This window comes from Malus domestica, chromosome 11, assembly GCF_042453785.1.
Source record: "Malus domestica chromosome 11, GDT2T_hap1".
Lineage (NCBI taxonomy): Eukaryota > Viridiplantae > Streptophyta > Magnoliopsida > Rosales > Rosaceae > Malus > Malus domestica.
Window position 1 is genome coordinate 28,732,548 of NC_091671.1, and position 59,829 is coordinate 28,792,376.

The 59,829-nt window shown below is 39.4% G+C and overlaps 2 protein-coding genes across 4 annotated transcripts; both read left to right on the forward strand.

Moving 5' to 3' along the window:
- Window positions 1-743: 743 nt before the first annotated feature.
- LOC103448348 (protein ENHANCED DOWNY MILDEW 2) lies at window positions 744-15,041 on the forward strand. 3 transcript variants are annotated; one of them, XM_029088870.2, is made up of 20 exons: window positions 744-1,886; window positions 2,105-2,532; window positions 2,614-2,710; window positions 3,594-3,647; window positions 3,769-3,911; window positions 4,020-4,116; window positions 4,227-4,325; window positions 6,021-6,268; window positions 6,385-6,516; window positions 6,606-7,145; window positions 7,665-7,812; window positions 7,920-8,021; window positions 9,105-9,197; window positions 9,843-9,884; window positions 11,385-11,495; window positions 12,638-12,709; window positions 12,808-12,926; window positions 13,049-13,112; window positions 13,198-14,204; window positions 14,567-15,041. In XM_029088870.2, the coding sequence occupies exons 2-19, from the start codon at window positions 2,123-2,125 to the stop codon at window positions 14,197-14,199; spliced, it is 3,573 nt and encodes a 1,190-aa protein (XP_028944703.1). In that variant the 5' UTR covers window positions 744-1,886; window positions 2,105-2,122; the 3' UTR covers window positions 14,200-14,204; window positions 14,567-15,041. The 3 variants fall into 3 exon arrangements, with proteins under 3 accessions (XP_028944703.1, XP_028944704.1, XP_070663844.1); XM_029088871.2 differs by having other exon boundaries at window positions 14,628-15,041; XM_070807743.1 differs by having other exon boundaries at window positions 2,120-2,532.
- Window positions 15,042-15,090: 49 nt separating this feature from the next.
- On the forward strand, window positions 15,091-16,893 carry LOC103430078 (long-chain-alcohol O-fatty-acyltransferase-like). Its single transcript, XM_008368208.4, has one exon. The coding sequence runs from the start codon at window positions 15,641-15,643 to the stop codon at window positions 16,742-16,744; it is 1,104 nt and encodes a 367-aa protein (XP_008366430.2). The 5' UTR covers window positions 15,091-15,640; the 3' UTR covers window positions 16,745-16,893.
- The last annotated feature ends 42,936 nt before the right edge of the window (window positions 16,894-59,829 follow it).

Sequence of the window (59,829 nt, forward strand, 5' to 3'; positions counted from 1 at the left end):
TGTAATATTTTTGAGTGCCTTTGATACCCTTAAGTTAGTTTAGGCGTCCAATCTATCTATTAACGAGATTAATCTTAACCTATTTTAGTTAAATGCCAGAAATTTTGTTACTTGTATATCAGTTACGTGTTATACAATTTGACTTTCAAAGTTTGCAGCAAAATTTCTTTTTCTTTTTATTAGGTCGTTGAGTTGGTATTTGTACTGTATTTACCGGATTCAGCCGCAAAACTCGATTGTACTTCAGATTGTTGTCCATGTGAGCTTGGTTTTCATCTCGGTCTTCAAAATTGTTAAATATTAATTTATTAAAGTTTCTGTTTTTTGGAAACTAAATGGTTCTGTATCAAATTAATTAAAGAAGATCAATAAACAAAAGTTAACACAGGTCTGTTAATAACACTACCCTTTTATGTTGGGGTGCATTTTTGCCCACCACTCTCAAGTAGTGCTACACACACATAAATTTATAATGCACACATCCTTGTCTGCATTTATTTGAGGATGGAAGTACATGTGTGTTGATGTTTAAACCTCTTTGTAGATCAATTTTTTGAGTACATTGATATTTTTACACTAAGGAGAGAGGGAGTTCAGCTAAGCCATGAAATAAGCAGCCTAATTTGGTATTGAATTCGCCATCCACGAGATTCTAATCTAAGACCTCTCAATTCCTAGTGAAGGGAAATACCACCAGACCGTGGTATTGACTATTGAGGGGCTCCTCTTTGCAGATCAATTAGAATTGAACAAGTTTGTTTTTGTTTAGTTAAGTGTAATTGCTGGTCTAATGTGAACCATTGGATCATAATCTATGTGCATCACTTAGATTTAGCTGTAGTGAGTCATAACTCATGACCATTGTAAGCATCTTATATGGTGTTTTATTTGAATGGCTAGATTGATTATGACGTAAGAGAGAGAAGGCTCCCCTCCTTGCAAGGGCAATATTTTGCTCATGCAGTGTGTGAGATATCACTGAATCACCGTCTTCTTCCTTCCTAGAAAATCCAAAGTGAAAATCATTCCATTTTTTCTTCAAGCTCTTAACTAAATGAAATACAAAATCGCATACAAACATTACTAACAATGTGTGGGAGAGAAACTAGCCAGTGCTGGTTACAACCGATAATAGAGTAATGAGTTTTTCCTCATTTTCTTTTTATACAATCAACATTGTACACTAAATTGATATAAAGTGCGGGGAAGAGGATTCAAATTTGAGTGAAATGGGGAGTATAACTACATGTTAATTTTGATTTGTTACTGTACATGATCATCTCAAGTTCAACATTGATCGACACTGGACATGAGCCAATGTTGTTGTATCATGTACGAAGAAGCAATTGTAGGTGCCAAAAACTTCGTATATAACTTGCATTTGCTAGCCCTTTGTTACTGTTTGTTTTTCTTCTAACTTTTGCTACCCGTAAAAAAGAGGGTGCTAACTGTCATGTAAAACTTGTTTAGGGGATTTTGAATATGAATTTTTTGGTTCTAACCTTCATTTTGGGAAGACTTGCATGAAATCGGTTGTGAGCTAAGTGTTGTTCCCGTCCAATTGTTGTATCAAAATTGGTTGTGAGCCAAAATGTACTGAGCCGTGTTCACGACACTGAAAAATCTCTACTAAATTAAAGGGGAAATGCAGGATCTTTCGACTACGTGTCATAATCGGGCGCGAAAAAAAAACACTACGTGCGTTCAGACCCTCACGGTCTCAAACCATTATTTACAATAAACGACACGGCGATGCGCCTGGCCAGTACGGAGTAATTTTCCCTACCGCCACATATACAAGGGGAAATTCAAATTTCGTAGCAAAGTGGAGAAAGTGATTGAGAGCGTTTGAGGACGAAGCTAGGTTTTTTCTTCAATCCAATCAGGTACACAATTGTTCAATTCCCAATTTATTTTTTTAATTTTCCTTTTAGGGTTCAAATTAAAAGCAAAAATTATCAATTTCGTTAGTCCAATTTCGACTTTGGTTCCAAGAATTCCCGATAATTCTATTAACCCTGCCTAGAACCCATTTCTCAATTCGATTCCGTAGCTTTTATCTCCCTCTATTTTCTGTTGTTTTTTGCACTGTGTGAATTTATAGTGAGAGTTGAATAAGGGCATGGAATCGTCGGATGATGAGGCGGAGGCGGTGCTGCAATCCGTTTCAAATTACCATTTTGTAGATGACAAGGATGAACCCATCTCATTTCACGTTCTGCCAATTCAGTGGAGTGAGGGTGAGAGGCAAGACGGCAAGAAAATGCAGATATTTGTGCGTGGCACTGCCGATAATGGGCTTCAGAAACTGTATAAGCATGTTATCGCATGGCGGTTTGATCTTTCCAATGTCGATCCTGAGATATCGTTGCTCTCTAAGGAAAATAACTGGCTCAACCTTCAGAAGCCGAGGAAGAGCTTCGAGGAAGTAATAAGGTCAATCTTGATAACAGTGCAGTTCCTTCACTATGTGAGGAGAAATCCTGAGACATCCGGCAAATCTTTGTGGGATCACTTATCTAAAGTTTTCAGGTATCTTTGGATCTTTTAAACACCTCTTCACTTTCAATCGTTTTCCTACACCCAAGTTTGACGGTTTTTCTCATTTTGCAGCTTGTACGAGGTCAAGCCTTCTGAGAATGACCTGGTGAATCACATTCCTCTAATTAGTGAAGCTCTTAAACGGGATGATGCGTTAGCAAAGTGCAAGGTTTTGTCTATCTTCTTTTCTTATCATTGTAACTGTACCATGTAATTAGTCATTTTCTAACAATTCATATCAGTATATAGTTTCCAGATATTTCAGAGTACTATTTTCTACTATTTTTCCTTCTGTGTAGTGCAAATGAACGTTTAGTCAAATTCCTAATGTTGGAAGCATGTCTGGGAAAATTCAACATACGTAGGTTAAGTAGACACCATCTGTTAGATGCATAGTATGCTGGTCATGCTCTTCAAAGTTCTTGGAGCCATCTTGAGAAAATTCACCAAAATCGTCCTTTACCTGATTTTTGTACTTTAAATGCTCTGCGACAAGTTTTTCAGTTCTGAATGAACGAACAAGGATTTTTGCCTGAGATAATCTGTGAGATACTTCTCATCAATGTCAAATCACATCAAGTTGTTTGAACATATAAATTGTATTACAGTAATAGGTAGAAGTGGCACACTGCATAATCATTTATTGAGTTGGGGTATTTTGGTGGTTATGGTTGGTATTCTTCAATATAGGTTTTCAATCTTGATTTTGGAGCAGGCAAATCAGTACTGTTTCATCCTTCCCCTTTCTTGTTTTAAATGTAAAATTAAAACTTATAGATTTGGGAACCTTTATGTGAACATGTTGATCTCTAAGTACTACCTGCTTATTCATTAATTGACAATATGAACCTTAGATGGTGAATCAAACTTTCTGTTGTGTGAATTATATTATGATTCAACCTTTCTCTTTGCTTGCTCTTCTTTCACTTGATTTTAGCTTCATTTTGTTTTCAATCCGTATTATTTTCTGTTCTTATCGTTCTGCACGAACTACAAACTGTCCTTATGTTTATGCATGGTTGAATAAAATTGCAAACTGTGTTTTGAAACAGTTTTTAGTCAATTTACTTGAAGAGAAGACCAACAAGAGGAAACTGTATGATCAGGTCATCTTCTACTGCTTACTTGTTTTCACTTTCATTAGCACAATTTTATCCTTTAGTTCTTTAATTTTTCTTTTAGTTTCATGTTATTGTGTTTGAGCCAGTGAACTCATTGGATTTTCAGGACATTCAAGCTACAACAAAACCTGGATTTATAGTTGATGATACGGAAGAAGATATGATTGACGCTGAAGACGAGTCCAACGACGATGATAACCTGTTTGATTCTGTTTGTGCTTTATGTGATGATGGTGGCGATCTTTTGCGGTATGCTCTGTTGCTAATACTTATTACAGATTCATGATATCAACATTTTTTAAATAACTTGATTTCCTAGAAGTTACTGCATCCACATATATATTTTTCGCTCTGCAGTTGTGAAGGGAGATGCCTAAGGTCATTTCACGCAACTGTCAAGGATGGTGAGCATTCTATGTGTGAGACCCTTGGCTTTACCCAGGATGAAGTAGAAGTATGCTCTTCTTATTTACTTTTGATGTGAATCTTTTTCTCTTTCCGTTTGGTGGTTTCTTTTTGTTATTGATATTATGATTATTGTATTTTATTCTCTGAACTTGGCAGGCAATTCAAAACTTCTTCTGCAAGAACTGTCAACATAAACAACATCAATGCTATGCTTGTGGGAAGTTAGGCTCCTCTGATAAATCTTCAGGGGCTGAGGTATGAATTATTTTCTACATAGCTGGTGTTTACATGCTAGCTTGATTAGTTTAAGGATGTAATTTCAGAACCATGAATTTTTTAGTTTTTCTACATTGTTCGTAATGAAGCAATACTGACGTAGTGTTCTAATTTTGTTTGTGTGGCAACATGATGTATTGTTCTGAATTTAGCTTCTTGGGATCAGTTTATAGTGTTAGGTATACTCGCTCAAATTCTTCTGCTACGCTCTGTTGATCTCTTTCTTTGACTATACTTCTTTTCGTCTCCTTTGTTGTGCTTTTTATGATGCTATCTTAGGTTACTACCTACATCTTTTCTTCAGTGTGTTTTTAGTTCTTCATCTTTTGAGCGTCATTTCTTGTTGGAATTCCTTTTTTGTTTTTATTTTTTATTTTTATAATATGCTTTCTTCCTTCTTGATTTTCATTCTACTCAATATTTTCCATCTGGCCCATCGTTAATTAATGGAATATCCCTGGTGCTGGTACGAATTTGAGCATGGTCATTTTAGTCTGAATTCTTTACCCATTTATTTTCCTGGTTAATTTTTTTGTTCTTTCAATGAGAAATGTATTTTGGTAATAGGAAAGGTGTAACACATAGAATGATAATTATCCTTAAATCATCTGGAAGAATAAAAATATGAATAACCTTCGGCAATGCAGGATAATAATGTAAGACTAGCCTTTTGTGAACATGTAGAGACTATTATCATAAACAGAGTGGTACCCCTTAAAACTCTTTGAAGTGGAAACCTAAAGAGAAGATAAAACATGTAGTTTTATCCCAAATACAGTTTCTTGGAAAAACTTGGCATTTCTCTGCATCCATGGTACCCTAAGAATGGTCATCACTCATCACAGATTCACAACGCACCTTTTTATTATTTGAGCTCTATTACTTTGACCAAACCCAGTGAGTCAATTTCCAACAATGCAAAGGCAACCGGGTGCAAAACCAACACAAACCAATCATTTCAAATACCACCTGCGCATCCAAGAAGCAACTGGTTAAACTGGGGTTTGTAAAGCAGTTTAATTTCTTTAGTAAAGGGTCTGGAATTTTTAACGTTTCGTTGTTAATTTTACTGGGAGGATTAGTCATATGTTAGATAAGCTTAATTGAGGGATCTCTTAAATAAGCTTAATTGAGGGACACAAGATAGTGCCCACTCCACATTATATTTCAATGATCCGAACGGTCTAACTTTTAGGTCCTTCCCTCAAAGAACATCGTTGCAATGAAACACCCAAATTGGAAATAGTTTAACCATTCAATTAAATGTTGTCATTTTAGTGTTTTCTTGGAACGGTGACCATCTTTTTTTTTTTTTTTTCAAGTATGATCTATGAATGAAAATAGACTATTCAAATCATTATACTATAATCCAGAGCAGACTATACAAGGTGTCCCTCTGATAAAATTATTCTAGTGATCCCTCAATAGAAGGGACTCATATACATACATACATATACATATACATATACATATACATATACATATACATATACATATACATACATACATATATATATATATATATATCATAATCAAAGTATTATACTGCCTTTTCTACCTTTTCCTATTGTTTTCATCAGTCTTATGCTGTTTTCTGCCTTTTTGTATTGCCGTCATCAAAGTATTATTCTTATGTTTGGTTTACACTTCAAACATTTTTATCAATTCTGTTAGGTCTTCCCCTGTGTTTCTGCAACCTGTGGTCAATTTTACCATCCACATTGCATTGCAAAACTCATTTATAAAGACAATGGAGTCTCTGCTGAAGAACTTGAGAAAAAAATTGCTCTGGGGGAATCTTTTACGTGTCCGATTCATAAATGCTGCATTTGTGAACAAGGAGAGAACAAGAAGGATCCTCAGTTGCAGTTTGCTGTGTGTCGGCGTTGTCCTAAATCCTACCACAGGAAATGCTTGCCAGAGTAATCTTCTTAATTGTTCTTTTTTGTTTTTATTTTTATATGCTCTTAGGAGACCATGCTTTGGTCTTATTTCTTTTCCGTGTAAAGATGGCTTATGCTTAAATTGCTTGTATCAGGGAGATTGTATTTGAAAAAACAAAGGAAGATGAAGAGGATGAAGACGAAGAGGAGGAAGACACAGAGGATGAAGGTACAACAACAAGAGCTTGGGAACATCTATTACCTAACCGTGTACTAATATATTGCACGTAAGTATTATTTTTGTGAGCTGATTTTGTTCATTATTTTGTTTGATTTAATTTTTCTGAATGCTTTTTTTTCTTTTTCTTTGGATTAGAAAACATGAGATGATTAAAGACATTGAAACGCCAATAAGGGACCACATAAAATTCCCTAGAGTTAAAGAAAAGAGGACTACCTTTATTCGAAAGAAGACCGATTTTGTAGAGAAAAAGAAAAAAGGGACATCAGAATCCCTTCAAGATAGAGAGATATCTGTGGCGAATAAGAGAAAGCTTTCCACCAAAGAATTCTCTAGGGGTCAAACTGCTCCTATGATATCTAAAGAGAAGCTGAAGTCATCTTCTACCGCAAAAGTGGGTGGTAGCAGAATTAGTAAAAAACTACCTGCTGGGTTAGATACATCAAGAAAGCTGAAAGTGAATTGTGCTTTGAAAAAGAAAGCTAAGATTTCTGTGGCTGGGGAACAAAATACCTCATTGGGTGATCAGCTATATGCCTATAGGAAGGAGTCTTTGCAAATGAAGTCGGGGAAGCAGGGCAAACCTGATGGGGAGCGTGATTTGGCAATATTTAATCCTGCCTCAAAAAAGTTGACCAGCGCACCACCATCTTTAGATGCAGCTACAGAGAGGAGGTAACTTAAGTTGAAATTATTTACCAATTCTGTTCTGTTTTTGCTTTATAACTCGTTAAAGCATTTGTTAATAGCATTACCTCTTTCATTTAATATATAAGGGAGAATGCCTTGAAGGTGAAAATTCAAAATACTAAAACTACACCATTTAACTTAATATACTGGGGTAAAGTGTAAATAACTAACAAGAATTTGAAAACTCAAAGTAAATTAAAATACTATGATCAAACCCCAGGTAGGTTGGGCTAGTGGTTACCCCCCAACCCACGTACCCATCATCTCCTTTTCATTAGTTTTGCGTCGAGTTTTTAAAAAATAAGAAAAAACTAAAATTGGACTAGGGACTAGTATATTCGAGAGTGTGTGTGTGTGTATTACTCTCTCTCTCTCTCTCTCTCAACACATGTGTGTGCACACACACGTATATGATTGGATACTTTACAAGGACTTACCACGGTTGCAGACAAGACAATTGATTTAAGGTTTGAGTAGTTCTTTGATTTGTTTCTTGCAATTCAGGCTATTGTCTTTAATGAAAGATGCTGCGTCTTCAATAACTCTGGAAGATGTTATAAGAAAGCACACAGTTCCATCGACTCATCAATCCTCATCCAAAAATGCTGTGGAAAGGAGCATTACAATGGGAAAGGTAGAAGGCTCAATTGAGGTACATCACTGGGAAATTTCAACTGCTATTTTGCACGGCAAAAAAGTGTGGACTTTTGATGATTTCTCTTATCATGTGTTTGATAATGATATCCACGTGTATTATAGGCTGTTCGAACGGCGTTACGGAAACTAGAGGAAGGATGCAGTGCTGAAGATTCAGAGGCTGTTTGTGCTCCTGAGGTTGTTCACCAGATTTACAAGTGGAAGGTGGTTTTCTAATCCAGTCTCGCTATCCTACAACTTATGATTAAGCTAAGATTATTCATCTTGATATTGTTTTAAGCTTTAGGTTTCCAGCATTGATGTTTGCTGTCTGTGTGCCATGTGTACTAGACTTACACATCTCAGCTAATTGTCTATTCTTTTAGTTCAGGTTATGCTTGGTTTGTGGTTCGGGTGTGGGGCCAAGTTAAACTTAGTATCATAGTGCTAAAACTTAATTTGCTGAGTTTTAGCATGCTTGACTAACTAGGCTCTAAGTTGGGCTTTGAATGTTGGTTTCAGGCATGAGGTTGGCTTGCATTAGTTTAAGCTGAATTTAGAGCAAAATGAGCTTAAAGCGTGACTTGACATAATGACTTTAGGAAAATATTGATACATAAGTGAATAAAGAAATAAATAATCATGTAACAAATATAAATTTAAATAGAAGAGCGAAGGATATGGACCTCACACCTGAAGCACAAATAAATGAGGCAACCTCAATTCAAAGAGAGGTGTCTTGTGATGAAATCCGAGTTAGATACTATCTTGACTAGTTTGACTTGTATTTTTAATTTCATATCACGCTGTAGTAATTTTTTTGAGTGGCTTGTTTCTTTACAAGCCAAGCTCAAATGAGCCAATAACATTTAAAAACATGACCTGTATTAAGCTGACTGACAACCTTACTAGGTTGGCATATGCTGTTATTCTTCATCCACATTGTTCTAGGGTAGGCAAAGTTAGTCCACACTTTGATAAGGAAGTCATTTGGTACATGCTTAGAGGTTCATTCACATATGAATTCTATACATTATTGTAGCTAAGTTTGTGACATGTTACATTTTCAAATGTGTAATGGCGAGCGTTTTGTGCATCCCTGTGCCTGAACTCTATATTAAGAGCTATATTTGTAGCATCTCTCTCTCTCTCTGATCTTAATTTTTCTTTGTTTCCTGTTTTCTCTTTCTTTTTGTGGTTGAGTTTGTTATGGGATTTTATTTGTACGTAATATGTGTATTAAAGGTTCATCAGATAACTGTTGTGTTTTCTAGTTTCCCATTAATTTATTGATTCATTTTCATGCAGAACAAGCTGAGAGTATATCTTGCACCTTTCATGCATGGAATGCGCTACACGTCCTTTGGTCGTCATTTTACAAAGGTGGACAAATTAAAAGAGGTAATTTGGTTGTGTTCAAGGTTTTTATATTTCAAAGTTATGATGCACTCTTTTGCTAACTTATTACTGCTTATACTTTTTTCTCAGCTTGGGCTTTAATGAATTATTTATTTAGAGGAAACTTGCCTTTATGAAGTTGTCCAACCCACGCATGTTTGGTGTGGTTGCTTATGCTTAAGCTCATCTTGACATTGAAAAATTCATGGTTGTGTTATGCTTCCTCCAGTTTTAAAGATAATGAGATCCAACATGACTTTTGGATTTCTTTAATTTGTTTTCTGTTGAGAAGGAAAACTTTGTCAGTAGACAAGGTCAAGAAGTTGCAAGATAATCTCCAGTATCGGACAATAGGTTCACCAGTTAGACAAAAGAGCAAAAATATCTAATCTTCGAAATTCTAGTGTGACTTGCCACCAAATCACCCAAAAATTCACACAGTGCTGCGGACTTTTGGTTTACTCGTGCTTTCACATATCGTTTTGTGAATTAAACTCTGTTGGTATATACTATATGGTTATTCAATTTTGATTTACTCTCACATAGTTTTACCTCTTATTTATCTGGTCTGCAACTTTAGCCGTTGAGCATGTATTATGAACTTAATGAAACCTTGAAGAATTTTAAAAGCTTGAGTTTAATATGCAGATTGCTGATAGGCTCCATTGGTATGCAAAAGATGGAGATACGGTATGGATCTATATGCTTTTATCTGTGAGATAATTTTAGTACATAGGTGTATGTCTTTTGGATGTTTCTTTTAGTTATGCAATTGATGACTCTTGTTTGTCTTACCATATGCGTAATTTTTTGTTTGCACAATTGGACTTTTTCCTGGGTGAGGCATTCCTTTTCTTAGAAGCTTCAACCTGAACGCTTTATTTGTTCACCTAAAGGCCAACTGAAGTATAAATCTTATACTATGTTCGGCATCTGAGTTTGTGACAACATGGATTATGACAATGGCACAAACTGTGGCAAGCTTGCAGCATTATTCGTATCAACATAGAGTTCTTTCAGAGACTACTTCTAGGACCTGACATCTTTACAATAGCAGAAGCATCAAAATTTATTGTCAAAGGAGAAAAACTTCAGCAGATGAATGGTTTACCTGATGACAAACCCTAAAGGTCAATTAGAGTACAGCTGTAATGTCAATAAGGAACTGTATAACAATGAAACTAAAGAACAGTGCTGCACTTATTAGAGAAAAGTTTTTCGAAATGGGATGATCTAGTGTACTTCTGAGGACTATTCCTTGGCTGTGCTCGGAAATGTTTCTGTTCAGCTTTTTTGCGTTTCTGTTAGTTAAAAGTTTCTAGTTAGGCTGCTTTTAGATGCATTTTATTTAGTGGACTACCCGGTCTAAAGTATTTGTATGGGATCAATAAAATTGTTTTCTCATAAAAAAATGTTGAATCATAGTTGTTCTTTTTCTGCAAAACTGCAACAGAAGCATCTAGTACCCAAAAAGTTATTACTTTTGTTTGACTTTACACAATTGAACTTGCAATAAGTATATTCACCGCAGAAGTCATAAGCCAGTTTATTGTTGGATGGCTGTCTTCTTGTTCTCAAAGTGCATATTATATGATAAGAAAGAGAACTGTTGTGGTTGTGATTCCTTATTGAACGTGAAATTAATGTTGGATCATGAGCTTAGGTTGTTATGTAGGATGGGCCTGGGTTTCTTTATTATTACGTAGGCTTTTTTGCTAAAATGGTCCCTGAGATTGGCATAACTCCTCACTTTAGTCCCCGACAATGAAAATCGATAAAAGTGGTCCTTGAGTTTGTCCACTGTGAATCATTTTGGTCATTCCATGAAAAATTTGTCCATGTCCTTGTTAAGGCGTTGGTTTGACAAAAATACCCTTAAAAAGGTGGTCATGTGGTCTTTCACGTGACAATTTAACAAGGATATTGACGGATTTTTCACGGAATGACCAAAATGATTTATGGTGGACAAACCAAGGACCACTTCTATCGATTTTCATTGTCAGGGACCAAAGTGAGGAGTTATGTATGCCAATCTCATCCTTTTGGCTAAAAGGACTTATTACATATATATATATATATATTTTTTTTTTTTTTTTTTTTTTTTCTTTCTTTTTTTTCAATGTCGATTACCTCGACATCAAAATAATGTTGATTGGGTAGTACCTGATTACTTTTTATTCCAATGTACAGATAGTGGACTTCTGTTGTGGTGCCAATGATTTCAGCATTGTAATGAAGAAGAAACTTGAAGAGACGGGGAAGAATTGCTTTTATAAAAACTATGACTGTATTCAACCGAAGGTAATAGTCATTCATGTACGTCTTTAATGTTGGTCAATCCGCATCATTCATATTACCTATGACATATGCAAACATGGTTGCATTGTTCACCACTGATGAATGTGGGATATGATGTAAGGTAGAAACTAGAACTGTTTCTGCAGCATTAGAAGTTATTCACTAACTGTTTATGATGGGTCTGAACCACTTAGTAGAAATATACACACCCGATGTAGCTTTATAGTCTATCCCTGAAATTTCAGTTGATGGGATTTCAGAGTAAGTGAGATTATGAGACACGCTCCATATAATGAACAACAAACAAATGTACCCGGAAAAAGAATGATGGATGAACTACTTTTTCTTTATCAGATGCATTTTCAGCCATTACTTGATAAAGGTTGAAAAGTTTGGAGTAGCTATTCATTATATTTTTGCACTTCACTTCTGATGGAAAACGTAATAAGGGATGAGGATGTGGTCAAACATGTAGTTGGATGATAATAGCCTATAGGATATATACGTTGGGGTTCCACCATAATACCATTTGGCAATATGGGGAGTTGCCTAATTAGTTATAAGCACATGTAAGGTCCCTTCTTTCCACGACATGGGATTAATATTCTCAACACGCCCCTCACGTTTGGCGAATTTTCAAGCCTAACATGTGGACAACACAAATCGGTGATGTGGAGCACGTGTGGCCGTTGGGCTTCATACATGGGACAATCGGCTCTGATACCATGAAGAAAGTTGTGGTTCCACCATAAAACCAATTGGCAATGTGGAGAGTAATTACTTATAAGCGCATGCAATGTCCCTTCTTTCCCCAACATGGGATTAATACTCTCAACGGTATGCAAGTAACATTGTGCTTCCACTGTGAAGACCTATTGTATTTCAGATTTGGCTTTTATGAGGTTTATACTTACAATGGAATGCAATTTCGACAACCAGCACTGGGAGTTATATTGCTCGCTCTTGATTCTTTTCATCCTCATTTTTAAGTAAAAAACGTATTGCGACCAATTTTATCTCTTAAGATTGTTTTCATTTCTTTCTCGTTCCCTATGTTGGGTATAAGGCTGTTAAGTGTGCATTTTACTGGCTTAAAACATCAAAACTGGGAAACTGATTTTTTTGTGTGTATTTTCATTTGGCAGAATGATTTCTGTTTTGAGAAGAGAGATTGGATGAAAGTAAAACCAAAGGAGTTACCGAAAGGGTCACAATTGGTAGGAAACTGGTGGTTGTTTTTATTTCATCAAGACATTTGAATTTTAGAACCTTTGTGTTAATTGTTTCAGTCTCCACAACTTTTCTACTTGAGCAGATCATGGGGTTAAACCCTCCTTTCGGAGTTAAAGCAGCTTTGGCAAACAAGTTCATTGACAAGGCTCTTGAGTTCAATCCAAAGCTCCTTATTCTTATTGTTCCACCAGAAACTCAAGGGTAGCTGCTTGCCGTTGTTCATCTCTCTCTTTTTTAAACACAAAGGCATACATAAATGTGGCCATGCCTTTGAGTTGGACTTCAGTTTGCATATAGTTTCTTACATTTGTGTCTTTCATCAGGTTAAATGAAAAGAAATCGCCTTATGATTTGATCTGGGAGGATACCCAGTTTCTGTCAGGAAAGGTATGTGTTTACCCAACTGGCTGAATCTTAATATCTGTTTTGAAATTTTAGAATGTGAATTTACTGGTGACTAGTCTCCATTCAGTCTTTTTATCTCCCCGGATCTGTTGATGCGAATGACAAACAATTGGATCAATGGAATGTAACGCCGCCACCACTTTATCTCTGGAGTCGTCCTGATTGGTCCGCTGACATCAAGGCTATAGCCCAAGAGCATGGTCACATCACTGCATCAGGGTATACGAAAGATCATTCTGACTCTTTAAATAACAGTCGGTCAATAGGTAATAATGATCAATATGGTGAAGCGCCTATGCTGATTGATGATGGCATAAAACCCGAGAGTCCTGGGGATGGGAACAACATTGATGAGATATGCAAGGAAATTCTGCCACGCATTCAGCCTGCTGAAAAAGGAGATCAGCATTCTGAGCCTGGCAACTCTGGTTCAAGCATGCAGTTCGGAACTACTTATGGTGGGACAAAGTTCAACATTGCTGATGACACAGGTAGAAGGAGCTTCTCCATGAGCAATGATGAGCCTTACTCGAGTCTGACTCATAGATGGTCTACCGGTCCCAATTCTGGTTATAGGGCTACAAACTTGGAGGAATTGTTTGTGGGGCACACGAGAGAGAGATTGGATTGCCTTGGTTGTACACAGGCAGAAGATGCATTTAGGAGGGAGTCTGACGTATGCTCTCAGATTCGCCTTTATGGTCAGCAAGATTTTGATTCTTCAAGAAGTAATTATTTGGTGGGTCAGGATTCTGTGAGTGGACAGATTGGATCGTATTCATCTACTGACAGCCATAGTCATCCTGGTCCTGCAGCTGAGTTATCGTACAGAATGAACACATCAGTCACGCAGCGGTATGCACCTCGGTTGGATGAATTGAACCACACGAGGATGGGCCGCTTAGGATCTGAACCTGCTATAGGATATCAACCGCACATGTCCAGTAGCAACGGCACTTATGATCCCAGGGCACCCCGGCCCGGTCAACATGGTGGCTCCATGGGTTTTGCTCCCGGTCCTCACCAAAGCTATTCGAACCAAAATTCAGCAGGTTGGCTGAATGAGTAAAACAGGTACAATGTGATAAGTAGGTTCTCCTTTTTTGTACATAAGAGTAGTAAATGCTGGTGTATTAAATACAAGTGTTTTGGCAACATTGTACTTCATGCCACTTTATTATTTTAGTTGCATCTTGAACGGAAACTTATGATATTTTACTAGTTTGTTCTTCCATCCTTTTTTCTTCTTACTTTGGCTAAATGAGTGAGTTTGCCTTGTTCCCGAAGATTTATTCCCATGAGATAGCCACGTAGGCAGAAGAGTTTGTAACCAGTTATCGTCTTGTTGCCCAGATCAAGATGCATGATTTTTTTTATCTTCCCAAATTACTTAAATCCTTTTGTTCGGATCTTAACAAGTTGCATTTGTCACCCAGGAAGGATCAATCTGAATCAAAATTTAGACTTCAAATTTAACGGTTTACCGTCTCCTTTTAGTTCTCCCATCTCTCTGGATCTGCTGATGCGAATGGGAAACAAATGGATGAATGGATGAGGCTACCTCCACTCTATCTATGGAGCCATCCTTCCTGATTGGTCTGCCGAGCACAGGGCAGTAGCTCAAGAGAATGGTCACATCTCTGCGTCACAAGCGACTATGAATGAAGCAAGCACATCGTTCTGACTCTCAAATTCACGATCATTGCCATGACGCCCAAATGCTGATGGATGATGATTGGCAGATTGTACCGGTGTTATCTCAACCAGTGCCGACTCTGTTTTCTCAACTAGTAGCGGTTCGGTTATCATATCCCTATAAATTGTGTCTGAACTATATGCTCCACTCCAGGATGGTTAAATAAGTTAAAACTTTGTGCCGCGAGCTTCATGGATTTGAGTCCTTTCGGTGTCTTTTCTGCGTTCCCCTGATCTTTTCTTCATGCCGCCATGTTGTGTTCATGTTTTTGGTAAGTGAGGAACTTCAACTTCCTTCCTAAGCATCTATAAAACACCAATTGAATGAGTGAAAATCTAGTTCTTGATCTAATACCATTTTAGAAATTAAAATTTGCGGACTTGTGAATTGGGGATTCTGCCTTTTTTTCGTAGATATATTCTCGGTTAGAACTACGATTTTTATAGGTTTTTATTCAGTTTTCGTTTTCTTTTTGGTTACATAGTCCATACAGATGAATTTGAATTTGGGTCCTCGAGTGCTAGGAAGAAGAGTACTCTCTTAACCAACTTATAGACATGAACTCACGAAACACATACAGTTCAGATCCAACAACCAACAGACTGCAAGGGCAGTAAATACAAGCAAAGGGCCAATGTGTAGTGCAATTAAGGCCCAACTAACAAGGTTTAACAGAAGTTTTAACTTCCACCCAACCTATTCATTTACCATAATCCCCAAACTCAAACACAACTTGAATACTCCTCCCTTCCCTATATCTTTGTAGAGAGAGGATACAAATCTAGAGAGAGAAAGAGACCAGACCAAACCAGAAATGGAGGGTGAAATCTACAACTTCATCAAGGTATGTTTCCTAGCCAACATATCTCTGTGTTATTGTTTCTACATATCATCCAGAATCCCAAAGGGCATCCTCAGGCTCCTCTCTCTCCTCCCCATCCTCTACCTCTTCATCCTCCTCCCCTTAAACCTCCATTCCTTCCACCTTGGTGGGCCCACCACCTTCTTGCTCGTCTGGCTTGCCACCTTTAAGCTCCTCCTCTTCTCCTTTGATCATGGCCCTCTATCTTCTCCACCCCCACTACCCCTCTTCCAATTCATCTCCCTAGCTATCCTCCCAATCAAAATCAAGCAAAACCCACCTCAAAAATCACCCTCAAATCAGAACCCAGATCACAAAATCCCCCCAAACGCCACAAAATCAGACAACACAAGTTACCCAATTGGTAAAAAGTCAATTCTGTTTGCTGTAAAAGCCTTGCTTTTGGCTTTGGTCGTCGGATCATATGACTATAGGCAACATTTACACCCGTATGTTATATTGGCTTTGTACTGCTGCCACCTGTACCTGGGGCTAGAAATTTTGCTACCCCTGTTTGCGACCCCGGCTCGAGCCGTTTTTGGATTTGAGCTCGAGCCGCATTCCAACGAGCCTTACCTTTCCACTTCGCTTCAAGACTTTTGGGGCCGTAGATGGAACCTCATGGTCACAAAGATTTTACGACCCACTACGTACTACCCCGTACGCAATGTTTTCACGCGTGTAGTCGGGCCTCGATTGGCCCGATTTCTCGCTATGATGTCCACTTTTGTGGTCTCAGGTCTAATGCACGAGGTGATTTATTACTATCTGGCACGTGTGCCTCCGACGTGGGAAGTGACATGGTTCTTTGTGCTGCATGGGGTGTGTGTGGCAATCGAGGTGGAGGTCAAGAAGGCAGTGGCCAACAGGTGGCGGTTAAAACCGGTTGTTTCGTGGCCGTTGACGTTGTTGTTCTTGGCTGTGACGGCCAATTGGCTGTTCTTCCCTCAGCTGCTTAGAAATGGCGTGGATGTGAAGGCTATAAATGAGTATCCAGTTATGGTGGATTTTGTCAAGTCCCACCTGCCCTTAAACTTTAATTGGTGGAAAAGTTAGTTGATACACGAATAATTTGTAGGTTACTTTGATGAAAAGACCTATTGGTTCAACTTATTTGTTTTTTTAATGAAAGTACTATCATAAATCTTCTCTCTTTTAATTTGTCGTATGAGATATGAATTCAGAAGTTTCCTTTGAGAAAGCAAGTTCAAGTGTACGAAATGACACTATAAATCTATTACTGTATACAACAATCGCTTCATAGTTCCTAGCCAAGCTCGTATTGGCGGACAAGTTTGTTGTTTTATTTATATTCCGTTGTGAACCTTGGGATTAATTATGATTAAATGAATATGGTGTTTGAATTAATGACCGTTTGAAAGTATAACCACCCGATTCACCCAAATGCATACACGTTGCACATTGCAACATAAACTCTTCGAATGGAGGCCCATAAAAGGAGCACAAGGGCCAAGGCCCATAAAAAGAGCACAAGGGCCAAGGGAATGAAGACAGAAATCATATGAGAAGAGCCAAATAAAAGTTAGAGAGAGAGAGAGAGAACGCTGATGAAAAATAAGAATGGAAGTCTTTTTTGAGAGAGAATGGAAGTCTTTTTTGAGAGAGAGAGAGAGAGAGAGTTGAATCGTTGATGAAAAATAAGAATGGAAGTCTTCTTCCAAGTCAAAGGATGATATTTCATTAATCAAAATACAAACAAGTATAGCGGTGTCAATTGAGTATGTAGATGCACAAAATCAATGAGGACTTTGGTACAACAGAAAGTGTCAAGTTTGTGACCTTCGCTAGATTGCTCCGGTCACTAGCGTGGATAAGTATGTAAATGGATAGAGACAGGGAAGCAAACACAAGATGTACGTGGTTCACCCAGATTGGCTACATCCACGAAGTAGAGGAGTTCTCATTAATTGTGAAGGGTTTACACAAGTATATATGTTCAAGCTCTCATTTAGTAAGTACCAGTGAATGATTTAGTACAAATGACATTAGGAAATATTGTGGGAGAATGATCTCCTTTTATAGAAGAGAATTTCTAGCTTTGTTTTGACATTGACACGTGTCGTGTTGTGATTGGCTTTTGATATTGACACGTGTCGCGCTATGATTGGCTTCTAATGTCATTAGCCTCCTGGTTGGAGCGAAATTCTTCTGGACCCTTGATGGTATAACGTTGACCGATACTCAGTAGTTTTAGGATTGGTCAAGTATGGTACAAATAGTGCTCCCCTAAGTTCCCGAGTGAGGGAAGCTCCTCGGTTGGGGACTTACAAGATCCAAGCCGCTGAGTAATCACGAAACTTCTAAGTACCGAAGTGTGGTATTGTCTTCACTTGCCTTATCTGTCTCATAGGTAGATGTGGCATCTTCTCTGGAAGTACTTTTCCTCCATCCAGGGGTGATATCTTTAACCGGTGGAGATGCACAAAGTAATGTATCAATTTGACTTGAAGCTTACTTGTAGTTTCAGGCTTGGTCAAGCGCGATATAAACCATTTAGTAGGAGTTCCCCAAGTGGCCGAGCTAGGAGATTTGCTGAAAAAGATAACAGACAAGGTAAGCAATCAGAGTTCCAAGCAATCAGTCGTAGATTAGAAGTTTGATTTCGAGTTCCGGCTGATTGTTCTCATTCTCCCTATCTTGCAAGCAGCAAGAAGGATAAAGAGAAGAAAAAGGAGAAGAGATGATATGAGATACTTTTGCTTTTGAAGAAGTCACTTTCCACAGACTTATTCTTGAATTGGGATGGAGGGTTTTCTGGTTTCCTCCAAAGTATAAGGCCGACTCAAGAATTTGAGGGTCAAAACAAGTCCATCAAATCTAGAGTACGTTCGACCCTGATGATATGGGATACTTCTGCTGTTGATAAAGTAGTTGACGTATCGACACGTGTTCTGTTACGCTTGTCTCCACATGCTTCCTTGTATCCTTCTCACTTGCTCTATCTGTTCCTCAGGCAGATGCGGTATCTTTTCTGGAAGCATAAGATGTTAAAGATGAGTACTCGAGAGCAATGCCAAGTAAGTAATCAGGCAAGCGGTTCCAGGCAGTCAGTTCCTGACTGGAAGCTTGATTCCAAGTGCTGACTGATTGCTCTCTTTCTCCTTGTCTTGCAGGTAAGAACAAGGGCAAAGGAAAAGATAGGGAGAAAGTATGATATGGGATACTCTTGCTTTTAACCCTAATGATATGAGATACTCTTGCTTTGGTGTGGCTTGTTTGCAGAGGTATTATAGGGGGAAAAGAAGCTGAGTATTTCGAGAGACTCTGCTGAGAGTGCCCTCTCGGATGTGAAGAAAAGTTGAGCATTTTTTTTATTTGCAGGTCTGCCTGGCTGTGGAGGATGAAGGTCGACATATATAGGAATTGTCCCAACATCGAGTGGTAACACTGTTCCTTTACCCTTCTCGGTCATAGCAATGTAGTGGGAGCTGCAAGATTCACGTGTTTTAACTTTGTCAGAGCACTTTGAAAAAGTGGTCTGTGGTATCTGGAAAGCTGATGTTGCGTGTGAAGATTGCAGACAAGCTTTATCCAAGGAAATCTGGCTCTCGAAGTTCGGATAGTGGTGCCTCTTCAGTTTTCGAACAAGCAATACTGTTGGGGATCTGGTTCTCGAGATTCGTAGAGCGTTGCTTTTTCGATTTTTGAACAAGCAATCATATTGGGGATCTGGCTCTCGAGGTTTAGAGAGCGGTGCCTCTTTGATTTTTGAGAAAGCGATCCTGGTAAGAGTCTGGCTCTCGAGATTCGGATAACGGTGCCTCTTCGATTTTTAAGAAAGTAATCCTGGTGAGAGCCTGCTCTCGAGATTCGAGGAGTGGTGCTTCTTCGATTTTTGAGAAAGTAATCCTATTGGGAGTGTTTTCTCGATGTGAGTAAAGGTTGGGCATTTTTACCAGTCTGCTTTGCCACGGAGCACGGAGGTTGACACACATATGGACTTTCCAGTTATCAAGCAGTGGTGCTGTTCCTTTACCCTTGTGGGTAATGGTAGGGTAGCTGGACCTTCAAAATTTATGTGTCTAAACTTTGTCAGAGATCTTTGACAAAGTTATCTGTGGTACCCGAAGAACTGATGTTTCGTGTGGGGATTGTCGACATATTTTACTCAGGAAAATCTGCTTCTCGAAATCCGGAGAGTGGTGCCTCTTCGATTTTTGAACAAACAGCCATGCTGCCCTTTCTTTTATAGGGGCACCAATTGTGTGCAAAAAGTACGTTCAGAAAGTTATTGCTTATAGAAATTTTCTCCTTATTTTCGTAATTCAGAGATTTATTGGACCTCATTTCTCCTTCATCATTTCTGAAAATGTCTGGCCTATCCGACCATCGTTTTGACTTGAACTTTGGTGAAGAGGCAGACATGCCTCCTCAAGACAACATATGGCGCCCATCCTTTTTATCCCTTACTGGTCATCTTACCGTTGGGGACTTTGTGATGAAGAATGATATGACCGCTGCGGTGGTGGCTAGGAACCTTTTCACTCCCAAAGATAATAGACTACTTTCCAAACGGTCTGATGAGTTAGCTGTTAAGGATTCTCTGGCTCTCAGTGTTTAGTGTGTAGGTTCTGTGTCTAATATGGCCCAACGCCTATTTGCTCGAACCCGCCAAGTTGAATCATTGGCAGCTGAAGTGATAAGTCTCAAACAGGAGATTAGAGGGCTTAAGCATGAGAATAAACAGTTGCACAGGTTCACACATGACTATGCTACAAACATGAAGAGGAAACTTGACCAGATCCAGGAATCTGATGGTCAGATTTTACTTAATCATCAGAGGTTTGTGGGTTTGTTCCAAAGGCATTTATTGCCTTTGTCGTCTTGGGCTGTACCGCGTAATGAAGCTCCAAATGATCAACCTCCAGTGCCTCCTCCTTCTGGGGTTTTGCCTAGTACTGAGGCTCCGAATGATCACCTCTGGTGCCTACTCTTTCTGGGGCTCTACCGACTGGTGAGACTTCTCCTGAGCAACCTTTGTGAAGGCTCCCTCTTGTTTATTTATTTTGATTCATGTATATGTACATATTTGTAACTTATTGGAGATATCAATAAATAAGCTTTACTTCATTTCAACGTATTGTGTTAAATACACCAAAGCCTTCTTCACTAAGTTCTTTGAATTTTTTTTCTTTTATTAAAGCTTGTATGTTGAAGCTTTGTGAGTGAAGCATGTATGTTTAGGTAGTGCTCCCTTAATTTCCCGAGTGAGGAAAACTTCTCGGTTGGAGACTTGAAAAATCCAAGTTACTAAGTGGTCGTGAGACTTCTGAGTATCAAGGTGCAGTAGCATATGGTAAGAGTCTCCCAAGTCTCCAGTCGAGAGTTGACGAATGAGGCATTTCCTTTCTAAGTGGTAGCCCAAAACTGCTCGTTCATATATATTTGTTATGAAAGTTGTTAGGCCCAAAGAAGAGGAGGCCTAGGCAATTTTTTTTTTCCAATTTTCGAATTTCCAAAAAAAAAAAAAATATATATATATATTTTAAGCTTTGTAGGTGAAGCTTTGGTGTTGAAGCTTTGTTGGGTACCATGAATTGATTTTACTTTACACTATCTTGATCAAGAGTGTGTGAAGCTTTTGTAGGTGAAGCTTTTGTGTTGAAGTTTTGTGGGTGAAGCTTTTGTGCGTGAAGCTTTTGTGGGTGAATCTTTTGTAGGTGAAGCTTTTGTGGGTGAATCTTTTGTAGGTGAAGCTTTTGTAGGTGAAGCTTTTATGTTGAAGCCTTGTGTTGAAGCTTTGTAGGTGAAGCTTTGGAGTTAAAACTTTTGTAGGTGAAGCTTTGGTGTTGAAGCTTTTGGGTGAAGCTTTGGAGTTGAAGCTTTTGGGTGAAGCTTTGGAGTTGAAGCTTTGTAGGTGAAGCTTTGGTGTTGAAGCTTTTGTAGGTGAAGCTTTGGAGTTGAAGCTTTGTAGGTAAAGCTTTGGAGCTTTGCTTCATTTCAACGTATTGTGTTAAATACACCAAAGTCTTCTTCACTAAGTTCTTTGAATTTTTTTCATTTATTGAAGCTTGTATGTTGAAGCTTTGTGAGTGAAGCATGTATGTTGAGGTAGTGCTCCCTTAATTTCCCGAGTGAGGAAAACTTCTCGGTTGGAGACTTGAAAAATCAAAGTCACTGAGTGGTCGTGAAACTTTTGAGTATCAAGGTGCAGTAGCATATGATAAGAGTCCCCCAAGTCTTCGGTCGAGGGAGTTGACGAATGAGGCATTTCCTTTCTAAGTGGTAGCCCAAAACTCCTCCTTAATATATATTTATTATGAAAGTTGTTAGGCCCAAAGAAGAGGAGGCCTAGGCAATTTTTTTTTTCGAATTTTCGAATATATATATATATATATTAAGCTTTGTAGGTGAAGCTTTGGTGTTGAAGCTTTGTAGGTGAAGCTTTGTTGGGTACCATGAATTGATTTTACTTTACACTATCTTGATCAAGCGTGTGTGAAGCTTTTGTGTTGAAGCTTTGTAGGTGAAGCTTTTATGGGTAAAGCTTTTGTGGTGGGTGAAGCTCTTGTGGGTGAATCTTCTGTAGGTGAAGCTTTTGTGTTGAAGCTTTGTGTTGAAGCTTTGTAGGTGAAGCTTTGGAGTTAAAGCTTTTGTAGGTGAAGTTTTGGTGTTGAAACTTTTGGGTGAAGCTTTGGAGTTGAAGCTTTGGAGTTGAAGCTTTGTAGGTGAAGCTTTGGTGTTGAAGTTTTTGTAGGTGAAGCTTTGGAGTTGAAGCTTTGTAGGTGAAGCTTTGGTGTTGAAGTTTGGAGTTGAAGCTTTGTAGGTGAAGCTTTGGTGTTGAAGTTTTTGTAGGTGAAGCTATGGAGTTGAAGCTTTGTAGGTGAAGTTTTGGAGCTTTGCTTCATTTCAACGTATTGTGTTAAATACACCAAAGCCTTCTTCACTAAGTTCTTTGAATTTTTTTCTTTTATTGAAGCTTGTATGTTGAAGCTTTGTGAGTGAAGCATGTATGTTGAGGTAGTGCTCCCTTAATTTCCCGAGTGAGGAAAACTTCTCGGTTTGAGACTTGAAAAATCCAAGTTACTGAGTGGTCATGAGACTTCTGAGTATCAAGGTGCAGTAGCATATGGTAAGAGTCCCCCAAGTCTTCGGTCGAGGGAGTTGACGAATGAGGCATTTCCTTTCTAAGTGGTAGCCCAAAACTCCTCCTTCATATATATTTGTTATGAAAGTTGTTATTTGTTATGAAAGTTGTTAGGCCCAAAGAAAAGGAGGACTAGGCAATTTTTTTTTTTTGATTTTTTTTTTCAAATTTCTGAATATATATATTTAAGCTTTGGTGTTGAAGCTTTGTAGGTGAAGCTTTGTTGGGTACCATGAATTGATTTTGCTTCACACTATCTTAATCAAGAGTGTGTGAAGCTTTTGTGGGTGAAGCTTTTGTGGTGGGTAAAGCTTTTGTGGGTGAATCTTTTGTAGGTGAAGCTTTTGTAGGTGAAGCTTTTGTGTTGAAGCTTTGTGTTGAAGCTTTGTAGGTGATGCTTTGGAGTTAAAGCTTTTGTAGGTGAAGCTTTGGTGTTGAAGCTTTTGGGTGAAGCTTTGGAGTTGAAGCTTTTGGGTGAAGCTTTGGAGTTGAAGCTTTGTAGGTGAAGCTTTTGTAGGTGAAGCTTTGGAGTTGAAGCTTTATAGGTGAAGCTTTGGAGTTGAAGCTTTTGGTGGGTACCATGAATTGATTTTGCTTCACACTATCTTGATCAAGATAGTGTGAAGTTTTTTAGAATTTGTAGTTGTCCTCCATTGATGAAGCTTTGTTGAATTTCTCAATTTTTTTTTTTTGGGAAAACTAGAAATTTGTTAAATTTCCCAATTTCCTTTTTTTTTTTGTTGGGAAAATTAGAAATTTGAAAATGTGGAAGAGACAACATATACAAATTTTGCTTCCACACTGTTGAGCAAGAGATTGTGATGCAAGCCACACCTTGTAGTAGTCGAAGGTTTGGATGAACCATATAAATTGAATTTGCTTTTAACAGTCTTGATCAAGAGTGTGTGAAGCTTTCTACGAGTTGTAGTTGCCCTTCATTGATAAAGCTTTTGTTGGCACCATAAATTGGTTTTGCTTCACACTGTCTTGATCAAGAGTGTGAAGCTTTTGAGAATTATGGTTGAACTCCTTTGATGAGACTTTTGTTGGCACCATAAATTGGTTTTGCTTCACACTGTCTTGATCAGGAGTGTGTGAAACTTTTGAGAATTGTGGTTGCCCTCCATTAATGAAGCTCTTGTTGGCACCAGAAATTGGTTTTGTTTCACACTGTCTTGATCAAGAGTGTGTGAAGCTTTTGAGAATTATGGTTGCCCTTCATTGATGAAGCTCTTGTTGGCACCATAAATTGGTTTTGTTTCACACTGTCTTGATCAAGAGTGTGTGAAGTTTTTGAGAATTATGGTTGCCCTTCATTGATGAAGCTTTTGTTGGCACCATAAATTGGTTTTGCTTCACACTGTCTTGATCAAGAGTGTGTGAAGCTTTTGAGAATTGTGGTTGCCCTCCATTGATGAAGCTCTTGTTGGCACCATAAATTGGTTTTGTTTCACACTGTCTTGATCAAGAGCGTGTGAAGCTTTTGAGAATTGTGGTTGCCCTCCATTGATGAAGCTCTTGTTGGCATCATAAATTAGTTTTGCTTCACACTATCTTGATCAAGAGTGTGTAAAGCTTTTGAGAATTGTGGTTGCCCTTCAATGATGAAGCTCTTGTTGGCACCATAAATTGGTTTTGTTTCACACTGTCTTGATCAAGAGTGTGTGAAGCTTTCTACAAGTTGTAGTGTTTGCATTGTTACAGAGGAGAAATGTTTGAAGCAGATGCAAGAGAGCTGAATAGCTTAATCTTCGTATGCCATGCACTGAAGTTGTTGTTGGCTTGCAATAAGACTTTGTTGGTGACTATAACTCTTGTTGGGTATAAGTGCTCTCCTAGTTGAGTTGTCAAGCTTAAGGGTTTTTTTATTATTTGTGAATTCTAAGAGTTCACATGTACAAGTTGTACCACTCGTCTTCTGGTAAGGGGAATGAATGGTGAGTTGCTTTCATCACTTGGTTGGTGGTACGAAGGTGAGTTCCTTCATCACCTTTCATCACATTTCATCACTTGGTTGATGGCACGAAGATGAGTTCCTTCTTCACCTGGTTGGTGGCATGAATGGTAAGTTGCCAAATGATATTAGAGTACGGGTTGTATATTTCATCACCTCGTTGGTGGCATGAAAGAGAGTATGAGTTGTACATTTCATCACCTGGTTGGTGGCATGAAAATGAGTTCATTCTTCACCTGGTTGGTGGCATGAGTGGCAAGTTGCCAAATGATATTAGAGTACGGGTTGTACATTTCATCACCTTGTTGGTGGCATGAAAGAGAGTACGGGTTGTACATTTCATCACCTGCTTGGTGGCATGAAGAAGAGTATGGGTTGTACATTTCATCACCTGGTTGGTGGCATGAAGATGAGTTACTTCTTCACATTTCATCACCTGGTTGGTGAGAATAAGGGCAAGGTGTCGAGGCACATTGTAGCAAGTGTCGAATGACACAAAGTATGTTGAACTCTTTCGATGCACAATTGGCTTATGTATGAATGTGTTGGAATGTATGATTGAACGAATATACTGTCAAGCTGTTTGTTTATTTGTATAGTCTTGTTGACATATACTTAGACTTTGTTTCATGTTGGGAGCATTCATGTTGAAGCTTTGAACCCGAGTGTTTCATTACTAGGAATGTAAGAGGATTAGGACCGAGTTGTCTAAATCGCCTCTTTATTGAATTCATGCCAAATAGTCTTCGTTACATAGGATGCCGAACAGCTGAAGCTTAACACTTGTACATTGCGAGTTTACTTCTAATAGTACTTCAAGTGATCAGCGTTCCATGGATGGCCATTGGTCTTGCCATCAGAGCTTCTAAGCTTGTAGGAGCCAGGGCGACTGATGCCAACAACTTTAAATGGTCTATCCTAGTTTGGACTTAGTGTTCCTTCACTCAGGACTCTGTCGCAGAGTAATCTTTTCTTCAATACCCAATCCCCCACTTTGAAAGAACGAGGTTTAACCCTTGAGTCATAGTAGTTGGAGATGCGCGGCTTGTAAGCGAAATTCCTCAAGTGAGCCTGGTTTCTGTGTTCCTCGACTAGATCTAAGTTGAGGGTAAGTTGTTTGTCATTTTCACTTTGCATGTAGTTCTGGACTCGAAACGTTGCTTGCTCAAGCTTAACTGGGACAACTACCTCTATACCAAAGGCAAGTGAGAATGGGGTTTCTCTTGTTGATGTCCGATATGAAGTGCGGTATAACCAAAGAACTTGGGGTATAAATTTTGGACCAACAACCTTTAGCCTTGTCCAAGCTGGTTTTCAAAGTTCGCTTGATTATTTTGTTGCTGGCTTCGACTTGTTCATTAGACTGGGGATGAGCTGGGAAGGCAAAACATAAGTTGATGTTGAACTTAGAGTAGAACATCCTGAACTTATTGTTGTCGAACTGTTGCCCGTTGTCAGTGACTATCGCATTGGGAATGCTGAATCTGCAAAGGATGTTCTTCCATACAAAATCTTCTATTTTTTCCTCAGTAATAGTTGCCAAGGGTTCTACTTCAGCCCACTTTGTGAAATAGTTAACTGCAACGATTGCATAACGGGCCTTGCCCTTCCCTGCTGGCATTGGGCCGATCAAATCAAGTCCCCATTGGGCAAAGGGCAAAGGGCTGATCATAGAAGTGAGCGGCTTGGGAGGGGAGTGAGGAATAGTTGCGTAGCGTTGGCACTTATCACATGAACGAGATATTCTGATGGCATCTTGGTGGAGTGTTGGCCAGTAATATCCTTGGCGAAAAGCCTTGTGTGCTAGGGATCGAGATTCATCATGATCTCCGTAGACTCCTTCATGTATTTCCCGAAGGACAATTTCCGCCTCTGCGGGCATAAGGCATCTTAGGCATGGTAGGTTAAAACCCTGTTTGTAGAGTTGGTCATTAATGATCAAGTAACGGGTAGCCTTGTATAGAATCTGCTTAGCTTGGACTTTATCTTTTGGGAGGGTACCATGCGTAAGGAATTTATAAATCGAGGTAATCTAACTATCCCCCTATTGTAAGTTACACACTTCTATGGCCATGATGCTTGGTGCTGCCAACAATTCGACCTGAATTTTTCTCACAATTTTGTCTTCCATTGCTGAGGCGAGGCGAGCCAAAGCATCTGCATGACTGTTTGCCGCTCGAGGAATTTGGGTGATCTGGTAGTGGAAGTGCTTGAGCAACAATTGTGTTTATGCCAAATATGTTGCCATGGAGCTATCCTTAGCGTCAAAGTTGTTGGTGACCTGGTTAACCACCAATTGGGAGTCACTGAAGATATCAATTCGTTTAACCTCAAGGTGTTTGGCCAAACATAAGCCTGCTAGAAGGGCTTCATATTCGGCCTCGTTATTCGATGCCTTGAATTTGAAACGAAGAGCATACTCCATTGCCACTTTGTCAGGGGTCATAAGGACTAGTCCTGCTCCACAACCCTGTTGGTTGGACGAGCCATCAACATATAGACTCCATGCTGGAGCTGTTGGTTATATTTTCTCAGTTTCTGAGGGTAATGAAACCACTTCTTTAGGCGTAGAAACAATGTCAACAGGATATGTGAAGTCGGCGATGAAGTCTACCACTGCTTGGCCCTTCTCAGTTGGTTTTGGTTGGGAGGAGATGTCAAACTCACCAATGCTATCTCCCATTTGATCATTCGGCCCGAAGTGTCAGGACTTTAGAGTATCTGTCGAAGAGGATGATTGGTAAGCACGATGATGGAGTGTGCTTGGAAGTAAGGGCGAAGTTTTCGAGCAGACAGGCCGTTCGACATTACCATCATTTCGAATGAGAACGAAACTTACTGCTGAAGCCGATACCGATAGATAGATAATAAGAATGTCACCAACCTCAGGTTTGAAGAGCAGAGGGGCTTTACTCATGTAGTCATTGAGGTTCTTGAATGCCTCGGCACATTCATCAGTCCATGTAATGTACTTCTTACTTCCCTTAAGTGCTTTGAAGAAAAGAGCACATATGTCTGTGGCCTTAGTGATGAACCTAGTTAAGGCTGCCACCTTGCCAGTAAGGCTTTGGATGTCTTTTAAAGTTACCGGTTCCTTCATCTCGAGGATTGCTTTGATTTTCTCGGGATTAGCCTCAATGCCTCGTTGGCTTATCGTGAAGCCTAAGAATTTGCCAGAGCTTACGTCGAAGGCACATTTGTTGGGGTTCAACCTCATTCAATACCTTTTCAGAATGGTGAAAGTTTCAGATAGGTTAGTGATGTGTTGGTCAGCATGTTTGCTTTTGACTAGCATATCATCAACGTAAACTTCCATGCTCTTCCCAATCTGTTCGGCGAACATTAAATTGACTAGTCTCTGATAAGTCGCTCATGCATTCTTTAGGCCGAATGGCATGACTTTATAGCAATATAGTCCCCTGTCAGTAGTGAAGGCTGTATGTTCTTGGTCCGAATGGTTCATGAGGATTTGGTTGTATCCTGAGTAAGCATACATCAAGCTCAGGAATTCACACCCTGCCGTAGAGTCTATAAGTCTGTCTATGAGAGAAAAAGGAAAGCTATCATTCAAGCATCATTTGTTTAGGTCGGTGTAATCGGTACACATTCTCCACAAGACCTTTTGGAGCAAGAGACTTTCCTTGGTCAGATTTTTCTTAACAAGGACAACATTTGCTACCCATGTTGGATAATTGACTTCGCGGACGAAGCCTATGCCTTTGAGTTTTTCAACTTCTGCCTTCATTGCCTCGTACCGTTCAACGTCATAAGATCTTCGCTTCTGTCTCATTAGCTTGGTCTTGGGGTCAATACTTAAGCGATGACAAATGATATCGGGAGAGATGCCTGGCATGTCCTCATATAACTAGGCGAATACCTCAATGTTCTCTTGCAAAAAAGAGATCAATGTCAACCAAATGAGTGGTGACAAGGTGGTGCCAATCTTCACCATGCGATCTGGATAATCTTTTGAGATAGAGACCTTCTCCAACTCTTCAGCGGGTTGTGCTTACTGGGTGAAAGAGTCATCTCGAGGATCGTCGGGTTGATTGTTGCCACCATGAATATCCAAGTTGCCTTCATCTGGGCTGGTCTTTATGACTTGGTCATGTATAGAAAGGGTTTCCTTGGGCACATGCAGGTGATGTTGCTTGACCGAAGTGTTGTAACATGAGTGTGCACTAAGTTGATCTCCTCTGATGTAACCATTGCCATAGGGGGTTGGAAATTTCATCAACAACATATGTTTGGATATCATGGCCTTAAGATGATTGATGCTTGTGCGTCCGAAGATGACATTGTATGTCATTGGGCAATCAACCACCAGGAAGTTAGTGATAATGGTAGCTGTGTAAGGGCCTGTACCAATGGTGAAAGGTAAGTGTATGCTCCCCAAAGGTTGCACGATATCACTGGAGAAGTTTATCAGAGGAGAAATCGAGCGATCAAGCAAGTGTTCAACTACATTAAGTGCCCTGAAAGCTTCAGCAAACATGATATTGACCGAAGCCCCCGTGTCTACCAGGATTCGTCGTACTTCAAAGTTAGCTATTTGAGCTTCCACGATCAGTGGGTCGTTGTGAGGGTAGATGATACCTCTTTCTTCCTCAGGGTAGAAACATATTGGATCCCAATTAGGCTTTGATACTTGCCTCGCCTGATGTCTTCCACGTGAAACACTTGGTGGCCAGGCCTTAAAGCTCTTTCGCTATTTTTCATAGCCCTATTGGAAGATTTAGATATGGATGTGCCACCATTTATAGAATATATCACAATCACCTGGCGTTGGTTACGGTTACCTATTGGAGGGTGAATGAGAAATTGATCAATTTTTCCTTCATGTGCCACAACTTCAATATGATCACGAACGGTGATACATTTCTCATTGTCATGGTCGTTATGCTCATGGTAGCAGTAAAACGTGCTCGTGTTCTTCGTGGGTTTGTAATCCGGGTGCCTCGGCTTTGGCTTCGGTATCAGGTGCGTTATGCTGGGGTAAATGGCCACGCATATGATGTTCAAAGGTGTGTATGCCTCATACCTCGGGGTAGGGCCTGTCCTGACACGTGCTTGACCCACTGTGTTGACTGCCGGTGGTCGGGGATTATCATGGCGAAACCCTTGGTTATCGCGGTAGTGTCCCTTACTCCTTTTACTAAAATGAGACTGGTGACAATGGAAATCTTTCCTTTTACCCTGAGATTGATATGTTTTTTGACTTGGCAAAGTATTAAGTAAGGCAGGGGGAGGCATCGCTGCCGTTTGAAGGGTTGAGGTCTTCTCATTTAGGTGGGTCTGGCTTCCACTTCCCACTTGCTGATAGGGGATGGTTGTTGGGGGTTTCTCTTGGTATGTCATTGCCTCGGCGGAGGCATGGTTATAAGTATGCGCCATCACCTAAGAGTAAGTCTTCCAAGTGTTGGCATTGTTCATGTACTTAAAGAAACAGTCACATAAGCCTGTCGTGAAGGCTTTGAAGGCAGTTTTGTCGTCTGCCTCAGCACAACGGGAATACTCATGGCTGAAGCGGCCAGCATACAGACTTAATGACTCGTCGGGCTTCTAGCGAATAGTGTACAAGTCATCTGCAGAGTGCAAGCAATCGGTCTGGAAAATGTGTTGAGAAACAAATAGTTTCCTCAATTCCTCAAATGAGTCTACTGTCTCAAGTGGAAGACGGTAATACCAGTTTAGAGCTCCGCCAGATAGGGTGAAGGGGAAGAGAAGACATCGCTTTTCGTAGGTGTGCATCCGATATGCCATGGTGAACTCAAAGAGGTTAAGGTGTTCAATCGGGTCTTCCTTTCCAGTATAGAGTTGCAAGCCAAGCTTCTGCTTTATCTTTGCTTTGAGGGGGGTGTCGAGGATCCTCCTTGTAAGAGGGCCAGGCCTAGGTTGGTTCCAATCGGGTATCTCAGCTTGTCGTTCGACCTTCAACTTGTTTACTTCCTTAAGAAGCTATAGAACAAGAGGGTCCTGAGTGGAGTCATGTACCACTGGAGCTTTCTTTCATAAATCTGCATCTCCTATTGGAAGTAGGAAGGTTTGATCAAGAGCATGTGATTTTTCCCTGGACTCGCCATACTGAATTCCAAGGTATGTTTGTCGGAACATCTCTAAGTCCCTTATACCTTCGTGTTTCTTTAGGACTTGTTACCCCTTCCCCAAATTGGTAGCCAGCCTGGGACATGGGAGGGGACTGAGTCTTTTAGAGACCATTAGGTCATTGATCTTCAAGCTTACAAGGATGGGATTGTCTCGACGTTGCTTTAGGAAGTCTCGACAGTCACGAAAGACGGCTTTCGATCCTTCCACTCCTTCTGTAAGGAGGTGCCTTCCTCCACTCCTCCTGCTTCAGGTCGAAGCAGCTGGGTTGAGAGAAGTCTCATGTTGGTCGCCATTTTGATGAGTAGCTCGCTCCTTAACAGGAATACCCATGTCGAGGGCAAATGACCCTCCGTGTTGGGGGGCACCCAGTTGATGGTTGACTTCCACAGGGGTGATGAGCTTGTGTGTTTTAGTATATCTAGCCTCGTGGAGCATCTCGAAGACCTTCTTATACTATTCTTGGATGATCTCATTCTTCATCGCTATCTTGTTGTTCTGAGCCTTCAGCTCATCGACTTTAGCCTGAAGAGCAAACTTCTTTTGTTCCTTCTTTCGTTGCTTTACACCAGGTGCAAGAGGGGTGTCATTCTGTGTGATGTGGCTTTCTTCGCTCCCCATGTTGGAAAGGGATGCCTGGTCAAAGGAAAGTGTACGAATGGTGGAAACCAGCTTGACAAAGCTGAAGAGAGTGAGAATAAGTGTCGTTCCCATAGACGGCGCCAAATGTTGATGCATAAAATCAGTGAGGACTTTGGTACAACAGAAAGTGTCAAGTTTGTGACCTTCGCTAGATTGCTCCGGTCACTAGTGTGGATAAGTATGTAAATGGATAGAGACAGGGAAGCAAACATAAAATGTACGTGGTTCACCCAGATTGGCTAGGTCCACGGAGTAGAGGAGTTCTCATTAATTGTGAAGGGTTTACTCAAGTACATAGGTTCAAGCTCTCCTTTAGTGAGTACTAGTAAATGATTTAGTACAAATGACATTAGGAAATATTGTGGGAGAATGATCTCCTTTTATAGAAGAGAGTTTCTAGCTTTGTTTTGACATTGACACGTGTCGTGTTGTGATTGGCTTCTGATGTTGACATGTGTCGCGCTATGATTGGCTTCTAATGTCGACACGTGTCGCGCTGTAATTGGCCTCCTGGTTGGAGGGAAACTCTTCTGGGTCCTTGATGGTATAACATTGACCGGTGCTCAGTAGTTTCGGGATTGGTCAAGTATGGTACAAAAAGAGTACATAGCAGAAGTCAAAGGATGATATTTCACTCATCAAAATACAAACAAGTATAGCAGTGTCAATTGAGTACATAGCTCTAGTGACCAACAAATTGAAATGGAGTGAATTTACACATTTAAACAATTAAGAGAACCCTTATATGATTACCACAAACACATACACATGTCACCAGTATAATTTTGTCTCAAAATAACGATAGATGCAACATATCTTTACCAGCAACCACACGGTGATTATTAACGAGCGAGACTACATAAAGTCATCGTTGGAAGACAAGACCACTTAACTCATCGCCCAATGATAACGACAACATACATCCATCGTAGAAGCACGACCACGATACGACAACTATGCTCCTCTGAGAAGGGAATGATTGGCATCTAAGTGAAGGATAAAGACATTTTATCCAACGCCATATATAGCTTCACTGCACTACTTAGATCCAAAGTTTCTATGAGTCACCAAATCAAGTCACACTGTCATACAAGCTGGCAAGCCACCATCTCTGAACGTAGAAGGCGACAAAGCCACCAAATCTGAACGCACAAAGCGGCAGAACTGCTAGATCTTGGCACATAAGGCAGTATAACCACATAATCGGCCAATGAGAGCATCACCACCGTAGAATCACGCAGACGAAAATGGATCCAACCCTCAAGCAGCCACAAATCCAACTTTTATTCTTACTCTTTGACACACCCCAATCCGGAATGTCCACCTGGACTCCGAAGCGAGTTGTGCTGGTCGACACCAGGAAGGTGACGAAGTCATAAAGTGTAGTGATGTGGAAAATGTGAGTAAATTTAAACCTAAAAGTGCCTAAATAGAAGAGTGCGCATGTGAGCGGGAATGAACCCATTTCACACGTGATGTCCGAGCATAAGTAAAGTACAGTAAAAGTAAGATAAGATTTATACCATCAAAGGTACTCTCCCACACCCACATTTGCCAAGAATCCTCATCGACAAGAAAGCTCTCTAAAACCTGGAAGGGCGAAAAATAAAGGTGAGTGGGCCTAAAAATAAAACTTTGTAAAAGTTTTTTGAAAAATTTAATAACCCCTCGCCGTAAAACAAGTATAGTTTCCAAATATAACATACTACGTATAGTATGAAAATACTTACCATAGCCAGCAATACCTAAAAAATGCAATACTTCACAATAATTCGTAAATAAACACATAACTTCCAGTAATCACAATATCTTGCATAAATAAACATACCATATCGAGTGCTCATCGACATATGCTAACACACGAGTTCATGCAGAGATATTCTGACATGAACAAGACTAGGTGTAATAATGGTTTACGATCTAGTACTACAATCATGTGAAGATTGGCGCTATGTGCATCACATACAAGTCCTAATTGTTTATAGCAAACTAGGATAAGACTGGCACCTACAATGGATCCAAAGTGAGCGTACGGTGTGATGTGAAAATACACGTGAAGCCTGGCTCAGGCCCAGACGAGTACAAACACCAGCGTAGTACATGATGAGCAGATAACGTAAATAGAGTCATTTCACAATGATTCGATAATTCTAGTCAACATAATACTATTCATAGCCGTAAATCTAATTAAGGCATCCCGTAAGATTTATAATGATTTCCTAATTCTCATCATTATGACATTTCTTATAAACGTTAATTTAATTACGGCATCACATAGAAAATTCGTTATTAAATGTATGTATGGAAACTAAACAAAATTAACCAAAAAAAAAAAAAAAACTAAACAAACATTTATATTATATAAAAGAAAATACCCTCACAGATACTTGAGAGGTCGTAGCCTTTCGAACTAGGAAAGCTGGTGTAACATCCCACATCGCCCAGGGGAATTGATCATTTATACCTTATATGTATATTCCCATCTCTACCTAGCATGAGGCATTTTGGGAGCTCACTGGCTTCGGGTTTCATCGGAACTCTGAAGTTAAGCGAGTTCACGCGAGAGCAATCCCAAGATGGGTGACCCACTGGGAAGTTCTTGTGTGAGTTCCTAGAAACAAAACCGTGAGGGCGTGGTCGGGGCCCAAAGCAAACAATATTGTGCTACGGCGGGGTCGAGCCCGGGATGTGGTGAGGGCCTGGGCAGGGATGTGTGTCGACGAGGACGTCGGGCCCTTAAGGGGGTGGATTGTAACCATCCCAATCGCCCAGGAAAATGGATCTTGTAAGCCTTATATGTATATTCTCATCTCTTCCTAGCATGAGGTATTTGAGAGCTCACTAGCTTTGGATTCCGTAAGAACTCCGAAGTTAAGCGAGAAAGGGGCCATAACATTCCCAGGATGGGTGACCCACTGGGAAGTTCTGCTCGCATGAGCTTCCAAAAGCAAAACCGTGAGGGCGTGGTCGGGGCCCAAAGTGGACAATATTGTGCTACGGCGGGGTCGAGCCCGGGATGTGGTGAGGGCTTGGGCAGGGATGTGTGTCGACGAGGACGTCGGGCCCTTAAGGGGGTGGATTGTAACCATCCCAATCGCCCAGGAAAATGGATCTTGTAAGCCTTATATGTATATTCTTATCTTTTCCTAGCATGAGGTATTTGAGAGCTCACTAGCTTTGGATTCCGTAAGAACTCCGAAGTTAAGCAAGAAAGGGGCCATAACATTCCCAGGATGGGTGAACCACTGGGAAGTTCTGCTTGCATGAGCTTCCAAAAGCAAAACCGTGAGGGCATGGTCGGGGCCCAAAGCGGACAATATCGTGCTACGGCGGAGTTGAGCCTGGGATGTGGTGGGGGCCCGGGTTGGGTTCCACATCGCCCAGGGGAATGGATCCTATAAGCCTTACATGTATATTCTAAGGTTCTAAAAAACGCTAGGCACTAGTCGAGCGGTGGGTTGGCGCCTAGCGCCTAGGAGGCTGGGCGAGGTCTAGGCGGACGCCTAGGTGGAATTAGGTAAATTTCTTATATATTATATGAATTAATTAAATTTACTATATCAAATGTAAATAATTATTGAATAATATGTTATTTCTTATACAAGAACATACATATGTGAATGTTTTATGTACATGTAATATGCCTACTTAGGAAAAAAACAAACAAAATATTATCTAAATAATTTATAATTTATATATATATATATATATATATATATATAATATATATATCTCAAACTTTTAAAAATATATAATGCCCACGTAGTGGGTGCCTGGTAGTTTTCATGATTAACACCATTGAATGACCCTTCAGAAGCAGTCTACCTCACCTCTTTCACATCACCCAAGGTGGAATTCATAATTAACCTATACATCTTCGTTTCTTCTTCTTCGTCGTTGAATAACCTATACCTATACCTTTTCATTTCTTTTTCTTCGCCCTTTCACCCTTTCAGAACCTCAAGATTGAAATGATAGGGAAAACAAACCTCTCTGGAAGCCCGACCCCATTTTTTGATTCAAAACACAACCAAAGACATAGAGAGAATCAGATCGTCTAGAGATTGGTGAGGCCACAGTTGAAAAAACCGGACGACTGCCGATTTCCAAAAGATGCTCTCTCTTTTTCTCTCTCATCTCTCATCTTCACAGAGACGAGCTGCAGAAATTCACCTGGCTTTGCTGCTAATGTGAACGAAAGTTGTAGATCCGTTTTAAAAATTGCAACGAGTTTTGGATTTGCAACGAGATTCAAATCGCCTAGACTGCCGCCTAGCCCTGCCCAGCCCGCCTAAGGCGCCTAGCGAGCGCTTAGGGGGCCGCCTAGGTCATCCCCGCCTAATTGAACATTTTGGTCTAAATCGGGTCAGAGCTTAGCCGCCCAGTGCCTAGGCGTAGTCTAGGCCGATTTTTAGAACACTGGTATATTCTTATCTCTTCCTAGCACGAGGCCCTTGGGAGCTCACTGGCTTCGGATTCCGTAGGAACTTCGAAGTTAAGCGAGAAAAGGGCCAGAGCATTTCAAGGATGGATGACCCACTTGGAAGTTCTGTTCGCGTGAGCTCCCATAAATAAAATCGTGAAGGCGTGGTTGGGGTCAAAAGCGGACAATAGTAAAACTCAACCAAAACGATAAATTTGGAAAAACGAAGTGCGGATTTGGAATCAGGGTGTCGAAATATGCTAAGAAGGGTCATTGGCAAATTTTGTAAAAAGTCAATGGGAAAGTCAATGGTCAACCAAAAAGTCAACCGAGACGTTGAGCCGGCCAACTATGTTAAAACTTCGGAATTTCACTAAACGGATGCCGAAAATAGACTTGGGGCATCAAAATTAGGCTAGGAGGGTTTTTGAGAAAATTTCAAAAAAGTTAACGCAAGAACTATGCTAAAGAATATTCCAAGAATATTCTGGATCCATTTCGGAAATGGGCCGGGTCGAATCCGTTTGGACACGCGGTCGCACAGCACTCGCCAGACCCAGCAAAGAGAAAGTTGGAATTGGGCAACAAATCCAAGAGCTCATATCAAGCTTGAAATACAGCCAAACTCAATAATTTATATATGGATTTGAAGCTTAGAGAGAGAGAAGAAGAATTTTATACCAAAAATCAAGTCAAGCCGTGGTCGAGATTGGCCAGAAAAAGACTGCAAAGCTCAGTGTTTTTCGCCAGAAAATCTAGGAAGTCTTCCCCGCAACGTTTATGTACCAAAACCATTAGGAAAGCTAGAAACATATACTAAAACATGATCCAATAATTTTTAGGTTGTTTTCAAAGCTTACCCTCGTTGGAAATTTGAGAACTCGCTGGAAAACATGACAGAGAGTTAGAGAAAAAGAGTCCTGAGGGTTAGGAGAGGAGGTTACGTGGAAGAGAGGGAGAGGTGAGTTTGATGTCGGTGTAGGCGCCATAGGCTAGAAAATTATTAAAAATTAAAAATATCCTATCATAAAACATTAAAATAATAATATAATAATCAAGAAAAATATATAAAATATAAAATAGTAATTTTTACAAAAGTATTTTTCGGATTTGTAGTTTCGTAAAACCTCAATTGTAACTCCGATTTCGATTATGCTTGCGGTTACGCGTTTGTACCATCAAGTACTTCAAGAATACAGTAAAATAATAGCTCATACATGTCACGAAATGACGATCAACGAAAGTTAACAATCTCACCTTTAGGAGCATTTTTGTCATTCCATTTTTAAAATTAACAAAATCATAAAATTAAGGACGGGGTGTCACACTCTCTCTCTCTTTCATTTCTCCCTCACTTTTGCACTCTCTTTCCCTCAAACTCTCCTTCCCTCTACTCTTTAACTCTTTATTCTCTATGAAAACACATAGAAACCCGCAGAAACCACCACCAATCCTCCTCGTTTCTTTGTCCGTCCCAAAACCCAAAAATAAATACCACGAGTTCAAAACCAATCCCTAGGCCTTACACCGCACAGTGGCTTCTGCCACTGTTCAGAGCAAGTCCACCCCTAGAAAAATATGTCAGTACCCAACCTATTTAATCCACTCAGTGAACAATGATAGACCCCAATGAACAGTAATACACCAAATGCATCTCCACCCCTAAAACTAAATAGCCTAGTCAATTTTATTAAAAAATTATTAATTTTTATTATAAATAATAAAATTAATCCCCTTCTCCCTCACAATCTTCGACCTCACCTCAATCCCTCTCTGACTCACCCGATTTCCACAACCCAACCCACACTCTAAAACAACGTTGTCGAACCCACCAAACTCTGAACACTGACACCGACCACACCAAACTATATGGGCACAAATACTCAAAGCAAATGTGTGTCTTAATCGTAAACGTATTTCGGCCGTCAGAATGCCGAACTCTAAATCCCACTTGTGAGTATCCAATCAAAAAACAACTCGGTGTTTAATGTGTCGAGCCTAGTAATCTGTAACACCTCACTTCGTTGAGAAGGCTAATGCGATGCCTCTGCCAACAAGGATCCGAAAATCCTTCTCGACCGAGACTTGGATAGATAATCAGTCGACCTCGACGCAGTGCTATTTATCCAAACTGAAGATGATCGGTGGTCGGCTGATTCTACGACAACAATGTTGTTTATCCAAACTGAAGGTGTTTGCCGGTTGCCTTCACAATGCTGTTTATCCAAACTGAAGATGTGTCGGCGAAAAAGAAAATAAAAATCTCAAGGTTGTTGAGAGGTTTCGCGTAGAGCGAAAGTTTGCACAGGGCAGTTTGTGTGTTGAATTTTTGGAGGTCCTTTGAATGATGCATCCTCTTCTTATTTACAGCAACCACTCTCATCATGGCCGAAACATAACTATACTCGGATTAGGATTCTTTATCCTAATCTCACCAAGACTCGACCAATCCTACCTCCATTAGGACTTTAAACCAAACTCTTTATTTGGCCACATTCACTTCTCAAATCTCAGCATCTTCATCCTATTGAGACTCCTTATTATACTAGGATTTAACCTACCTCATCAATCCGTCTTAGACTAGGGTTCAGCCGATCTTAACCAAGCGGCCCATAACAACTGGAATTTGCGATGGTTCTAGAACTATATTGTCGGGCCAAGAACTACTCCTTACTTAGCCCACACCAATATTTTGGGCCCAAACATTGCCCCCTCGCTTCTAGGTCCTTGGCTTTCATTCCTCGGCCGAGCCTAGACCTTGAAGAAGTGAAATCGACTCATACCTCTTATAAAAATTGACATGCCTCGAATACCCCAAGCATGCGCATTTATGAGACACGATCACACGTTTCTGATTCTCTTAACATCCTGCCACGTGGCAATTTTCTACTTGTTTGTCCTTGATATTGAAACGTCTTCTCAAACCTCAAAACCTATCACATGCTATTATTATAACCTCGAACTACAAATTTCCCGGTTTGTTTGAGTCGTGCACATAATCAAACGTCTCCTCATCATTGAATCTGCCGTCACATGTCATCATGTAGCCTCAATTTGCAAATTTCTTGGCCTCTTCATATGGATTTCCCGAATCCCCATAATGATTGTTAAACTGTTTGACCAGTCTTATCCTTTATTTGAAACTTTAAACCATTGGGTTTTCAGCCCAAAACCCTATAAATACCTATCTATTTTGTGATGTGGGTTTTGGCAAAAAATCTATTTGGGAAAGGAGGGTATGCAGAAGTTTGTAGCGGAGTTCTGAAAAATGGTGAGGTATGGTACTTTGATATTTCGAGTCCATTGCTAACCAGAATTACTTTTCTAACCCTAGATCTAGAAAGCCAGCGGTGTGATTCGAATCCAAGAGGATCTAGGTGCACCCGGCGGATGCGGCACCGGTCGTGAAGAGGTCCAGCTCCCACGACGACCTTCAGGGCTTCAAGTTCAAGATGGAGAAAGTCACGATCTTGAGGCGCGGAGAGTCACTGGACTCGAAGATGAATGAAAAGGGTGGTTTGGCTGGAACCAGGACTGCGAGGCTCCGGCCCGGGCCGGAAATGGTGCAGAAGACCGACATGTATGCCGGATCAGCGTTCGCGGTGTCGCCGGAGCCGAGCTCGCTCCCGTTGCCGTCGTTTTCGAGGAAGAAACAGGTGTTGAAGGTCGTCGACGACGACTCAGCGACTTGAGACCTGAGGCGGTTGCTCCAACTCGATTGAAAATAGAAAACCTGGAAAATGCAGTGAATGCTGCAGAAAGTGGTTGTTTTTATTATTTTTTATTATTAATATATGTTCTGTCGGTTAAAATGCAGTGAATGCCGCAAAAAGTGATTGTTTTTATTTATTTTTTATTATTAATATATGTTCTGTCGGTTTTAACCGACAGAAAGTCTCTTATTTATTATAAATATATATCCTGTCGGTTATAACTGACACAATTACTGTCGATTTTAGAGAATTTTCTGTCGGAAAATTCATTTCCTAATGCAGGCAATTCTGTCGCTTATTATATCCGCCACTGCAACCATTTTCTGTCAGATTTTTCTTAAAATCCCTCAGTAATAACCTTTTCTTGTCGTTTTTATTTGTGCTAGTAATGGGTAGTTTTGTAGTAGTGTCATCCTATAATTTCACGCTGGTTCATCCATCACTATGCCGGAGGCGTAGCACTTTATCGCCTTCCTCAACACTTATATGATGACAAGAGATGGGTAGGATTCGAACTATATGTTGTCCTTACCTGGTCTTCATCTGATTACAACAATCCTCCCCATTCTGCATGGCTCCATGTTGATTTGTGTTCCCCTGAAAGTCGTATAATGCATAGGTGCATCAAAACACACAGTTGCCTTGGACAAAAGCAACTAGTTGTTTTGCACATCCCACGTGCGTGTTTTTCACAACACGAGTTGGATCAATGTCAAGGTGTTGGCGCTTTGTGTAGAACCAGTACCCCAGACGTGGAAGTCGAAGTGTGCGGGAGCCGTCTGGTATATGAGCAAGACTTGAAAGAGTTAATCAAAGCATTAGCAACTGAATGCACATTCAAGGGACCACTCCACCTACTTTATGTGCAGGCACGAACATATGTTGAAAACATGGTGGAAAGTCCACTTCGTGAAGCTTTAACGGTTCAACGTGAAGCACTATTACCTCAATCCAGGTTAGAATTTTTTTTTTATTTAAACGCCACTCTTATCTTAGTTCACCCCAAAGTTTTTTTTTTACTTTCATTCTTTTGAGATTTGTAAGAGGCTAAAAATGGTGTGTGTTTTTTATTTATTTATTTTTTTCCTGTATTTACTTTTTGAAGCCTCAATGAGGATCGAAGGATTAAATACCACAATTTTAATTGTTTGCACAAGAAGTCTGTGAGTGACTTCGGGCAAGATAGCACAAGAAGTCTTAATCAGTTAAAAAGTCTTAATAAAGAAAAGTGATGGGTGAACGCAGATAAGAGTGATGTTTAATTATAAAGGCCCTATACTTAATTTCATACGCTGACAACCTGTCATCATGCCTCACAAAGTTAATTTTCAATCTAACAAATATTTCTGTGGAATATTAATGCAGAGAAATCTGGGAAGTTTCTAAATTGTTCTGGCAAGATCTGCTTCTGAACTCAAGTCCTGAAGAACAAGTACATGAACAAGATTGCACCACAAGATTGCACTACTACAGGTGCTATCTTGAACAAAAGCAAGTCCTTATGGAACCACTTGACCATCTACTTGTCCATTCCAAACACCATTTTTCGGAAAATAGGGTTTCCATCCAACAACATGATACCGAAAGATATTCAGAATCATTGGATAGACGGTTATACATCATGGCTGAGAATCAACTCTATGGAAGCTGTAATATAGCTGCGTGGAAAAAAAGTATTGTGGTGTTGCTTCAAATTTGGAAGGAGGCCATTCTCAGTCTCAAAGGACATACAATATCTGTTTTGAAGCTTTTCGATTCTTCCGCACCATACAACTTTTGTTTCCCTCAGAAGCAAATTCTAGAGTGGTTCAAAAATCAGAGTAGAAAGTCATCCAAGATCGGAATGGAACTACCTCAGAATCTGTATGATGATGATAATTGGAGGGGACTTGTGATATGTGCTGCTTTTTCGGTCCATGAGCTTCCAACTGCTACCCTTGAAAAACTGGGTTCAGAAATGACAGTCGAACTTATGTGTCACTTAAGTACTGAGGAGTATTGCTTGAACCCTATTCCCATTTGTTCCACAACTAAAGAGAAATTCAAGTGGTTGCATGTCCGCGGATTTATTTGGCTTACTTACATACCCCGAAATTTCCTGGCAGAATTCAAGGACATAACACTAGTAATAGCCAGAATTTATCATAGTTGCCCAGGCTTGTTTGTCGAGGATACCGGTATTCGTCTGTTATACAAGCACGAAGTCGAGGAGCTAAAGCAAGCAATGACCCAGTGCTGGACCTCCTTCTTTGACAATTCAGACCTCATCCGTCAATTCGTAGAAGAAGAAATTATTCAGTCGAGTGGTTGATGAATTTTGAACAAGGAATGACGTTCGGAGGACATATCCAGGTCTTGTCGCTTTCTCTGTTACTCTATGATATTCCCTTCTTCCTCTTCTCTCCCACGTCAAACTCCAGCATTATTATTACTTACTGACATGATATTTGTAATATGCAGGACCATGGATCCGTCGGGATTTTCATAAGCATTGCCCCTGGTTTAGCGCTAGTTTGGTGTTTGCTGTAAAATAAAATTGTTGTAAATAAAGAGTGAGAATAAGCCGTTGTAAAATAAAATTATTGTAATGTAAATAAAATGTGAAAATAAACAGCTGTAAAATAAAATGTTGTAATATAAAACTGCTGTGATTATGTTAAATAACTAAAACATGTAACGTTGATGTAATATAATATTATATTTTTTTATATATAATCTTTCTCTCTTTTTAGACTCACTCTCTCCCCTTTCCCTCTTTTTCTTCGTCTTTTTTGTTTCGTCTAACCTCTCATCTCCTTCATTTTCTCGACAAAAAAGAAACCTGACAAGTAGAAACCCAATCTTCCCCAATACGTCCGTTCCTCCGCCAAAGGCTTTGAAAAAGAAAAATACTAATTTACTATATTGACCATAACTTTTGTTTTGGTTATTTTCTATAGTTTTGTAAACAAGGTTAATTTGGTCTTTTTAGTATCTTTTTCTTGACAAAGAAGATTTTGTTAATAGGTAGTTTAGGTTGTTCTACTGGAATAAAATAAAAATGGGTTCGTCCAATAAATTTGCCATTTTTATTAATTGTATGTAATGGCAACATGAAATTTCATGGGATAAAAAAGTTTAAGTAGGGCTAGAAAAGAGAATTATTGGGTTTAAATAAAATTCCTCTTAACATCACTATGCCAAGTAGAAAGTATATAGGAGAGTCCATGTACATTCGGATACTTTTTTTTTTTAATGTTTGGTATTTTTGTTTTCGCTACAACAACAAAAACACCTTTTCCAGATGAAAGAAATTAGTCGGGCAAAATGACATTTTGTCGCCTTAAATTTTGCTCGACAACACTCGCTAAGCAAAGTTTTGCCAGGCTAAAATAAAAAACCGTCAAGCAAAAGTACTTTGCCAGACTGATTTTCTAACGACACTTTTGTCGAGCAAATGTTCATTGACCAACTTTTCTTGACGAATGTAACATGTCCGACCAAACTCTTTTATCGGGTAAAGTTTAATTTTACGAAAAAAATAAAAAAAAATACAATTAAGCCAACGAAACTTTTTTATGGGTAAGCTTTAAAAAAGAAAAAAAAAATATATATATATATATAGGGATAGGATCAATGGACAAATACTTTTACACTCTTTTTAAGCCTTTTGATTACATGACATCCAATGGTTCTTATTTATTCATTAAATGACATGGATGCTTATGTGTCACATCCCGGCCCGAGCCAGTTTGGTATCAGAGCATAAGTTGGGCATTATTGTTTTCATCATACGCGTGAGGTGGGCATTCCTGGTTCTTGTGTCTAATGTTTGAATCTTGCCACCTCGTCGAATACGGAAAATATGTTAGTTGTTCCTAAGTTTTGGGCAAATTTGACGACTTATCGATCTTTGGAAGATCATTTTGGTGAGTGTCTCTAGATTGTAAGTAAAGAACTTTCCTTCCAAGGAAAGATGTGGAAATTGAGACTAGTTAATGGCCCTAACGTGGGGTTAATGTATCATTATGGGTGTATCACCAGGGATTTATGGGTCAATCTCATCACTATTGTTAGCAATCATTATTAAACCTTTTACGAGTAGAAATAAAAAATAGTTTTGATTCCTTGGCGATATTTGGGAGAATACCATCTATTAGAATTCCTACAAAGTTGTGTTAGCTAGAGGGGAGACATGTTGTGTTAAATGTGTGTATCCAGGATGTCATGTCTTGATGGAGGATGTTGTTATGCCAGCTAACCTTATTTCGTTAGATATTGTTGATGTTGATATAATATAGGTACAGATTGGTTGCATTACAATCGTGCCAATATAGATTGCTACGGGAAAACAGTTACTTTCCATCGTCCTGGATTGCCTAAAGTTACATTTGTGGGCGAGCGAAGTGGGGGAGGCATGGCGTTATTTCTACTGTGAGGGCTAAAAAGTTGTTAAAGAAAGATGGGACTTTGAGGGTATGTATTAATTATAGGCAATTAAATCGGGTAACAATTAAAAACTGTTATCCATTGCCGCGTATAGATGATTGGTTTGGTCAGTTTCGAGGTGCCTATGTGTTTTCTAAGATTGATTTGAGGTCTAGTTACTATCAATTGAAGATCCGAAGTGAGGATGTCCCTAAAACAACTTTTAGGACTTGATATGATCATTATGAGTTTCTTGTGATGCCATTTGGGTTAACTAATACCCCTGCAGCTTTTATGGATTTGATGAATCGAGTATTCTAGCAATATCTAGACAAGTTTGTCATTGTTTTCATTGATGATATTCTGGTGTACTCTAAGTCTAAATCTGGGCATGTTTGACATCTCACCTTGGTGTTGAAGAAATTGAGGGAACATTGATTGTACGCTAAGTTTAGCAAATGTAAATTTTGGCTAGATCAAGTGGCATTTCTAGGACATGTTATATCAGCCCAAGGTCTTTAGGTGGATCCTCAAAAGGTTGCAGCCGTTGAGAATTGGGAACAACCACGAACCGTCACTGAGGTACGGAGTTTCCTTGGTTTAGCTGGTTATTATTGACGGTGATGTAGTAAAAACTAACACGCAAATTAAACCCTTTTTAGACAATTGTAGTATACATAAGTAGGGATCGTTCTAGGCCGAGGATTAGAAGGGATGCTAATCAACACACGTTAAACTTAAAAACACAAAACTAGACTCTAATGACTCAAAACTGACCATACTGACTCAAAACAGCGCAAAACAAACAAATTGACGCAGAACAGGAATTAAAGGGTGATTTGGATGAATTCCAGAGTTAACTTGACTCAAAATACTAACGGGGGACAGGTTTAAACGAATTTTAACTAAACTAACACGACACACTGGCGGGGGGCTTGTTTTGCACGAAATTAAGGTGACTTAAAGGGTGGAAGGCTAGCTAGAGGATTCTTCTCCACACATGACACATATGCAACACAAATCGATTTCCAGTTATTCTTCCTATAAACCATGAATGACAATGCCCCAAGTTAACCGTGAACTGCACAAATTAACCATCAGATTTTCCTAAATTCATTGAATTGGACTCAGCAACACAACCAAATTATTCTTATCAAGTTCCCTATATGAACTACATGATAGAGATACATATCAAAGATCATTAAGTTATGTGAAAATCATAAGTATTGACAAGGCATTCGTAACTATGAACTGCATGATACTTCTGCCAGGAATTTACTTAATGCGATCATGACTAGCAACCTCCACTACTTGTAAATATTAGTTCATAATTATTAGGTGAAACTCCCTTATATTTTAGCATCAAATTCATGCATGCAAACTAAGTAGGCCTCCTTAATCAACATACAAGAATAAGTTATCAATCAAATAGATAAGTAAATTGCATTCACAATTTATGAAACAATAACTGGATGTAATCAATTCATATCAAATATATGTTCATGGCTTTGAATTCACCTCTAGCTAAAACGAAATTAGTTCCTCATGTTCATCATAATTGAAAAACAAATTAAAATAAACGTTGAACTAATACTAAGGATAGAATACACCTAGAAATGCTCCAGCAATCCCAAAGGCTTACACCTAGAAATGCTCCAGCAATCCCAAAGGCTTTGGATGGCAAGCACGACTCCAAGCTCTCCCTCCTTGCAAAGCTGCTGCGCAAAGTGTTTAATTTCTCTAAATTTTTCTCTCCAAGGCTCTCCCTTTATTATGCGACAGATGTGGATATTTATAGGGCTAGGGGGCACGGCAAGGTTGTGTTGGAGAAGGATTACACACTCTAATCCCACAAGGAAAAGGCTAATTACATGGTAGAAACCAGGGAGAATAAGGAGAAAGTGGTGCAGCACTTTTTTAGGCTTCTAGAATCCTGATATTAGGTGTTCCAATGTGAAAATAATTCCCCCATGTAGCTGGAATTTAGGTAAAATAAGATTAGGATAAGGTTAGGATAAGATAAGATTTGGATAAGATAAGATAAGGTTGGTTTAGATAATATTCCTTCTTTTTAGGTGATTCCTTATCTTCCAAGTCTTGATTTAATTTCTCCAGATTTGTAGCACATTCCTAGCCTCTTCTGATCTTCAAAAATGTCCATCCACCTTTCTTCATTCATATGTTATCAATTCCAAGCCCTAAAATGCTCTAAAATGCTCCAAATTGCCTTTTCTGACCACTTTTGCCATTTGAACCTACAAACACACGAAAATGGCTTAAAACACTCTAAAAAGTAGAAACTAACTACATAAACGCAAGGAATCAAGCTAACTAGGTCGCATAAATATGCTTCTATCAGACGGTTTGTTCAAGATTTTTCAATCATTGCATTACCACTAACAAGGTTGACTAGAAAGGACGTTAAATTTGAGTGGGATGAATTGTGAGCAAAGTTTCCCGCAGTTGCAGTATTGTCTCATTCATGAACCTATTTTAGCCCTTCCAAATGATAGTGGTAATTGTGAGATCTATAATGATGCTTCCTTGAATGGTCTGGGATGTGTGTTGATGCAGCATGGTAGGGTGATTACTTATGCTTCGCAACAATTGAAGTCTTATGAGATGAATCATCCTACTCATGATATTGAATTAGCAATCATTATCTTTGCCTTGAAGATTTGGAGACATTATCTTTATGGAGAAAGATGTAAGATTTTTACAGATCATAAAAGTCTTCAGTATCTTTTCACTCAGAGGGATCTTAATCTTTGACAACAAAGGTGGATAGAGTTACTCAGCAATTATAATTGCACGATTGAGTATCACCCTGGCCGTGCAAATGTGGTGGCAGATGCACTTAGTACGAAGTTTCAAGTCTGAATTAATGCTTTATACGCTTGTCATGTTCCTCTTCTTGCAGACTTAAGGTCCACTAGAGTAAAGTTAAAGGGTGAAAGATCGAGATGAAGCTTTACTTGCTAATTTTCAAGTTAGACCAATTTTAATTGACCAAGTACTCGAGGCTCAGATGGATGATGAGGAAACCTAGGAGTTAATTCAGGCAAGAAACAATGGGAAAAAGAAAGACCTAAGGATTAGAGAATCGGATGGTGTGCTTATGCAAGAGAAAAGAATGTATGTGCCGAATAATGCAGAGTTAAAGAAAGAAATTCTTGATGAAGCACATGTATCGGCTTATGCAATGCATCCTAGAGGTACTAAAATGTATCATACCATTCGACCATTTTATTATTGGCCGGGTATAAAAAGAGAAATTGCCGAATATGTGAGTAGGTGTGCCATTTGTCAACAGGTTAAAGCTGAAAGGAAAACGCCATTTAGATTGATGCAGCCACTTCCCGTTCCACAGTGGAAATGGGAAGATATTACTATGGATTTCGTGTATAAACTTCCTCATACACGAAATGGTTATGATGGTATTTGGGTGGTTGTGGATCGGCTTACTAAGTCAGCACATTTTATTCCAGTAAAGGAGAAATATTCTTTAAACCGATTAGTTGAGTTGTTTATATCGAAGATTGTTAAATACCATGGGATTCCGGTTAGTATTATCTAGGATCGGGATCCTAGGTTCACTTCTAAATTCCGGATGGCGTTTCAGGAGGTTCTTGGTTCGAGGTTACTTTATAGTACAACATATCATCCCTAGACAGACGAGCAATCTAATAGGACTATTCAGATGTTGGAGGATATGCTGAGATCTTCAGTTTTGCAGTTTGGTGATGCATGGCATAATCGTTTAGATTTGATGGAGTTTGCCTACAACAACAGCTATCATTCGAATATTGATATGTCACATTTTGAGGCACTTTATGGCAAGTCTTGTCATACGCCTTTATGTTGGTCAGAGGTTAGTGAAAGAGTTTTGGTGGGCCCTGAGATTGTGGACGAGACTACTTAGAATGTTCAAGTAATTAAATCTAACCTGAAAGCGGCCCAGGATCGACAAAAGAGTCTAGCAGACAAGCATGTTACTGATAGAGTGTAAAGTTGATGATTGGGTATTTTTGAAGTTATCACCATGGAAAGGTGTGGTAAGGTTTGGAAAGAAGGGTAAGCTAAGTCCTAGGTACATCGGACCGTATCAGATCATCGAGCGAGTCAATGAAGTTACTTACAGGCTTGAGTTGCCTCCAAAGTTATCTAAAGTGCACGACGTTTTTCATGTTTCCATGGTTTGTCATTATGTTTCAGATCTATCACATGTGATACCTCTTCAACCATTGGAAATTAATCCAGATTTGACTTATGATGAAGAGCCAGTGACGATTTTAGATTCAAAAGATAAGGTTCTGAGGAATAAGACCGTGCGCTTAGTGAAAGTTTGGTGGGGGAATCACTCAGTGGAGGAAGCCACATCGGAGACGGAGGATAGTATGAAGGAAATGTATCCATGCTTATTTTATGGTTATTAGTGGTTTGTTTATTATTGCATCAAATTTTGGGGATGAAATTTTCTTAAAGGGGTAGGTTGTGACAACCTATCCTGAAATATATCCTCGATAGTGTGAAATTCCTATCTTACCCTTGGACGTTGTGTGGTGTGATGAATTTAGGTTGTGGACCAATTCAATTTTTCCAAAGTTCTTGGACCTAATTAGAACGTAGGTTTTATTATTCTTTTGTTTTGTTTGGTGATCAACTAGGATCACACACACACCACTTCCATGTTGACTCTCTCTCTCTCATCTTTCTCGGTTTTGCTTTATTTTTCCGTACAATTGTATGGTCAACTAGTGAACTAACCATTTTGTGCATGGATCGAGGCTGTGAAGGTGATATTCATGTTCATTGCGAGCCCAGGAACTTATTTATACCTTTGGTTGGACATGAAGACTTCGAAAACTCGGGAACCAGGAAACCCCGATGTGTTGTATAGTGACTCCGTTGTGATCGCTGAGGTTTCGTTGAATTTTAAGATTCTAGTGAGCCTTAGGACTGCTTCACGAAGCTTAGGGAAGGATTTTGAAAGGCTTTGGACGTCAGAAAGCTCAGTTTTGGCTAGTTGCTGAGGTGGCCGAATTATCAAGATTTTTTTCAGCAAGACTTTGTGAGTTTTAGGGAATAAAAGTGGTAAGGATGTGTTCCTTTCATCCTAAGCTTCATTTTGGTTTAAATTTCGTGAAGTTTGGTGTTGAAATGAGTGAGATATGATGATTAGAAGCTTTTCTAGAAACCGACAGTTACAGAGGTCATTGGCACTGGACTCCGGCAAGCTGAGGTTGAAGGAAGGGAATATTTCATCAAAGTTGACGGAATATGCTAACGATGCCAGGTATATTTAACGGCATATTCTATTATTTAACGGAATATTCCCTAATGCCATTAAGGATTCCGTTTGGTGTGCCAGGCACGTGAGGGTGCGTGGGTCATCGGAAATTTTTTCTAAAAATATAGGGATGTTCGTGGGGTTGAGTAGATCACGTTGGCATATTCAAACACCCCAATTGAACAATGTATGAGAAATTATTACCTAATTTTGAGTATGTGCTTAAAATAACGTTAAAATAGTTGTTTCGCATATAGGTGAGACGTTTCCAGAGGACAAGCGCAGTCAAGCGAGACTCGGGGGCTACAACCCTTCTACATATTAGTGAGTGGGTCTTTTCCTTTCTATTGTGTGTGCGTGGATATATATACATATGATTGATAATTCCACAAACGTGTTTAAGTTGATTTATGCATATTACCTACATATAATCAAGGTTCGAAATGCCGATATTATCGGCGATATTCAGTTTTTTGAGTTACCGATATTTTAATGGTTATCCAATGAGTTTTCGTCAAAATATCCTGATATTATCGATAATATCACGATATTACCGATAATATCGTGAAATTTTAGATCTGTGTGAATCGGAGAAGAACGCCGGAGCTTCTACAGCTCTGGCCGACTGTAAAAGAGCACCCTAGACTCCGATCTAGGTATGAAAATGAAATAGAAGACGAGAGGAATGTTTGTATAACTTTCGTCTGCCGTGAAAAGGTCAGAGGTGTTCAGAAAGTTCGTCGACACCCACGGCCTCGCCGGAGATGGGTGTGCCTATTCTCGAGCCGATTTCATCCCAAAAACCTTGCAACAACACGAGATAGAACTTAAATTTGACATCTAAGCTTCAATCTAGAACAAAAAGAGGTAAACCCGAAGCTTACCTAACCGGAGAAATTCAAGAAACTCACCGGAGAGTTCCTGCGTTCACCGAGTTGCAGAGACGAGAAGGAGAGGGAGAAAGACGAGGAATGCCATGTGGGAGAAGGATTGAGAGACTGAGGTCTCTGTACGTGTGTGTGGGAGAAGGGAGAAGAGAGATCGAGAGATCTGTGTGTGTGTGTGTGGGAGAATGGAGAAGGAAAAGAAGAGAGAAGGATCGAGAGAGAGAGAGTCTTGAGATGATTGATAGAAATTAGGCACCAGGGAAATCGGGAAAGTGGAAAAAAAGGCCTAGTTTTGTGTGAAAGTCTACCAGCCACATAATAAAAAAAAAAGCAAAGAATAATTACCCACTATCAGAGTTGGACAAAGAGAGGCAGGAACAAGATCTTGTGAATCCTTCTTCCTATTGTTATTGTTTTGGTCCAATAAATATATTATATAAATGATTAAGATAACATTATATTATTTGTTATGTTTTAAAACAATTTTTTTTTTTGGTTTTTTGGTAAATAAATGAAGTAAATATGACTGACATTTCTAGATCTGGCTTGAATCCTCTTCCTATTTGGATTACTCAACTAGATCATGATGTCTTTTCCAGCAAAAGATTAAACTGTCATTCTATTTTTACCCCTTAAACTATCTGTTGATGCACAAAACCGGAGGTCTTGGAACAACGTAAATCCAACCGTAAATCTGCAAGTAATGTAAATAACACAAGATGTATCATGGTTTACCCCAAGGTTTGGGCTACGTCCACACTGATTGTATTGTACTTCTCTGAGAAGTGAAGGAGAGAGAGCTCTGAGAGTGAGAGTTTTGAGAGGGGGTGAGAGGAGTGAGAAGGCTCCAGAAAATGGCCTCCCCCAATTGTGAGGGTGATGGATCCTTTTATAGAATAATGACTCCTCATTTATTACATATTTGCCCCTTCCTTTATTACATAATTACATTTGAGTCCCCCGAGTATTTATACGAGGTCTAAATACGGAAGCCCTAAGTATGGTATAAACAGTAGTCCCCCAAGTCTTCAGTCAAGAGAGTCTTTTGGCTGGAGACTTGAAATTCAGTCCATGTGTAGGCCGAAGTAACTAGATGGCGTCTGGTGCTGATACTTGACATGAGGCGGTGCCCAATTTGAAATGATGCTCAACTAGAAGTATCACATGTTGCGAGGCTGCTCGGCTTATGGCTTATGTTGCCTTGGTTGGCTCGGCTTGTGGCGCTTGAAGGTGAAGGAGTCTTTTTTATAGAATAAGGGCTCGCTTCTCATTACAAAAATGATGGGCCAGAGTTGATGCTCGCGGCGAGGCGGTTGCTCGGCTGGCAACGATGCTCCCTAATGAAGGTAAGGGAGTCCATTTTTTTAAATAAAGGCTCGTTCCTCAATACATAAATGATGGGCTAGAGTTGATGCTCGCGGCAAGACGGTTGCTCAACTGGCGGCGATGCTCTTTAATGATGGTGAGGGAGTCCCTTTTATAGAATAAGGGTTCACTCCTTAATACATAAGTGATGGGTTTAGGAGTGATGCTCGTGGCGAGGCGGTTACTCAGCTGGCGGCGATGCTTTCTAATGAAGGTGAGGGAGTCCCTTTTATAAAATAAGGGTTTGCTCCTCAATACATAAATAATGGGCTAAGTCCCCTAAGTATTTTTCATGAGGCCCAGTTGAGGCCCAATATATGGTACATAATGTAGTCCCCCAAGTCTTCGATCAATAGAGTCTGTTGGCTGGAGACTTCAAATTGAATCCATGTATGGGCTGAAGTGGCAGTTGTTCGGAGGCAGTATTTGTATACCCTGCACTGAAGCTTTGTAGGTGAAGCTTTGCAAGTAAACCTTTGAAGCTAGAGCTCTGTAAATGAAGCTTTCGAAGCTGGAGTTTTTGTAAATGAAGCTTTTGAAGCTAGAGCTCTGTAAATAGAGCTCTGTAAATGAAGCTTTCGAAGCTGGAGCCTTTGTAAATGAAGCTTTTGAAGCTAGAGCTCTGTAAATGAAGCTTTTGAAGCTAAGGCTCTATAAATGAAGTTTTTGAAGCTGATTGACATGAGTGATGCTCATGAATGTTTATGTTAATTGACATGAGTGATGCTCATGGATGTTATCTTGAGTGATGCTCATGAATGTTAACATGAGTGATGGTCATGAATGTTTATGTATGATTGTCATGAGTGATGCTCATGAATGTTTATGTATGAATGACATGAGTTAATGCTCATGTATAATTTGGAGTACTGGGCGTACTTTTGATCACCTGGTTTGTGGCATGAAGGAGAGTATGGATTGTACATTTCATCACCTGGTTGGTGGCATGAATGGCTAGTTGCCAAATGATATTAGAGTACGGGTTGTACATTTCATCATCTAATTGGTGGTAATAGCAGCAGGTTGCCGAATAATTTTGGAGTACTGGCATACTTTTGGTCACCTGGTTGGTGATAATATCGGCGGGTTGCTGAATAATTGTGGAGTACTGGGCGTACTTTTGATCATCTGGTTGGAGCTGTTTTGGGCTTATGACCCTTCGCCCTCTACACAACATTCCAGCCCATTTATTTTGGGCTTTGCCCTTTTTTTTTACACCATCTGATGGGGTTTATACAGATGTCTCCGAGAGATAAGAAAAATAAATTACATCATACATCTGCCAAGAAAAGTAAATCACATCATTCTGGTAGGGTGTTTATTCCTTACTTTTGTAGATTTACGTGCCTGCTATCCATAGCTTTTCTATGAGTGATCGACAAAATGAAGAAAACACCAACTTGCTTCAGCTTTCAACTAAAGAAAGCATAATTCTTTCTTTTCTCTTTTCCTTTTTGCTTTCCATTTCGTTTGCTTTGCTTTTGCTTTCCTATTTGCTCTCGTAGACAATGGGTTGAGAGAACACTGTTGTAAGGCTATCTTTTGCTTTTCTTGATCTCTCCCATGCCTCCACAGTGTGGTAGCTGAAAGATTGTCCCTCCTCTGTCCACTGACCATGTCAACTTTCATAAAATAGGGCCAATTCCATTTGAGCAGAAAATAACCCTACCGACACCTATCTTTGGTGGCCAGAGGTTGGTACAGGGTGTATTGTAGCAGAACCCACCTGTTTGATTTCCTCAAAACGGTGGAACATTACCGACTGCCAAAACTGTTCACTCCGGTCGGTGGTTACTGCCATTCACAGCTACTTCATCCACGCGTCCTTGCTAATTTCCCTTTTCACTTGTAACACTGACCCATTAGACAAAAACATTATCCTATTCCGCCCGACCCAGCCTGACCGCATCCACCAAATCTTCAAACACTGCCTTCGGTTCAGCTCGAGCTTCAACTCGGCCCTCTTCCTCAGGGCGTCATTGCGCTCCTTCTCATAGAGCGTCTTCACGCATGGTGGCAACAGGGCCGCATCAAACGATTTCAACACAGAGGCCTTGTGCCCAAGAAATCGAGCGATAGGGCTTTAAGGATGTGTGGGCCAAGATCCCTGGACGAGAGAGGCAGCGTATTCTCAGCCTCCGACAAGGAGTTTTTGGCGTAGGCTTGGGATTAGGCCTTGTGGGGAGTGGACCTTGCTCGAGTCAAGAGCTGCGATCCGTTGAGCATTATGTACATCATCACGCCGGCACTCCTGGCGTCGATCTTTTCATCGTACTCCCTGCCTATCAGCACCTCCAGCGCAACGTAGTATGGCGTCCTGACCACACCACCTCCACGGTAACGGTATGTAGGTTCCAGAGGGCTAGAAATTCGAGGAAAGGTTGCGAAGATGATGGCGGCGTCTTCAAAGATGGTGGTGTTTTCAACCACGAATTTGGATAGCTATGCACTCCAACTCCGTAAGCGGTCAAAAACTTGTGGCTATGAGACTGTTGCGTGTTCAAGCACACTTTCTGGATAAACTTGTTTTGTTGTTTTGATTTGCAGAGAAAAGAATGGAGGGAAGGAATTTTGAGGAAGGGAATGGGCTGGGTTTTTGGGGAAGAAGATGGGTGGGTCTCATCTCTGAATGAGTCTCTGATATTTTTATCAGAGAGAGATTGTGTCTCAGTGTGGGTTTTGCAGTAACTTTGGTTCCTGGGTTTATGCAGATTCACGGCGAAGGTGAAAAAATGAAAGAGAATCGACATAACTTTTCGTGTCAATTCCAACAGACGGCGCCAAATGTTAATGCACAAAACCGGAGGTCTTGGAACAACATAAATCCGACCGTGAATCTGCATGAAATGTAAATAACACAAGATGTATCATGGTTTACCCCAAGGTTTGGGCTACGTCCACACTAATTGTATTGTATTTCTCTGAGAAGTAAGGGAGAGAGAGCTCTGAGAGTGAGAGCTTTGAGAGGGGGTGAGAGGGGTGAGAAGGCTCTAGAAAATGGCATCCCCCAATTGTGAGGGTGAAGGGTCCCTTTATAGAATAAGGACTCCTCACTTATTACATATTTGCCCCTTCCTTTATTACATAATTACATTTGAGTCCCCCGAGTATTTATACGAGGTCTAAATACAGAGGCCCTAAGTATGGTATAAACACTATCTATCTTTTAAAACAATACTATATTATATTCTTATAACATAATATTTTCTTTTCTTTTTCTTTTTAAGACCAAACTATATTATACTCTTGCATTATATATGTATATCTTTTTCAAAAATAACGTATTACTCAATGTTTATGTATCTATTATATAGTAAATTTAACTAATTTATATGATATATAATTATTTTACTCAAATCCACCTAGGCCGCCTAGCCGCCTAGGCGCTAGGCTCTTGTCCACCACCCGACTAGCGCCTAGCGTTTTTTAGAATCTTGATTCATAGTCGATTTTCATGTAAAACACAAGAACTGCAAAATTAAAAGTTGAAATTTTAATTTAATTTTCATACAAAAAACAAGAAGCTTCTACCAATCAAAACAGCGAACGAAAGCGTTTCGAAGAACCAAAATTTTGATTTAAATGAACAAAAAACGCAAAAAGTGAGAAGAGAAATGCACCTAAGAAACGTGGATCGAAACGATTAGTTCTCAATTTTTTGAAGAAGGTTTTGGAGCCATTGGATTAGTGTGGTCAAAAAAGCGGGTGCCGACGTTTTGGGAAGGGCTTTCTCATTAATTTCCCGTTGTTTGTGTAACTTATGTATCTTACCATGCAATGTATAAAATGTAAAATATTGTACTAAGTCATTATATATAAATGATTATGGTGTGTTTAAACTTCTTTCATTAATTACTACATATTTTCTACACTCACAATGTTTGTCAGCTCGCTATATAATCAACTTAAATCAGTTAAATCCATCATGCAATGCATTTCCTTCCAATTTTTTGTGATAAACTAATAGATAATTGACTAAATAAGCATCCTACAAAATTTCAATAAAAATTTCCAAGTTTTTCTTACAATTTCCGTGGTTTCCATATTATTTTTATCGATATCAATAATATCCCGATATTTCCATCGATATTTCCGTGTTTTTGGACTACCGATATTTCCGATATCATCGATATTTTATACCTTGCATATAATTATTGTGAATGCTTTGAAGTACTAGTGCGAACTACGAATGGCTTGATCTCTGTTTAGGGTACGTAAGCAGTTTAACGAGACGTTAGATGTAACCATACAATAATTGAGACAATAGCCTTGTTTGGGGAATTGAGCAATGTGAGGGACATTGGTGGAAAATGTGAGATTTAACCTTATGATTTGGTGGTTAAATGTTGGTCATAAATCAATGTGTGAAGAATCAAGAAATTGATGTAAGGAATTGTAAGCAATGATAGTTAATTAAACTAATTTCTAATTGGGCTTATCACTGATAATTATGCTCGGAAATAAATAGTTCGGGAGTAGGGCGTTACAACTTTTACATTTTATTCCATATTATATATATGTATATATTTAGAAATACTATGATATGGTTGAATTTTAGATTGCATCATGGCATATCCATATGTACATTACTTGCACATAATTATTGTGAATGCATTGAAGTGCAAAGGTGAATGCAGGACGCACAGGTAAGTTCAGGTGAGTTTATGGTATTATTTGAAATGATTGAGTTATTGTATGACTACATTTATGTTTTAGGCAACTCCGACCTTGTCATACAGGTTGCAATAATAGGCAACTCCGACACTGTCATATAGGTTGCCCATGAGTCGTATATGTTATATTAAATACAATTAGAGCTCATAAACTTGCACCCCCATGTTAGTGCTCCCGTCCGTGGTCAAGGCATAGTTCTTCACGTGATGTTCACCACCCGCACCTTACGATCACTTTGGATCCAATGTAGGTGCACAGTCATGTCGTACAGACCACTATAGGTGGTTCCGACTTGTAGGTGACCCATAATTATTCACACAGTCTTCACGTGATCGTAACACTTGAGCGTACTTATTTACACACAGTCCTGTCGTACAGACCACTATAGGTGGTTCCGACTTGTAGGTGACCCATAATTATTCACACAGTCTTCACGTGATCGTAACACTTGAGCGTACTTATTTACACACAGTCCTGTCGTACAGACCACTGGAGGTGGTTCCAACTCATATGCAGGGATATGTGATGAGTTATGGGTTCAGCCGTACATGCCATAAGAGGTGGATCTGGCTGACATATTACTTGGATATGCGATGAGCTATGGGTTCAGCCGTACAGGCCACAAGATGTGGATCCGGCTGACATATTACTTTGATATGTGATGAGTTATGGGTTCAGTCGTACATGCCGCAAGAGGTGGATCCGGCTGACATATTACTTGGACATTAAATGAACTAGGTTAAGTCGTACATACCACAATAGGTGGATCCGGCTGACATATTACTTTTCATGAAATTATTTCACCTGGGTTACTTATTTCATTATGTTGAGATATTGGGCATACATATGGATTCTGCTATTCCGGGTATGGTTTCAATATTGATATGTTTATATTTTTTTTAGAAATTATTCCGGTTTTACGGCGAATGGTTATTACTTTGATATATGAAATGGTTCGGAATAGCTTGTTTTTGCCCACTCACATATTTTTGTTTTGCGCCCCTCCAGGTTCTAGTAGCAAAGTTTCCGTATTGATGAGGATTCGTGGCACTTCTCAGTACAGGTGGCTTCTTATAAGGGTATAATCATTATCTTACCTTGTTATACTTTACTTATGCTCGGTATCACGTGTGAATGGGCCCATACCCATTCACCGCGCACTCGTATATTGAGGCACTTTTAGGTTTAAATTTATTCATAGTTTACGCATTATCACACTTTATGGCTTCGTCACTTTCCAAGTGTCGGCCAGCATAGCTCAATTTGGAGTCCTAGCGGACATTCTGGCTCGGGGTGTGTCATTATGTGGATTTAACTAATATTAAAGATAAAATAAAACTGAAGAAACATAAAATTTGGAAAATTAAAAATATAATTAAAAAACAAAGATAATTTAACTGAAATTTATTCTCTTATTCCCTTTTTTGATCAAGACTTGAACCCTAATAAAAAAATCATGAAACTTCTTCTTGTAAATATAAACTCGAGCTTTGTCCCTTGATTTAATATTACTACTCCAGTATCTGTAAAAGTACTTCCAAAAAGCGGTTGTTGGATTATGCATGAGTTTAGCCTTGACCCTAAACTTTGTTACACTAGACTAAATAGTGGCTTCTTCATCACTAGCTATGCGAGACAATCAACAACAGCAATTACACTTGCCACAATACTACCATGATACACAAGAACCAATAATACCAATGACGGTTATGGCGAGGCTATATGATTTCAATGCAGAAGCAGCATGTTCTTTCCCAACCAAATTCTATTGCAAAACCAACTATGGCATCTTCACTAGGCATGGCTAGACAAGAAGACTACCTTCAACACAATGGTTTTGTGAACAATGCTTCGATAAACATGCCACAATATTACTACTCCAGTACACAAGAGCCAAGTAGTGGTACTGATTCCTCTCAATATGGTTCACTGCAGACTGGTACAACTAGTTTTGCTGATCAGGCACACCACTTTGTTACACAAGATCACCAGCTAGACTACTTTGTATCCGATCCCACAGCGGCTTCTTCACCAGCCAGTCTATTCAATCTTGATCAGAATCATCAAATCAACAATAAGGATCAAAATCCACTTCTTAACTTTGACTACACCCAATTTTATGATTGTGATGGTGATGACATCAAGCTTCCTCATCGGCAAAGAAGAAGTTTCATGATTTTTTTATTAGGGTTCAAGTCTTGATCGAAAAGGGAATGAGAGAACCAATTTCAGTTAAATTATCTTCCTTTTTTAATTAAATTTTTAATTCTCCAGATTTTATGTTTTATGTTTTTATTTTATCTTTAATATTAGTTAAATCTACGTAAGCATCCATGTTATTTAATGAATAAATAAGAACCATTGGATGTCATGTAATCAAAAGGCTTAAAAGAGTGTAAAAAGTATTTGTAAAAATATTTGTCTCTTGATCCTATCCCATATATATATATCTACTAATTAATGAAACCTTTTTTGTCAACCAAAAGAGAGTGAAAAGACCAATTAGTCTTCTATCACACAAAAAAATGATGGGCAACAATGTAATTTCACAGGTCCAAGTTTTACTTTTTTTATTGAATCCTCACCTACAGGTGATATTAAAATACCTCCAATATTAAATGGGAAGCCCCCAAGACTTTGCCTTCACTGTCTTTCTCCATGATCTACCTGCACTTCATCTCCAAAGTTGCTTTCCCCACCTTCAGTTCCTCTAAAGACCGCACAATTTTTCAACCTTCGAAACAAAATTCTCCGCCTCTACGTCCTAACCGGCGTCATCATCAACCTTCTGCCCCTCATTGCCTACCTTTTTTAGGGCATTTTAGAAGGTGATAAAGAAGGGGGAGACTGTGGTTGCAAACCTCTCGACCCTTTCTTCTCTCTCTCTCTCTCTTTTTATTTTATTTTATTTTATTTTAATTTATTTTAATTTTTTTTAAAGATTACAAATAGGGTTTTGAAAGTAATTATTTGTTTTCATGACTACATGGGTGTGAATCCAAATCTTGATATGCGGCAAAGCAATGGAGGCCAGGAAGGGGTTTTTTTTACCAAATATTAGGAAAAAAAGGACTAGGAGAAAAAAAAATATCAGGAAAAAAGGGTGTTTTTTTTTTTTTTTTTTTTTTACCAAATATCAGGTAAAAGAGGACTAGGAAAAAAAGACCAAGAGAAGATGCATATGTGGTAGAGGGGATGACGTTGAGGGCGTTAAGATGCCAGAGGTTGCAGACCTATCGGCAAAGAAAAGATGCAATGGAGGTCTACTCCTTTCTTTTTTGCACGATCATAGGGTTTCTTCCCATTTAATTTTATTTTTAATTCCTTTCAGATTTTATGGTTTGTCATTTTATTTTTGGAAGTTTTAACAAAACACTCATGGTACTGTTCACTTTTAACGAAAAACCACATTTTAAACTTTAACTGGCATTATTCACTATACCTTTAAAAGGGGCTTTTCGTTAAAAAAGAAGTTTTTTTGAAATTTTCGTTAGTTTTCCTTTTATTTTTTCTTTAATGTTGGTTAAAATCCACATAAGCATCTATATCATTTAATGAATAAATAAGAGCCAT

Excerpts from the sequence above, each read along its gene's own strand:
- LOC103448348 (XM_029088870.2), top strand. The coding sequence starts at position 2,123 with ATGGAATCGTCGGATGATGAGGCGGAGGCGGTGCTGCAATCCGTTTCA. Across the intron at positions 9,885-11,384 it reads ATGCAAAAGATGGAGATACG|ATAGTGGACTTCTGTTGTGG; the intron begins GTATGGATCTAT and ends TCCAATGTACAG. Across the intron at positions 13,113-13,197 it reads CCCAGTTTCTGTCAGGAAAG|TCTTTTTATCTCCCCGGATC; the intron begins GTATGTGTTTAC and ends GTCTCCATTCAG.
- LOC103430078 (XM_008368208.4), top strand. The coding sequence starts at position 15,641 with ATGGAGGGTGAAATCTACAACTTCATCAAGGTATGTTTCCTAGCCAAC.